Source organism: Salvia splendens, chromosome 3, assembly GCF_004379255.2.
Source record: "Salvia splendens isolate huo1 chromosome 3, SspV2, whole genome shotgun sequence".
NCBI classification, from domain to species: domain Eukaryota; kingdom Viridiplantae; phylum Streptophyta; class Magnoliopsida; order Lamiales; family Lamiaceae; genus Salvia; species Salvia splendens.
In genome coordinates, this window is record NC_056034.1 from 29,974,026 (window position 1) to 30,046,114 (window position 72,089).

At 39.3% G+C, this 72,089-nt stretch overlaps 3 protein-coding genes across 3 annotated transcripts; 2 read left to right on the forward strand and 1 right to left on the reverse strand.

Moving 5' to 3' along the window:
* The first annotated feature begins 29,495 nt into the window (after positions 1–29,495).
* On the forward strand, positions 29,496–31,222 carry LOC121793486 (pentatricopeptide repeat-containing protein At2g38420, mitochondrial-like). Its single transcript, XM_042191495.1, has one exon. It carries the CDS (start codon positions 29,496–29,498, stop codon positions 31,011–31,013), a length of 1,518 nt encoding a protein of 505 aa, XP_042047429.1. The 3' UTR covers positions 31,014–31,222.
* Positions 31,223–32,583: 1,361 nt separating this feature from the next.
* Positions 32,584–34,460, forward strand: LOC121797443 (probable WRKY transcription factor 33). Its single transcript, XM_042196199.1, has 5 exons — positions 32,584–32,838; positions 32,915–33,049; positions 33,329–33,732; positions 33,832–33,987; positions 34,097–34,460. The coding sequence occupies exons 1-5, from the start codon at positions 32,665–32,667 to the stop codon at positions 34,350–34,352; spliced, it is 1,125 nt and encodes a 374-aa protein (XP_042052133.1). The 5' UTR covers positions 32,584–32,664; the 3' UTR covers positions 34,353–34,460.
* A 9,546-nt stretch (positions 34,461–44,006) lies between these two features.
* LOC121796847 (protein FAR1-RELATED SEQUENCE 5-like) lies at positions 44,007–47,719 on the reverse strand. The gene is made up of 4 exons (XM_042195621.1): positions 47,524–47,719; positions 46,352–47,084; positions 45,095–45,527; positions 44,007–45,005 (listed from the first exon to the last, which is right to left on the reverse strand). The coding sequence occupies exons 1-4, from the start codon at positions 47,717–47,719 to the stop codon at positions 44,007–44,009; spliced, it is 2,361 nt and encodes a 786-aa protein (XP_042051555.1).
* Positions 47,720–72,089: the final 24,370 nt, after the last annotated feature.

The window sequence follows — 72,089 nt, forward strand, 5'->3', positions numbered from 1 at the left end:
CATCAACGTAGAGACACACTATAACATGACCGTTATTAGTGCTCTTGATGTAGACACATTTGTCGCACTCGTTGATTTTAAACCCATTTGATAACATCACATTATCAAACTTCAAGTGCCATTGCAATGGCGCTTGTTTCAATCCATATAGGGATTTCACGAGCTTGCATACCTTTTTCTCTTGTCCAGGTACTACAAACCCTTCGGGTTGTTCCATGTAGATTTCGTCTTCTAGTTCACCATTCAGAAACGCGGTCTTTACATCCATTTGATGAATCTCGAGATTGTGCAATGCAGCAATAGCGAGAAGCACCCGGATAGATGTAATCCTTGTTACAGGTGAATAGGTATCGAAGAAGTCATGTCCTTCTTTTTGTTTAAAACCCTTTACTACTAATCGGGCTTTATACTTATCAACTGTTCCATCGGCCTTAAACTTTCTTTTAAGAACCCATTTGCATCCTAAAGGTTTAGCACCTTCGGGCAAATCAACCAACACCCATGTGTGGTTTAGCAAAATTGAATCAATTTCGCTTTGAACAGCTTCTCTCCAATGCAGCCCGTCTGGGCCAGCAAAGGCTACTTTTATCGATGTTGGTTCTTCATCCAACATGAAAGCAATGTAGTCAGGACCAAAAGTTTTTGGTGTTCTGACTCTATTACCACGTCTTAGTACTGTATCTTTTGGATCGGGCCTTGCACGCTTGCGCGATTCAGGTTCCGCATCTGTTGATTTAGAACTAGTGGCTTCTTCTTCCACTTGTTTAGAACTAGTGGCTTCTTCAATTCTTGTCTCAGAATTGGTTGATACTTTTTCCTTATCTTTGCAAGGAAAGGTATTTTCGAGAAATACAGCATTCCTCGACTCAATTGTTGTTCCTACTGTGATAGTCGATATTTCAGACTTGTGAACAACAAATCGATATGCACTACTGTTAAGTGCATATCCAATGAAGATGCAATCAACCGTCTTAGGTCCGATTGTAACTTCTTTGGGCGGAGGAACCATCACCTTTGCCAAACACCCCCACACTTTGAGGTATTTGTAGGATGGCTTCCTTCCCTTCCACAACTCATAAGGAGTAACATCTTTTCCTTTGAGAGGGATTTTATTCAAGATATAGTTTGCTGTCAAAACAGCTTCCCCCCACATGTTATGTGGTAATCCTGAACTGAGTAGCAGTGCATTCATCATCTCTTTTAGAGTTCGATTCTTGCGTTCTGCAACACCATTAGATTGTGGTGAATATGGAGCAGTTGTTTGATGAATTATACCACTTGCGTTGCATAACTCCTCAAACGGGGCTACATATTCGCCTCCTCTATCGCTTCGAATCATTTTGATTTTACAACCAAGTTGATTCTCAACTTCGTTCTTATAATTTTTGAACGCCTCTTTTGCTTCATCTTTGCTTCTTAAAAGATAAATGTAGCAATATCTTGTGCAATCATCTATGAAAGTGATAAAGTACTTTTTACCACCTCTAGTTTGCAACATCTTTAAATCACATACATCCGTGTGAATTAATTCAAGGGGTTTTGTGCTTCGTTCAACCGAGTGAAACGGCAACTTAGTCATTTTTGCTTCAAGACAAATTTCACATTTATCTTGGATATCCAATTCATTAGCCTTTAGTAAATCTAAATTTACTAATCTTTTAATGGCTTTTGAATTTACATGTCCCAATCTACAATGCCACAAATTTGAAGACTCAATCAAATAAGAGGAAGTAGATGCTTTATTCTTATTGGCCAATGGCTTCGCAACACTTCGAGTTGCTACACTAAGCTTGAAAAGCCCATCGGTTACATAACCTTTTCCGATGGATTTTCCAAACTTATACAAGACAAACCTATCGGACTCAAATACAAGTTTAAACCCTTTATTAACTAGTATTGATCCTGACACTAGGTTCTTGCGGATGTCCGGGACATGCAGCACATCCTTCAAAGTGATAGTTAGGCCAGACGTCATCATGAGAATCACGTTGCCAACGCCGAGGACTTCTGACGATGCTTGATTCCCCATGTTGATCTTCCTCCCTTCAACAGCAGTGTAGGAGGCAAACTTGCTCCTGTCGGAGCAAACATGAGCAGTAGCGCCGGTGTCGATGTACCAGCCTCCCTTGTTATCAACAAGGTTAACCTCTTCAGTGACCACTGCAATGAGGTCGTTCTCATCCCAGTCCTTGAACTCCTTCTCAACGACGTGGGCTGCCGGCTTCTTCTTCTTGCTGCGGCAGTCTTTGGCAAAGTGGCCCGGTTTGCCACATTTGTAGCAGTCGCCTTCAAACTTCTTTGAAGGCTGCTTTCCCTTCCCTTTGTCGTTTGGACGGTTTGGGCGAGGGCGTTTGTTGGAGGGACCGCCCCGCTCCAACAGGTTGGCTTTGGCTTCATTTGGGGTGAAGCCCTTAGCCTTTTGATCACTTTTGCGCACGTCGGCCTCAATGCGCAACTTCACGATCAAGTCTTCAAGGGTCATCTGCTTTCGCTTGTGCTTGAGATAACTCTTGAAGTCCTTCCAACTTGGAGGGAGCTTGTCAATGATCGTGCACCTTAGGAACTTATCGGGCAAGGTCATCCCTTCAGCCACTAAGGAGTGGATGATCATTTGGAGCTCTTGGACTTGCTCCATGATGGGTCGAGAGTCGACCATCTTGTAGTCCATAAATTTGGATGCTACAACCTGTTCAGTCCCTGCAGCATTGTCTATGCTATATTTCTTCTCTAGGCTTTCCCACATTTGTTTAGATGTGGTTACATTGGAGTATACATTATAGAGGCTATCATCTAATGCACTTAAAATAAAGTTTTTACATAGATAATCCCCTTTTCTCCAAGCTTCATAGTCCGCCATGACTTCGAGCCTAGTCTCTTGGTCGCTTGGCGCGGGCGGCTCGTTCTCCGTGAGGAAGTTGGCGACGCCCAATGTTGTCAAGTAGAACAACATCTTCTGGTACCACCGCTTGAAGTCAGATCCTCCAAACTTTGGTGGCTTCTCGGCAGGTGGCATCATTCTTGGTGCCAAAGGTGCCGCAGTTGGTCCTTGGAAGGAACCAATTCCGTTGCCCCCGAAGGAGCCAACAACTTGGTTGGGCATAGAGCCCCCACCATTCATGTTGGGCATAGAGCCCGCCATGGTCGTACCAGCCCCGAAGGGACTAGCACCCGCATGAGACCCGAAGGCCCCAGCATTCGTGTTGATCCCGAAAGATCCAACACTAGTATTGAGCCCGAAGGCACCAACACTCGATCCATTAAAGGATCCGAAGGAACCACTAAAAGTGGAACCAACCGAACCACCAAAGGTGGAACCAGTGGACGCCCCGAAGGGGTTGTCCCAAACCCAAGGGACGGTGGATGAAGCGGCTGGGAAGCCAGGAGTTGGCATCATCGAGGGAATCGATGAAGTGTTGACCGGTCCAGTGGTCGCCATGGTGGAGGGAATGGCGGCGGCGGTGGTGGCAGCGGCGGTGTTGGAGTCGGTAGACATCTCCAGCAAAGGTGTTTAATATTTCGAAAGTTTTAGTTCAGTTTAGAAGTCCAAATTCCTTCAAAGGCAAGTTATCTCGTCTTGCGATTGTTGGTTTCTGGGATTACAAAGATAACTACCGGGCGTAATACAACCCAAAAGAAAGGAAAGGAAGAACTGAACTTAAAAATACAACGTATAATCGAAACTACTAAACCAGTGTGATTAGCCGAGTCGAGGAGGCCTCTTCCCGCAAGACGAGATACGCCCCGGTAGTGCTCTTCGGTTTGGCGTGTCGTCCCCAAAGGTAAAACGGCTACGTCTCTATTGATGCAGCACCGCAATCAACAGAGCTCCGGCGAACTGGATGGAGGAGAGGGCAGAGCTTCGACAGAAAAAACTATGCAGGGAGAGGGAGAGAGCTTATGATGCAGAATGCTTTTTGAATTGTGTAGTGATGCATGGAATGGCTGGCCTATTTATAGGCTCAGTCCACTGCAGGGGGTCAACAGCCATGATGGCTGTCATCATGGCAATTCGTAACCGACGTCGGTTACAGACGTGTGGCAGGAGTGTGCCATCCGTGTGTGGAGCGTGTGGATTTCTCACGTGGCAACCGTGACTGTGCCTCGCTTGACGACGTGTCAAGCCACTTGGATTGCTGACTCGGCGGTGGTCCAAAAAGAATAGTTTGGGCCAAGCACCAAGCCCAAAGACCACCCAAAGACCAATTGCCAAGATCCAAGTCCAAGTCCAAGTCCAAGATCGGGATCGGGATCGGGATCGGGCTCGGGCTCGGGCTCGGGCCCGGGCCCGAGGCCCGAGGCCCGCGGCCCGCGACCACGAGCACGAGCACGAGCACGAGCACGAGCACGTGCACGGGCACGGGCACGGGCTCGGACTCGGGCGGGCGGGCGGCGGCGGCGCGCGCGTGTGCGCGCGTGTGGGCTCTTTCACCCATCTTGGTCCACTATAATTATTAAGTAACATAAAGTCACTTAATTTATACACATTAAAGATGTGTTAATCCTCCAATGTGGGATAATTAACACTAGTTAATTATTCCCTAAGCTCCATCTCCAAGCTTTAATTAAAAGCTAATTATGCCCAACTTTAATCCACTATTTCTCACTCACCGGAAATCGGATTTGAGAAAGTGAATATACTACATTTACCTACGTAAAATGTAGATCGACGCTATGTCATTTAATTTCACAAAATTAAATGTCTCGTCACATTTATTATTTGGTCAAAATCCATTGACCGGGCATATTTAATCCATGATTTTTTACAATCCACTATATGTATCAATACTCTATAAAAATTAAATCCCATATATAAGTACTTAAATAGAATCACTACACCTAGATACACGTAAATCAAAAAATTTCGTCCACGTACACGTATGCTTTTATAAGTACTATAGTTTTCCATACTTCAAATATTATCATGCACACACACGTATTACTATACATTCACACACTTAAATTAAGTACTTAATTATTATATATATATATATATATACATATATAAAGTTGTGATCAATGTCGAACCAATTTTAACGACTGAACTAGAAACCAAATCTCATCCACCCATTAATTACATCTAATGATTATTAATAATTACAGATTCTGATTTTTTATTGACAAAAGGGTAATTTTGGAAGATTAAATATTATACAGTATATGCATTTCTTCATATATTACCAAACCCAACCCACTTCTCTCTCTCTACAATTCTCACTCATCCCTCAAGCCAACTACCTCCGTCGCGCGGCCTCCCCCACCGCACCGCATCGGAGTTGAGGAAGAAGCACCACTCTGAGCAGAGGATCTCCGATCTGATGGAGATGGAGAAGCTCTCTGATTATCGTGTATGCATCTCTTCCTATCTTCCCAAACCCAACCCACTTCTCTCTCTCTACAATTCTCACTCATCCCCCAAGCCAACTACCTCCATCACCCTGCCTCCCCCGCCCCACCGCATCGAAGTCGAGGAAGAAGCACCATTCTACGGAGTGGATCTCCGATCCGGTGGAGACATAGAAGCTCTCAGACTACACGTGCAATGGGGCGTGCAGGACATCATAGAACTAGCTGATGCAGAACAGATTCAAGGAGCAGATTGGTTGCAATATACCGCTGGCGTCGGTGAGCGGGTTCAGGGAGATCAACATCACGCATCTGTAGGGTGTGAACGCGAATATGGTGCTGGCGTCGTAATCTGAGGGCATTCACAATGGGGCGCCCTATAGTCTACCCTATAAGGTACCCTATGCTCCGCCACATCAGCATTTCATTCTCCTACCCTTCCGCCTGCAGTGGGATGCCCTAGAGGCCACCCTAAGCATTTTATTTATTTTAATATTTAAAACACTACTAAAATTGGAAAAAAACTTCATTTCATTAAAATTCAAATATTACACTACGGAATAAAAAAAACTACAAATTCTCAACGGCGGTTACGGTCCCAAACTTCTTCAATCATGTCGTTCATGAGCTGAGCATGGTCTTGTTGGTTGCGCATTGAGGCCTCTCTAGATAGAACCTCATTAAAGCCCATCGGTAATCCTCGAACGTGGGGCGGGGCCGCCGTGCTGGAGCTAGATCCACCTTCATCATCGCCCCAATCAGTGACTCTTCCACCTTCATGTTGGACTATCATGTTATGCAAGATGATGCACGCATACATGATATCGGCGATGACGTCCTTGTACCAGAACCGCGCCAGACCCTTCACTATTGCCCACCGCGCTTGGAGCACACCAAATGCCCGTTCCACATCCTTCCGCGCAGCCTCTTGCTTTTGCGCGAATAAAACTCTCTTCTCACCCATTGGGCAGCTGATCGTCTTTAAAAAAATAGGCCACCTCGGGTATATGCCATCGGCCAAGTAGTACCCCATATGATATTGGCGTCAGTTGGTAGTGAAGTCGATGGCCGGGCCGTTGCCATTGCATTGCTCGGTGAAGAGGTTGGATGAGTTGAGGACGTTGATATCGTTGTTCGACCCCGCTACACCGAAGTAAGCATGCCAGATCCAGATCCGATGGTCAGCGACGGCTTCGAGGATCATTGTCAGGTGGCTGTTCTTGTATCCACTGGTAAATTGGCCTCTCCACGCCATCGGGCAATTCTTCCACTCCCAGTGCATACAATGGATGCTCCCTAGCATTCCAGGAAAGCCGTGCGTCGTCTCGTGCATCTTCATCAGGGTTTGGCAATCCTCAGCAGTCGGCTTTCGCAAATTGGTGTTGCTATAAGCCTCCACAACTCCCCAACAAAAATTCTTCAGGCACTCGCGGCTAGTTGTCTCCCCGACGTGAAGTTACTCGTCGAACATGTCCGCCGTGGTGCCGTAGGCCAACTGCCGGGGCGCAACCGTGTACTTCTGCAACGGCGTAAGTCCGGGTCTGCCGATGCCATCTTCCCGATACTGGAAGTATTCATCGCGTGCCTCTAACGTTTGGATAATGCTGAGAAAAATATCTCTCCGCATTCTAAAATGGCGGTGAAAAACCGTCGGGCCCCACCGTGGTTGCTCGTCAAAATAGTCTGCGAACAGACGTTGGTGAGCTACGTCGAATCGGACGTGGGAACTACACCGCCTGGGCCTGCTCCGCCGCTTCGCGCTCCATTTCGGCCAAACATTCCACCGCAGCCTCATGAACGCAATCGAATAAGGCCCGAGTACGGCTAGAGTCATGCCCTCCGAGGTACTCCAGTCGTCGCCAGGTCTCATTTTTTTCAGTGAGAAAGATTGGGAGTGAAATATTGGTGTGTGGGGAAAGTGAGAGATGAGAGAGAATTATTGGTGTGGGAAATGGAACAGAAATGGGGGTTTAAATAGATAAAAATTTTTTAAAAAAGGAAAATGCATTGCATCGTCGGCGGTATCGTCGCCGTGACCCTCAGTGGGGCGGACGATGTATAGGGCGTGAACGATGCATCTGGCATCGTCCGCATGGCTACAGTGGCGGACGATAGCCCGCCCGATGGTGACAAGGAGAATGGTGGATAACATGGTGTTGCACTAGATGTTGAGCATAAGGAAAGTGGTGAATAAGGAGATATAGAAGGAGATAATTGATGAGGTTATGGGGCACATGGGAACGGGATGGAGAGGATGTTGGACGAGTTGCCGTCGGCGGAGCAGAAGAGGAAGAAACTGTAGAGCAGTGTGGAAATCGTCATTATTTAGATTTCGAATTTACTTCATTCTACTAGTCTATAGCTTCATTCAGTTAGATTATTAGTTCATTCAACTAGGTTATTACTTCATTATATAATCGGTTGTTGTTTTGTGCTATGCATATAAGTAAAAATCTGAGTAACCGAAAGAAAGAATATCCTACTTTTGAAGCTTTTAGCCTGAATTAGTTTATCCAATTTAGCATTGGAAAATTGCCATCACGAGGAAGCTTGATATATTTGACTGAATTGAATAAAAGTGAGAAATTAATTAGTTGTGCTAATCTTTGTGTGTTAATTCATGATTGGTTGTCAAATCCATAGTATTCATGATTGGTTGTGTTAATCATTGTGTGTGTTTGTTATTCTTTCGTGTTTCGTATTGTTTAGTTGTTATGCAGATTACTGGTAAATGTATATAGTGGAAAATAAAATACTACTTGGGAGAATTGCTCGAAAAATAAATGTATATATTTCTTGATTCGGGCTAGAGAAGCTTCGAGAACAATTTATCATCATCCGGTTTGATTTTGAAGGATTTTTGGTGGAAATCGTCGCGGTAGATTGAAGGATGGATAACTGTTTTGTATGTATAGTGCGAAGAATTAATATTGTAATGAACTAAATAACACACGTAATGAAGTTATAACCTCAAATAATGAAGTAATATGACCTGAACTGTATTGTATGCATAGTTTGCGAAGAATTATAGTTGTAATGAACTAAATAACGCACTTGATGAAGTTATAACCTTAAGTAATGAAGTAATATGAACTCAACTATAGTGTATGCATAGTTTGCGAAGAATTATAATTGTAATGAACTAAATAAAATACTCGATAAAGTTATAACCACATGTAATGAAGTAATATGAACTGAATTGCGTTTATGTATAAGTGTGCAGTTGGACTTGTACCTGTATTGAACTAAATAACCTAACTGATGAAGTTATCATCTTATTTAATAAGGTAGTGAACTGAAGTAAAAATAAAACATACCAAATAAAATATTCCCATCAAGAGAGAAGATCATGGAATAATTGATTGAATAATTGATTGGCACAATCACATAATAGCCGAGAATAGAATGATCACATTTATGATATTTTCTATAGTTAGGGAAGAGTCTTCCCTATATAATGAGGGGCAGTAATTCATTGTTATTTATTCAATAATACACGACAAATTCATCTTCTACTAATTTCAACTTCCATCCTTTTCGCCTAACATGACCTGCCTCTCTCGATTACTCTCTTGAAGATGGTATCAGAGCAGGACGATACGGGCATGAGAGTTAGAACACTATCATCATCGTCTCGGGTACCTTTCCCGACCTTTTAAACCCTGCACAAACAACCAACAGCCAAGATCAAGATGTCAGGATTTGATTCAAACCAACCGATAACCTTCTCTGCAGAACAATTTGCAGAATTCTTGAGACTAAGTATGTCTCACAACTCTCCAAAACAGCCCCAAACCGAACCTCCACCAGAATCATTGGGAGATGTACATGTGCAAACCAAGCTCAATGGGGACAACTACCCTCTATGGGAAAAGCTGATGCAGAGGGCCATCAGAGGAAAGGGGTTGATATCTCACATCTCTGGAGTGTCAAAACCCCCTTCACCGACTGACCCGACCTACACCAAATGGATACAGAGAGACCACTGCTGCTTTAACTGGATCATCAACAACATCGACGCCAGCCTCGTAAATGAGGTATCTCAATACGAGACGGCTCAAGATCTGTGGGAGAACTTGGCCATCACGTACGGGAGCGGCACCTATCCATTCCAAATCTCAGACCTGCACAGACAAGCATACGGGATGAGACAAGGAAATTTATCATTGGAAAGTCTATGGCAAAAGTTCCAAGACTTGTGGATCTCCATTGATAGCAGAGATACAAATCCGATGGATACCCCATCCTCCATCGAGAAATACAATCAGAATACCCAACGACACCGATTGTACCAATTTATATGGGCACTCGACGACAGATATGACAAGATCAAGCAAGAGATCCTGAACATGGATCCCATCCCGACAGCCCGAAAAGCCTATGGAATGGTCAGACGAGAGGCTGTCAATGAAAAACTGATGAATCCAGAAGCCAAGGACTCTGGAATTGGGGTCGGACTCACCGCCGTCGATCGAAGCCGATCGCACTACACCCAAAACCAGTCGCCACCAGCCACCAAGCCCTACCGGCGAGACGAGGACAAGAACAAGTTGGTATGCTCTCACTGTGGAGGTAAGAAGCACACGAAAGAAACGTGCTTCCATCTCCATGGCTTCCCGGAGTGGTGGGAGGAGATGAAAAAGGCCTGCCAACAAAAACACAACCGGCACAATGGCGGCAGCTGAGGGAGACCAGCAGCGGTCATCGCATTTGGAGACCGAGCCACCTACCCCAACACACCAGTGGAGGGCGGCGGTCCACCAGCGGCGACGACTGGAGGCGACGACGGAGGAAAGGACTGTAGCCTCTGCATCAATTGCACGAGTGTGGTCAAAAGGTAAATTGACGGGAGACGCCATCGCCGGCGACAGGAGGCGACGGACCACGGCTAGGGTTCCCACTGGAGGAGATCCAGCGGCGAGGTTTAATGATTTGGGGGTTCCCGACTCTAAAGCGGCTAGGGTTCCCGATTTTGGGGGGGGGGGTTTCTAAATAAAACTCACTCTCCAAAATTCCAATTTGATCCCACCAATTACCCAAAACCCCAGCCTAAGCCCTCAAACTATCCGAAACTTCATAATGAACCCCGAACCGAAAATACATCCCAGAAAATACCCCGAAACTCCCAATTATCACAAACCAATCCCCGAACCCAAAAGTTACCCAAAATCTGCACCCCAGAAATTTGAAAATTACATTTCGAACCCCATACATCGAAACCCTTACAAATCGGCCCCCACACTCATACAAAATTAGACATCCTACCCTCCATACCATGTAAAAATTCCTTTGAAGCCCTTGCTTGTTCCTCCATGTCCCAAATAGGCCTAAGAGATACCCAATGGATTTTCGACTGCGGGGCAACAGACACAATGTCATTTGAGGCCTCTGATTTTTTAACCATTTCGAAATCCGCCAAAAAATAGGTCCAAACTGACAGTGGGGACCTAGCCCAAGTCCACGGGCCCGGAACTATCAATATTTCGCCCACTCTCCGCCTTTCGAACTGTCTTTTTGTACCATCGTTGTCACATAAACTCTTATCGATTAGTCATGTGACTGAAGAGCTCCATTGTAAATTACTAATGCAACTGAAATTTTGCATGTTACAGGATATCAAGACGGGGACGATAGTTGGACGTGGCACTGAGCGCCGAGGACTGTGCTATGTGGACGAGATAGCCCAACAGAGTGCCGCGATGCTGACTCACGGACCGACGGACAGACAGTCCTGGCTGTGGCATCGTCGGTTAGGGCACCCGTCCATAGGATATCTTCGCATGCTTTATCCTAAGTTAGTTAATTCTATGAACTCCTTTCATTGTGAAACTTGTCTGTTAGCCAAAAGCCACAGGCACACTTTTAAGTTGAACAATACGAGAATGAAAAAACCTTTTGCTTTGATACATTCTGATGTGTGGGGTCCAGCTCCGGTTATTGGGGGTCAGGGTTTTCGCTATTTTTTGCTATTCATTGATGATTATTCTCGTATGACTTGGACATATTTTCTGAAAAATAAGTCTGACGTTTTTGCTAAATTCAACGAATTCTATACCCTGGTTCAAACTCAGTACAACCAAAAGATCCAAATCTTAAGGTCAGATAACGGGGGGGATTTGTCAACACAAAAATGCAAGACTTTTTCAAAGAAAAGGGTTTAGTTCATCAAACATCTTCTGCCTACACTCCAGAATAAAATGGGGTAGCAGAAAGGAAGAATAGATATATCCTTGAAATTTCCAGAGCTCTTTTGATTGAGTCTAAAATACCCAAATCTTTTTGGCCAGAAGCTATTGCAACTGCCGTCTACCTTATGAACCGATTACCTATTGGGATTTTAAACTTCAAATCTCCCCTAGACCAGTTTTCCCAACATTTTGAGCTTCCATCTTCCCTGTCTCTGGAACCTAGGGTGTTCGGGTGTACTGTCTTCGTCCACATCCCTAAACAAGACCGTACTAAATTCTCTCCATGTGCCCTAAAATGTGTCTTCCTTGGATATGGAAAAAATCAAAAAGGGTGTAGATGTTACGATCCAAACACCAAGACCATATACACCACTATGAATTGTGATTTTGTGGAAGGGGAATATTTCTATAGCCAATCCAGTAGTCAGGGGGAGACACTACCTTCAGATAATCATCCGAATAGTGACCTACTAGATTGGCTACCTACTCCCACATCTAGCCCTAACCCAGGGGAAACGCAATCAGGGGGAGAGCTACGGTCAAGCCTTGTCACAGACGTTGGTCCAACAGAGGATGTTAGCGGCACTGCCGGGCCGTCATGCCCTGTAGTTCAGACTGAAGAGCAACGTGGCAACAACCAAACATCAACCCCGTCTTCGATTCCTGAGGTAACGAGTTCAAACACTGATGATAGCGCATCCTCGGAAAATACTAACCTTGACAGGAACAATGGAGCCAAGTGTGAAACAAGTAGTGGGTGTGTAAATACAGAACAACAGTACGAACTACCACCTAGAAGTACACGAGGGGTCCCACCTCGGCGGTACTCACCGGAATGGAAAGGGAGAAAGGCTAGATATGTAGTAGCAAATATTGCTCAAGGACAGCTGTCAGAAATGGCGCGAGCATTCAAAGCTGCCCTATATGAAGATGTAGAAATTCCACAATCCTTCGAAGAGGCCTCAAAACATAAACATTGGAGAGAAGCCATGAAGAAGGAAATAGATGCCCTCATCAAAAATGAAACATGGGAGAAGTGCACACTGCCTAGTGGGAAGAAGCCAGTTGGATGTCGGTGGATTTTCACCATCAAAAGAAAAGCAGATGGTTCAATCGAGAGATATAAGGCGAGACTTGTGGCGAAAGGATACACTCAAGTGTATGGAATTGATTATGAAGAGACCTTCTCTCCTGTTGCAAAATTGAACACTGTCCGAGCCTTTCTATCTGTAGCAGCATGCAAAGATTGGCCCCTACATCAGTTTGACGTCACCAATGCCTTTCTTCATGGAAAATTGGAAGAAAGTAAAGAAGTCTATATGGAAGCACCCCCTGGATTTTCTGAAGAATTCGGAACCGGCAAAGTATGTCGCTTGAGGAAAACACTATACGGGCTAAAGCAATCTCCGAGAGTCTGGTTTGGAAGATTTTGCCAGGCCATGAGTAAACAAGGATTCAAAGAGAGCCAATCAGATCACACTCTTTTCACAAAGAAACGAGAGGACAAGATAACGTGTCTAATTATCTATGTGGACGACATGATCATCGCGGGAGATGACAGTGAAGAAATTCAAAGCCTGAGAGAGAACTTATTCAAGGAGTTTGCGATGAAAGACCTAGGAGCATTGAAGTATTTCCTTGGAATCGAAGTATTAAGATCCAAACACGGGATATTCTTGAGGCAGAAGAAGTATGTTCTAGACCTGTTGGCAGAAACGGGCTTATTGGAATGTAAACCGGTAGAAACTCCCATGATCCCAAATCACGGCCTAAAGATAGAAGAAGGAGCGGACCTTGCAGATCGAGAACGGTATCAACGTCTGGTAGGGAAGCTTATCTATTTGTCTCACACGCGGCCAGACATCACTTATGCGGTAGGCATAGTCAGTCAGTTCATGCACCGGCCACAGACCGACCACATGGAAGCAGCCTTGAGAATCGTTCGATACCTGAAAGGGACAGTAGGGTATGGAGTCTTCTTAGCCAAAAGAGAAGACCTTGAAATTGACGGATACACTAATGTTGATTGGGTAAGCAATCTCGTTAACAGGAAATCCACAGAAGGCTACTTTACCTTTGTTGGAGACAATCTTGTCACGTGGAGGAGCAAGAAACAGAAAGTAGTAGCCCTATCAAGTGCCGAGGCAGAGTTCCGAGGTATTAAGAGTGGTCTCATGGAAATCATGTGGCTAAGAAGATTACTAACAGAAATTGGCTACCCTCCTACACAGAAAAGTCAATTATTCTGTGACAACAAAGCAGCAATCAGTATATCAGAGAATCCGGTGCAACGTGACAGAACTAAACATGTAGAAGTCGACCGATACTTCATAAAAGAAAATCTCGAGGCCGGCACCATCGAGTTTTCGTTTGTACGATCCGAAGAACAGCTGACAGACATTTTGACCAAAGCAGTCCATCCAAAAGCCTTCAAGGAGATTTTGGGCAAGTTGAGTATCGGGATACCGTTACTCAACTTGAGGGGGAGTATCAAAACATACCAAATAAAATATTCCCATCAAGAGAGAAGATCATGGAATAATTTATTGAATAATTGATTGGCACAATCACATAATAGCCGATAATAGAATGATCACATTTATGATATTTCAATAGTTAGAGAAGAGTCTTCCCTATATAATGATGGGCTGTAATTCATTGTTATTTATTCAATAATACACTACAGAATCATCTTCTACTCATTACAACTTCCATCCTTTTCGCCTAACATGACCTGCCTCTCTCCATTACCATCTTGAAGAAGCACCTCTTCCTTCTCCCCTTCTCTGTTCTTTCCCCTTTATTTCTCTCTCATCTTTATCGCATCTCTCACTCTCGGCTTCACATCACCTATCGTCGCTGCTGTGCATGCTGAAGCTCATTTGCCTAAATTCCGGCAGATTCATACACTTGAGATAAGTTTTTTCCCATTCTATGTAGTGTTATTAAGGTGATAGGGTTTTACTTTGTTTCTATTTACTGAAGTTGCTATCATGGATCATGTCCTACTTCCCTGCTTGGTATTGTTGGTGTCACTTAGGCAGATTTAATGGTTAAGATGTATGCATGATTGTTGTGCATAAAGAGGGGGTCTTGGAGTTTACCTGGATGTGGATATAAAGAGTGTTAGTTGTGGGCCTTGGTATTGTAAAATCTGTATTTCTTCCCCTCGTACTCCCTCCCTGCCCTTGGGTTTCCTACGTGTTTGGTGTGTGTGAGATTTTTCTTGAAAGCTATGGGTGTTGAAAATGTAAGGATGAGGTATACATATAGGCCTCTCATTTTGGAAAGTGGCTAAGGGTATCCACTATAAGGTGGACACGCCCAATAGCCAGTCTTTTGTCCATAGCCCCAATTTTTTTCCACAGCCGCAAAATTTTGTGTCCGGCACTATAGTGGACACATCCAATAGCCCCCAAATTTTATAATCAACTTTCATTTTATAATGTTTCAAGTATTTATGTACAAATTTATCGAGCTATACGTAATTAGAAGAAGCCGACTATACGAATAATTGGAAGCCGACTATAACAAATTCATGTCTTTTTCCTTTTCCTTTTTTATGATTATTATTCAAAGAATTAAATCTCCCATCCACTACAATGCTACAGTGTGTTTTCGTCGCCAATTCTCACTTCTCTCTCCATTCGGTTGCAATCTCCTTGGCAGCAGAAACCGCCGCTGCCTCCCTCCCCCACTATAGGCGCGGCTATAGCCCCCCCCCCGCCGCGTCCTCGCCCCGCACCCGGCTATCGAGCGTCCGCCGCCTCCCTCCCACTTCGCCGCGTCCGCCCCCGGGGCGGACACCCTTCCCACTATAAGCCGCCCTGCTTCCGCCCCACTTTCGCTCCAAACGCGGCGTCCGCCGCGTCCTCATTATAGTGGACGCTCTAAGGTGATTACGACCAATATCTTTTTAAATCTTTACATGATCTCAAAGATCCAATTTTGGATCCTCTTAGAGGAAATGATATCTTTTATTAAATGTGGTTTGCAAGCAATCATTCTTGTTGTTAGTCCTACAACCAAAACATGTGTTTTGCACTATATCTGCATTTAATATCTCCTTAGTTAGAATCTTCTAAAAGATTTGATTGGACTTGGAGATAAATCTCCTCCCTCTGTCAATCCTGAGTATCCTACTCAAATATGCATTTGGATTTCATTTGATTTTTCCAAATCTGTTAAAAGATTTCTTACTTCTCTAACTTTTTCTGATGTAGGAAAAAAAATCTTCATGTAATGAACAGAGATGATTCTCATTATGATTTGATTGTTTTGATTTATTGGACTTCTGAGGCCTATGTATTGGACATTACAACTTTTATTTCAAATTTATTTTTTGATAATCATTGAAAATAATTGATAAATGTAAACAATAATTATTGTATGTCTCATCTAGATTTCTTAAACTCAATATAAGATTCTTTAAAATTTTAGGTTCAGCTTTTAAATATCGCTACAACAGTTGCAACGTGCTTTTATTTAATCTTGTAAAATTCTTTAAAAGTTTTGGATTGTTACACATGCAACAAGTAATTTTGCATGAATATATTTAGTCTAAATAATCACTTAAATATATCACATTTTTTATTTGTTTGAATAGCAAACTCTTCCGCTGCAAACCCCCCTTTGTTATAATGTGATATTGAACCAATTTCGTGGATACAATATTGTTCCAACAGTAAAATTGATGAAATAAACTCTAGCTATAAGAAGAAAGCAAGAGAAGACGATGAAAATAGATTATAATGAGATGGAGCAATCATGTGCAACAAATTTGTACTATAAGACCATGTAGAAGTTGACCACCACAACAAGAAAATGCCTCATAAGGGGATTATCCATTCATATATAGAGATTCACGATCACTGTACCGTGTCGACGCAAAAAAAAAATCAGAGTTTAGACCATGAGAAATAAATTTTTTAAGAAACTTTAGCATTTTTATTTTAATTTTGATGCTTATAAATCACATGAAGCTGTCATAAATTTCAAATTATAATGTGATTCGCAGAACTGAAATATGTGCTGACTGTGGGTCAATTAAAATGAGACAAAACAGATTCATTTAGCTTTATGTATATTAGAACAAAATTTACGGTGCCTTAGTATGGTTTTTGTCATCACTCATACATCAAAATATTTATGTGATGCATTACTTATTATTTCATTGTGTCGTTTTATAATTGTGTTGTATTATATTTGAATTGACCAATTATAGCTGAGTCATTTTCTTTTATAACAAAAAATAATATATTTCTTTTCTTTTATTTTACTCTCTCTTACTTTATTCTTTCTTCATCTTTCTATCTTTTTCTTTTCTACTTTATACTCTCTTTACTTAACTCACTTAAAATATTTTTTTTTAAATTACGTGCAAAAAAACATCTCTTAGTTACTACAAAGAGACGGAGGGAGTATCTACTACCATTATTCTCTACACCTCTTCCTTAGCTCCAAGATAGTTGTGACATTTATATAGAACACGAGATTTAAAAAATTAATGTTTTAAAAGTTAAAGTGGACAAAGTAAATTAAGAGATGAAGAGAATAAAATAAAATATATGAAGAGAGAGTAAGAGCATCCACAATGGGGCGCCCTATCCTCCGTCACGTCAGCATTTTATCCTCCACCATTCCACCTGCAGACGCCCTATAGCAGCGCCCTATAGTTTTAACTACTCCATTTTGTATTTATTTTTTATTTATTATGTTGCAAATATATCGATTAGCAAAATAAATATAAAAACACTACAAATTAATGGCAAAACCTTATTGTCAATGTTTATATTTCACTTCCTTCCGTCCCAACAATAAGAGTCACAATTTTCCATTTTGGTTTACTTTATTTCTTCTTGAATTGTCCAAGGTAATTGAGTCCTTTTCATTTTTAATACTTGATTGCAACAATAATTTATAATTTGTTAGATACCGATTTTTCTACGTGAATCTAGTTGTAATTTATTTTGACTTAAATTGAATTGAGTTGTAGTTCATTATATTTAAATGACTTTATTTAAATTATTATTACAATCAAGCATTAAACCAAAAATGAATCCTTTAAAAATAAACCATTCAATATATTTTAAATAATACTACAAATACATATTAATTTCACGATTGTAATGCAATAATTTAAACAATAGTACTAAGATTTAAATAATTCATTTTTAGATAACACTACAAATATTTAAATAATTGTTTTGAGATTATATACAAAAATTTAATAATACCACAAACATATTGGTCCTTCAAAAATCACAAAAGAATTACATAAACATTCAAAAATTACAAGTTTGCTCCTCAAATCAAACTAAATGGAGAAATATACCCATCATTGGTTAAATGGTAGAATAGTAATAATCGGAACTGAATTTGGAATTTATGAAATTTTTGACTGAAAATGTGATTTTGTAAATGTTAGATACTAAAAAAAATGTGCAAATCCTATTTTCTGGGTATTGGTTTTGTAGTTCACTCAAAGAAATAAGTATGTTTTAACTACCTTGAGGAGAGACGATCTCATGGGCGACGGTATGTGAGCGCCTTGTAGGCGCCTGCTGACGTGGCGCATCATCATCAAGTTTCTTTCTTTTATTTAAAATTTTATCTTAATATTCTCTCCTGGACAATGTGTTGACAATACGCATAAACAACCGTTTTGACATGCGAAAACGGCGCCGAAAGTAATCTTCCGGATCCGCGGTTGGTCAGAAAAATAGTCGGCAACGAGCCTTTCGTTGGCTCCCTCCCGGTCATGAGGGATGTAGCGGCGAATTGATCTAGTTGGTCGAGGAAGAGGGGCGGGAGTAGTGGCGGCGACATAGGCGGCACAATATTGTTCATAGTATTCTTGTTCTTCGCGCTCTGCTTCCGCCATGATATCGGTGAAATCCATTTGAGAGGGTTTGAGTGAGAGAGGAAGATGTAGATGAGTTGTATGAAAAAATATGAATGAGAGATGAATGGGAGATGATTTGATGTGAAAATGGATAATGAATGTGTGTATTTATAGATGATTTTGGGAATAACAAAATTTAAAAAAAATCAAAAAATTTCAAAAAAACGGTAATAAACGACCATATTTTGGGAATCTGAAAATATACTTTTTTTAATTTTTGGTATTATTTTCGATTTAAAAAAAATGAATTTCCAACGGATAATCCGTTAGCCAATAGAAACGCGCCACGTAGCCTGCTCAGCGGCACGGACATGCTCGATGCATCGAGCAACGCCGTGCCAGCGGCGGGAGTGCAGCAGCGGCGATAGCGGTGCCGCGCCAGCGGTACGGACGCCGTCCGTCCCAGCGAGCACCGCTTCGGATGCTCTCAATCTGATACGGCATTTAATCCTCATTAATTTTAATATACATGTGAAATCTCAACTTCATCTTTCTTTTTCATTTCCCAATTTCCATATCTTATCTGTAAATTCTTTTTCCTTTTTATTCCTCTGGGATTAAACGCAGTGAATGATGTATAGCATAAGTGTGACTGTAAATTCTGATAAGTATCAATTTGGAAGAGAAAGAATGATGTTACCATTGGTGTTTCTCTACAAGAAACGAGGATACTTTTTTAGAGTCAAAATCTCCTTTTGAATAACTTAAAATAGATCTAGAAAAGCTATTTGGTTTCACAAATTTTAGTCAGAAATTATAGAAACTTATATGTAAGCGTGCACAAACCGAACCTGCCCGGCGGTTATCCGCCGGTTCGGGCCCGCCGGTTCATGAACCGGAACCGGCGGTTTGAACCGTCCAGCGGGTTGCTGGTTCCAACGGGCCGGTTCAGGGTCGAAGTAATGTTGAACCGTGAACCGGTAGTTCGCCGGTTTGAACCTCCGGTTCAACGGAATTTTTAAAAAAGAAATTATTTATAAAAGTTGATTTTTATATTTAAAAACAATTTTACAAATAAATGAATACAAGAAATTCATAATAGCCCATATATATTTGACGGGCTTGTGAATTTATGAAACCATTCTTGGTTGTTTCTCTTTTATAGAGACATCCTTTAATGTTTTATGTTTCACTTCGATGTGGGACAAAATCATTCTTGGTTGTTTCTCTTTTATAGAGACATCTTTGAATGTTTTATGTTTCACTTTCAATGTGGGACAAAATCATTCTTGGTTGTTTCTCTTTTATAGAGACATCCTTGAATATTTTATGTTTCACTTTCGATTTGAGACAAAATATGTTGAAATATTTTCTTTTATAACTACATGTTTAGAGCATTCATTCATCGTTTTCCAATGTGGGATACAAAACTTTCTTTTGACTTCTACTTTTCTTCATGTTTTGTATGATATATATAAACAAAATTATTATTCAAATATATTCTTGATCGATAAAAATAAAGAATTATTGAGAAATACTATGATTTGTATATACAAAATATTTATTTGTATAATAATTATTGTTAGGTTTATACAATTTGTATAAGAATTATTCTTTCAATGTGTATAATATTATTTATTAGTTAACATATACATAAATTTATAAACAGCAAGTCATTAATGATAAAGAACTAATGAATAATATTTTATGTAATAATATTTGTTGTTAAATTATAATAATAGAAGAGAGAGTATTAATATAGACGAAGAATGATGGACGATCTATTATAAACTTACAAATAATGACTTTTATCCCACATTGAAAAAAAAGTAAACATCCAAGAATTTGTAACTATAAAAGAGAATAATGCAATATACTCTCAGTGGAGAGACGACTAGATGGGTTGTTCCGTGCAACGGACAGCGGCAGTCCGACTCCGGTGGCGAGATCAAGGGCAGCAGCAGCTGCGTGAAGCAGCTGCATGAGCAGCTGAGATGGCGTCGGATAACAGCAGCCATGGGGACGACGAACAGGCTGCCCAGCCTTTGACGTCCAGCGGCGCTGACGGAGACGTCTAACTGCTGTGGCGATCCAAGTGGGAGCTGTGCTGCGACAATTCCCAGGCTTGGCGACGTCAATTTCAAATTAGTTAGGGTGTCCTAAACCTTAAGAACTAATTTGGAGTTTATCCTTAGGGTGTCCTAAACCTTAAGAACTAATTTGGAGTTTGTCCTTAGGGTGTCCTAAACCTTAAGAACTAATTTGGAGTTTATCCTTAGTTAGGGTGTCGTAAATAAATCCTAGATAGACATAAATATTTAATTATATTTGGATTTTATCCTTATTTTATGAGGTTGATAGATTTGATTCTATCTAGATAAATCCTAGATAAATTTGGTAATAATTAATTTTATTATCTTATGGATTTATATAGATTAATTCTATGTGAATAAATTCTAGATAGACTAAGACAAATATTAATTAAGTTTATCCATATCTTGTAGATATTGATAGATTTATATCTATCTAGAATATATCTTAGTAGATTTTGATATTAAAATCCATGTTTATCTTTATCTTGTGGATATTTATAGATTTAATTCTATTAAGAAAACATCCCTGTGATTTAGATAATTAAGTTATCTATATGTTATAGATATTGATAGATTCATATCTACCTAGAATATATCTTAGTAGATTTAGATAATTATTAATCCAGTATTGTATTATCTTTGGATTAAGATAGATTTAGTTCTATCTATTAAATCCTGTTGATTAAATAATATTAAATTCTAGATTATCTTAATTTTATGGATATAAATAGATTTATTTCTATTTAGAATATCCTAGATAAATTTGGATAAAGATAATACAGATAATCCTTTATCTAATTGGATTTTGATAAAAATTAATTTTATCTAGAATAAATCCTAATCGATATGATATATTCTAGTTTCTAATTCTAAATAATCTAATATTTGCTTAAATCTTAGAATGATTGGATTTTATCTTTATCTTATGGATTTGGAGAGATTTATTTCTATCCTGAAATATCCTAATATGATTTAGATAATGATAATCCAAGGTCAGTATTATCTTGAATTTTAGGATTTGATTTTCCATGTAAAATCTAGAATGATCCTAAGAGGATTTAGATAGAACCAACTCTATCTAGATAAATCCTAAATTAATTTGGATAACCATTATCCAAGATAAATTTTATCAAATCCGAATTCTCTATTTGGATAAGATAAGGAATTAATTATTTAATTAAATCTCCCTAGATTTATTAAATAATTTCAATAATTATCTAGTGTGATTAATTACCATGAAGTAAATAGATTTATCTGTTTATTTGATGTTAATCTGTTTTAAGTGCATTATCTGTCTTATCTACTTATGTGATAATTATGCAAAAACCATGTTTAAAATGACTAAGCGATAATTACAACAGTGCGTTGTATATGGTCTCCATAAATTGGTCTATATATGAAGCAATTTCTAATATTATCGCGACCCACCTTAAGGGGAGCATTAATTCTACGAAATAGCAAGTTCATAAGATTAGACTTCTTAATGGTAAATTGTTTAAACTAGAAGCATTTTTCTAATATTATCGCGACCCACCCTGGTGAGAGCCATAATCCTACGAAATTGCAAGTTCATATGTTTAAACATATTTATAAGATAGGTATGGAATTTTGTTAGTGGCGTGCGACCTTCCCTAGAAGGAGTATCAAAACAGAAACGAAATTCCTAGATGCAAATATTTATGGTAAATGCTTAGGCAATATTTGGCGGCCATGCCACCTTAGTGGTCTCTGGACTATTCGTCGATATTGTGACCAGGAAACTGTTGGAATATGAATTTGTATGACCTCCCTAGAGGCGTACTTATTTTGGTTTTGACAGTTGCGAGATACATAAATTGTTTTGTGGTTGTTTGCAATTATGTATCAAGCATAGTATATGATAAATGGTCTTATTTCTTCTAAGCCAAATTCTTAATAATGTCTGCGAACCTTAAAGAAATCAAACTCAAAGGCCAAAATTATGTAGACTGGAAATATTAAATGGATAAGATTCTCATTGCTGAAAACTTAAAGTTTGTACTCACTAATTCATGTCCTCCATTTACTCGACAAAATTCTACATAGAAAGTTTGAGAATGCATTTTATGCATGTACTCGATAAGTTCTTTGAGGGAGAAGGTCAAACTACTTTCTTTTAAGTAGTGAGACAAGTCTTGGTTTATACCGATGATAAAGCAATATCCAATGAGGACGTTGTCCAGATTCTATTGGAACATCCAAAAGAGATAGAAAGTTTTGATGAATCTTCTGATTCAGTTACTCAAATAGTTTCTACACTCAGTTCATCGCCAAATGTAATAGGAAGTGATTATATGAAGATTGTTACTGAAAAGTTGGAAACCTTTGGCATTATATTCACTTTATTACAATTGGAGAAAGATAACATGATACTTGGCGAATTCATTAAGGTTGTATCTTTCCTATGTCTTAGTTCAATCGAACAGAAGACTAGTAATGGAAAGAGGGAATAGCTGAATTGTCATCAATGCCTGCTGAAAGCAAGAAAGGCAAGAAAAATTTGGTGAAAATGCAAAGAGAAGATGCATTGTAAGTCGGATTGACCTCTTCTAAAGAGGGACAATGACTTAGATAACAATGCAACTTCTAAAGGAGAGATCTTAATCCAGTTGGGCAGTTGTTGCAGTGGGAGCTATTTATTTATGCTCACTTTATTGTTATGTTTTGATGTTAGAGGTTTTGTTTTATTGGTACAGTTTTGTTTAGAATGAATTTATATTCAGTTTCTAAACTCATTTATGATTCTACGATGTTCAATATTATTTTATAATGCTTGCATTATTGAGAAATGAGGATCGAATATCTATCATATTGTCATAGAAAAACAAATTATACATCATAGTATCTAAACAATATAATTGCAAAAAGATTGAGTTTAACACGACAGTTCAACTTCTTAAACAATGAATGATAAAATATTTATGGTACTTAAACATAAGGCCAAGAAAATACTTAGTAATTGTTCAGTTCAACTTCTTAAACAATGAATGATAAAATATTTATGATACTTAAACATAAGGCCAAGAAAATACTTAGAATTGTTCAAACTATTTGTCTAACTCAAGTGACTATCAATATTTAACAACTTGTTTGTTAAATAGCTTAAAGGTCGAGTAAGTCTGGTTGATGCACTATAAGTTAGAATCCTTTGGTGTAAAAGGATTCAGAATACTTATAGAGATGCAACATAGAAAGACTAGTAAGTTCAATGGTTTACACCATAGGAGACGAGCAAATGAGTTAAGATCAGTAGTGGGAGTTAAATCCTAGTTGACTACTCCAAGCATTCTTCTAAAGAATGGGATAGTCATATAAGAATATATCGAAGTCTCTCGAAGACAAGTTCGATAAGTGAACAGTTTTACTCAATAGCACCTTATCATTGATGGGATATACGTTGGAAACAATGAGTTATACCTTAAAGAAACTACCATAACATCAGTACCTTCTACAACACGCGAGTTGTGGACTAGAGGCAAGTCTAGTCCAGCACATCACAAGGTGTGAAGTTATTCCAACACATGTTTTGGAAAAGGTATCCAAGTAATTGGAGTTGTGTACTGAGGTATGTTTTAAGGTTGTCCCAAATGATAGAAAAGGTACATGTCTATAATCTTCACGGCAAGATATGTGTTGTTTACACGAATACTAGATTCTTTGATGAAGATTATGAGGGAACTACAAGCCTAACAAACATGATAATTCTCAAGATAATGAGAATATCTTTTCTATCTTAACCAAGAAGTCATACCATTAGAAACTTATGCACTAAGAAAATCAACGTTTGTACCTAAGATTGTAAGAGTCGTGTCGTAGTGGAGCGTTCTTTGCGAACATAAAGTTCATGGTCTAAAAGAGTCTTAAGACTCAGTCTTAGATCAACTTGAACATAATCCCTGTAACTACAAGACGCAATGACTTATTCGGATAATCATTCTTGATAAGATGATAGATTCTGAATAACAATCTTAAATAGACAAGAATGTTTGCAAGACTTGCGATACTACTCATAGACTATTTCAGTCAGTGGGAGCTAGTGGACCTGCAAGTGTAAGCATGGATCTCAAAAGACTAGAATAATGGCAAAGGGTTATACCCAAAGAGAATTATATTCTCACCTACCATTTTTACCTAAGTCGATCTGTATATTGTCTATTGTAGCCTACATAAATTAGGATGTATGTACTATGATTGTCAAGACAGTTTTCTGTAAGTAGAAGTCTTGAGGAGATCATCTGCATGGAACATCTTAATGGTTATGTAATATAGGGCAAGAAAGTTCAAAGTGCACTATATTTGGTATTCTTGGTACTCTACGATGATGACATCTATAAAAGTTGATAAACAACTAAGAGGGTTATCTAGCGTAGGAAACTGGTCGTCTACCCAGTTTAAGGATGATGGATTTAAGATAATCTAGTTACATTCTAAGCATCTGTGTCATTAGATTGCTAGAAAATGAATGTATGTTTTCTTAAAGAATCCTACATCTACACAATACTTAGACACTTTAGCATTAAAAATTCCAAGAAAAGGTTTTTTCTTTTTCTAGACGGAATTATTTTGTCTCTAGTCAAGTGTTTTTCGACATTGAATGAGATCAAGAAGAATGAGACAAGTCCCATAATTGGAAGTCTCATATATCTATGATGTGTATTTAGATATTAGCTTTGCCGTTGGCATAGAAGCATGAGATCATTTTAACCATGGCCAAGGACATTAGATTGGGTAAAGAATATACTATAGTACTTGAAGAAGACTAAACGGTATGCTCTAGTTTACCAGACATCCATATTATGTCCTTTAGGTTACATCGACTCGATTTTATAATTGATTGATGATCGAGTTATCCTCTGACTATGTGTTAACGTTAGGAGTTGAAAACTGAGTCATGAAGGAGTGTGATTACATCACAGACTCTATCATGAAAGTTACAAGTGTGGTTTCATCAGAAACTATTAAGGTAGTTGTTAATCTTAGTAACTTCCTAATAGCTTTGACCGTGATTCCGAGTATGTGTATGAGTATTATATTTTGTTATAATTACTCTAGTCAGGTGTCTAACTCGAGGGAAACACGATCTGATAAAGCTAAGCAATCACATAGAGATGAAGTATGAAATTAATTAAGGATTAAGTGCGCAGCAAGACGTTATGGTTTCCAAGATATCATCGGAGAACAACCTGGAAGAACTTTTCACAAAATGCCTATATGGCAACATGTTTTACACATGAGGTGAAAAGTACGGTAGTTCGATGTATCATGGCCCGAGACCTGCTTAGAGTATAAGTGGGAGAGTTTTGGCAGTGGGTATACTCGAAAGCATGATTTTGAGTATAAGTGGGAGATTGTTAGAATTGGTATACTGAAAAGCATATTTCGAGCATGTTGTACGAATAGAATTGCTTGTGTACAATGAACTCTACAATCCACTTTTATCCCAAGGCGAGAAAAAATAATTTTGTCGCATTGATGTTTGCTTGTACATTTATAAGATGTATCTCAAACATTTAAATGTATAAGAAGCAAATAAGTCTAATTCTTCTACATAGTAGACTAGTCGTGAACGACGTTCACAGAAGGTGACGCAGTCAGTTCTTTGTAGAAGAGAAAAATAATTTCACAACCTAGATAGGCTTTGGCTACCTATCGTGAAAGGTTACAGTGTCAGTCCGCATGTTTCCTTACCTTTGGAAATAAACGACACTGGTGTGGAATAGCACTGAAGGATCTAACAGTTGATATAAGTCTTTCTTGCTATTTACTAAAAGACGAGGTCTCGGTGATTATTATTTCTTAATCATTGTTGACATAACATTGAGCATACGATATTGATTATGCACTACTTTGATTTATCAAATGGTGCGGATTTTTCGCAATCCAAGAATCCTGATATCTTGGGTAGTGGTGATTAATGTTTAGAGGTGCTAGTATTGTTATTGCAATGAATCATGTGCTGGGTGAGTCCAGTTTGATAATATCCTCAAGAGGTGTTCGAAAAAGGTTTTATTATTCAGAAACCCAGCCGGTTGGAATTTATTCCAGAATAATAAATAAAGATTTTGAACTAGACAACTCTTGGAAAAAGATATTAATTAATTAAAGTCAAATAGCATACTTAAATTAATTAATGGATATTTATATCTTAAACACGGGAAATAATAAATTAAAGAGGTAAAGCCTGGATTACTCGTAATTTGGGATTGGACGGGCAGTCAATATTATTATACTATAGTGGATGATAATAATATTCTATTGGAATTGTATTAAATTGGGGCTTAATTTAATTAGTAAAAGTCCAACAGGTTTGGCCCAAGTCCAACCTCCATGGATCCCTAATCTGACCCATCATAACTCTATATAAAGGAGACTAAATAGAAGACAAAATTAATAAATTTAATCATTAAATTCTCGTGCTCCCTCATTTTCCTGATGAGACGAAATTTTCATTCCCTTATGGTGGGAATTTTGTCTTCTACCTAGTCAAGCCCTTTTCGATTTTGACAAGCTCTGCCCACCCAAAGGTCATTATCTGAGTTCGGGATACAGATTAGAAGATTCGTGGTTGAGTACGAAGAACATTACGTGGAGAAGGCGCAAGCAATCGACGATTCTTTAGAGAATCAGAGCGGTAATTCTAAACTGTAGAAATTCATGAATTAGGATTTAATTTCCTTAAGCATGAATTTATGTGCTTTCTAGCATGCAATTGATTGTTTTAACATGTGATAAATTGATCTCATAATCTGTCAAATAGATCCATATGTATGATTTATTTGTGAATGCATGACTTCCGCTGTGCAAGGGGCACCAAACCCCAACATACTTATCCTTGAAGCGGTCGCCGACTACCGCCTATGGATTTGGCATGCATATTTTGGTATTGTCGGATCCAACAACAACTTGAACGTGCTCTATTCTTCACCACTCTTCAATGATGTTTTGAATGGTGTAGCACCGGCGATCGACTTCGCCGTCAACGGAAATGCATACCACATGGGTTACTATCTTGCCGATGGTATCTACCCAAGGTGGTCGACTTTCGTGAAGACGCTCAGCAACCCGCAAGACCCGAGACGGGTTCTTTTTGCGCAGCGTTAAGAGTCCACTCGGAAAGACATCGAAAGAGCTTTTGGGGTCCTTCAAGCCCGATTCAACATTGTGAAGGCCCCGTCTCGGCTGTGGTACGTGAAAAATATCGCCGACATCATGTACACGTGTATTATCTTGCACAAATGATTATAGCTGACGAAGGACCGATGGGCGGCTAGCTTTTACGACGAGGATGAAACTGGAAGCTCAACCGCGAGGTCTCCCCCACGCCGAGGTGTGCATACGACGGTGGGCGAGAGGATCGAAACAAGGAACCCAATGCGCGATACCCGAGCCCACATTGAGCTACAAGAAGACCTAATCAAACACATTTGGGCGAAATTCGGCCACAAGTAGTGGGTTTTTTTTACTTTTATAAATTTAATTATGTACTTTTTAATTTTTAGGATTTTAATGATGTACTTTTTAATTTTTAGGATTTTAATTATGTAATTTTTAATTTTTAATTTTTTTGTAATTTGTAATAGTATTCCGGATATTTTTAATGCATTTTAATTTTGTGGAAATGTTTTTATTTAAATTGAATAATAGAATGATGAGACCCTTGAGCTTGTCATTGCGGAAGAGCACGAATGTGGGTGTTGTGCTCTTGCCTAATAGCAGGGAGTAAAAGTGGGTGCGGGCCCACATCCGTGCTCGTTGGCAAGAGCACGGATGGAGATGCTCTTACTATCTAGTAAACTCAAAATCAAATCAAATCAAATTAAATCAAATTAATAATCATACTATTTTAGTAGTAATTGACAATTTTAAAAAATAAATTACACGAATTTACTTGGACTGTAATGATAAAATACAATTTAAACTAATCAAGCACATCTTATCTTATTAATCAAGTTTACACTTAAACAAAGAAATAAAATTACGCCGTATTAATCAATATTAAAATAAAAGTACAACCTAGTTTTACTAAAACAAATTTAGAGCACTGCGACGCTCTTCTTCTCCATTATCGTCTCCTTTTTCAAAATTTTCAAGAAACTTAATTCTCTTTTGTGAAATTATTTCACCTCCCCTAGTCCCTATTCTTCAAATTCTCTTCCTCTTCTCTCTTCCATGTCGACGAAGCAACCATAGCCTGGGGTCGGAGCCGGAGCAGCCCTGGGTCGACGACCAATTCTGGGAGGTTCTCGGAGGTATTCACGGACCGGCGGTGGGGTCGGCCGACCCCACCTGGGTCCGTCATTGCTCGGCGGCTTTGCGGAGGGAAGCAAGAAGAAGAAGAAGAATTGAGTTGAGATTTTGCGTCGACTTTTGCAGAAGGAAGGGGAGGAAGGAGAGGAGAAGAGAAGAGAGATAGAGGAGAGAAGGTGAGAGAGAGGGGGAGAGTATTTAATAGAGGAGAGAAGGTGAGAGTGATGGAATTGCCCAAACCCCTAAATCAAATTAATAAGGATTCTTTGGAATCCATGACTTTGCCTTAAGGTCCGCAACATGCCAACGAACCAAATTTGAAGAGATCTTCTCATGTGTTGAGAATTACTCATTTCATCTCTCTCTTAGATGTATGTACTAATAATTTTAAGTAGTTTGTATTCAAGTTTGAAGCACAAATTCACTCCTCCTTCCATTATTTATAGTCTCATATAATCTCATTTTAACTCGGTTATTTTAAACAGCTGTTTAACATTATGAAGAAAATGGAACATAAACTCTATTTTTATATATTTGTTTTATTATCAAAATGTGAGCATGAGAGTTAGTTGAATGATTGGTCCAGCTATAACTAAAATGGAAAAAAATAACTGAGAGTTTAAATTAAGAAAATGCAAAATAAAATTTTAAATATTCTATTTTAATTCCAATTGAAAAACCAGAAACAGTAACCACCTCAATATTTAACGCATGAGTTAGAGTACAAAGATTATTAATGTTTCTAATAACAGTTGCGTAAAAATGTTAAAGGGAGTAAAGCGATTCATAGCAGCTGAAGAAATTCACCCATGGCGGCACAAGATCTCTGCAAATCAACCCACAATAAAATCATTCTCATCATCTTCTTCAAAATCTTCCTCTTTGTGCAATTACTACCTAAGAAAAACAAGAAAGTGGCCAATTCAACCGCACAACAAACAATTGCCTGATTTTTTCGCTTTTCAATTAGCTAAGAAATCCTTCAAACAATCGATCAAAAATTCCAAATCTCATCTTCTTCGTGACCTAATCGACGCTTGTGCTGCTTACGAAGTCGAACCCACTCCGCAGTCCTACCATTTCCTCTTCAAAATTTTGATTCAAAGCCGCCCTTCAAACTGCCAACACCAAATCCTGCAAATTTTGAGCCACATTGAAAATTTCGAAAACTTCGTGACACCCGCGTGCGTCTTCATCGATATAATCAATTTTTACGGTGAAAACGACATGTTCGATGATGCTGTAGATCTTTTCTTGGCGACTCCAAGGTTTAGGTGTGAGCCATCGGTAGAAACGTTGAACGCTTTGCTTTCAGTTCTTTGTAAGGTCGAAAAGGGAATGAAGATTGTGCCTACAATATTAGTCAAGAGCCAATCGATGAATATTCGGATTGAAGAATCCACTTTCGAAATCTTAATTAGGGCTCTTTGCAGAATTGGGAGGGCGAGTGATGCTTTGGGGATACTGAATCAATTGGTGGAGGAAGGTTTCGACTTGGATCAAAAGGTTGGTTCTTTGATGCTCGCGACGATGTGCCGGCAGCTGAATTACGGCGTCGGCGGATATGGTGGTGAAATTTGGGGGTTTTTTGATGAGCTCAAATGTTTAGGGTTTAAACCCAAGAGCAATGATTTCTTGAATGTAATTAGGGTTTTGGTGAAAAGGGGGAAAGGCATGGATGCATTGGGATTATTGAAACAGATGAAGATGAATAAAATTGAGGCTAATGTTATGTGCTACCATCTAGTGCTTGATTGGTTGATCTGCAACAAGGAGTTTCCAGTTGCAGATAAGGTGTTTGATGAATTGCTTGTGTTAGGGTTAGTCCCAGATATTCACACGTACAATGTGTATATAAATGGTCTATGCTTGCAAGGAAAGGTAGATGAAGGGATATCAATGTTTCATTCGATGGAGGAGTTAGGCTGTGTGCCCGACTTGAACACGTATAGGGCTATCTCAAGCGCACTGTATAGGGCAGGGGAGCTAAGTCGGGTGCGAGATATGGTGCAAGAAATGCGGCTGAAACGCAGGTGTTTAGATCAGCATATGTATGAGATTCTGATTGATAGCTTTGCTGTTGATGGTGACGTGGAAGGGGCTTGCGGTTTGATAGATGAATTGTTGGAGGAAAGCCATGTTTATGAGTCAAAGGGTTTAGATAAAATCATGTGTTGGTTGTGCAAGATTGGTTTGCAGGAAAGAGCAGAGGAGTTGGTCGAGAAGATGGTCGTAGGGGATCTTGCAACGGGCGTGGAAGGTGGTAGTTCAAGGATCTGATCTCGCTTTGGTCCTCTTCCCCGGAGGTATCTCGTATATGGATATACTTCGTTTGCAGCTCGAGTTTTAATGGAGATGTAATCTATCTGTGATGTGATGTGGCACCATTAGACCTTGCTGATTTGAATTTCATTCCTATTAGTTGTAGCAATGACCATTTATATAGTTACGAATATTTCATCAAAAGATATTCATTGTTTTTTGTGTTATGGATGTGAAAGTAAAGACATGTTAAATCCAGAAAAAGTGTGTACTCTTTATGAAGATGAAGAGAAGACAGGCCCAAGCATAGGTACATCATGTGACGTTCCCAATGGTACAATACAATAACCAACCAAAGGTCTGAGTTTGAGAATGTGACTTCTACTTTGTGCATGAATGGATCAATGCCTACTTTAGAGCTTTCTGATCGACAAGAAATTGTCGGAGATAGTAAGTTCGATGACATATTCTTTGTAATAGATGACAAAGAAAAGGTGAAAAATTTGGTCACATTTAGAAGATGATTTATGATGTAGAAGAAATAATGGATGAACCAATATGGATAGAAATTATTTTTATTTGGTCCGTCTTTTAAAAATAAAAATTTTCTATTTTAGGGAAATTCTCTCTAATAACCAAATGTATTCGGATGGAGATCCTTTGCTATGTTATTTAGTAGTACTCCCTCCGTCTCATAATAGATGACACACTTAAAGAACGACACGGGATTTTGAGAGATGCTGTTTTGTGTGTTAGGTGAAGAGAGAAAATAATATATTTATATTAATGTGAAATGAAGATTTTTCCAAAAAGGGAAATGTGACATCTTTTGTGACAAACTAAAAAGGAAAGTGTGACATCTATTATGGGACGAAGGGAATACCCCTCTGTTCCATAATAATAGAGTCATTTTGTCATTTTGGTACGTTCCATAGTAATAGAGTCAATTCTTTTTTTTTTAATAAAAAGTCAACACATTTATCCATGCTTACTTTACTCTCTCTTACTTTATTCTCTCTTCATCTCTCTATCTTTTTCATTTTCCACTTTATTCTCCCTTTACTTAACTCACCTAACACAATTTTCTTAATCTCCGTACCGAAAAGAAACGTCTCCATTACTATGGAACGGAGTGAGTAGTATTTAGCACAGCAGCCCCTGCTCTTTCTAATACAACTTACAAATAATATGTATATATTTAATTTATTTAGCTAATATTTTTTTTATCATATATGTATACATAGTATAATACGATAAATTTAAACTAGGTGACTATAAGGAAGTCAATTTTATTAGTTTAGACCAGAGATTTTGTAGTTTAACTTCATATTTAGAGCGTGTGATCTCCATTTACAAATGATAGAAGTTACTATCAAACATGAAGGTGAATAACTTCAAAAAGATAGAGCATAGAATTTAGCTACGATGCAATCCTACGTGGCGTCCTCCCAAGCATTCAGCCGCCGGGAGCCGGTCAAAGTCAAACCCACAAGCTTTGACCAAGCCCCCAATTTCCACAGTCAAACCTCTCAGCTCCTTCCCAGAAACCATCTCCTACCACTTTTCTTCCCTATTTATGTATATTTTCTCTCCTTCCAAATTTATTCAAACCAAGAACACAAACTTCCTTATCCATCAATTGATTTCAATTCTCTCTCTCTGTATCTGTATGGCATCCTTAAACAGAGCTTTTAACTACAGTCCCACATCCCAATACATGAATTCTTCTTTCACTGACATGCTCACATCAAACAAAGACTATTCATTCCCAGCTGCTCTCTCTCCGCCCCCTCTCTCCCCTTCCTTTTTCCTCGACTCTCCTGTCCTTTTCGGATCATCTAATGTAAGTTGTTATCTATGTAAAATCATTTATATCTGTCGCCTCTCTTAATTTAATTTAATTTAATTGATTTGTGTAGGCTCTCCCATCTCCGACCACCGGAGCCTTCGCCGCCTTATTCGCCAAGGACGAGGCAACCCCGTTTTCCGATTTCTCCTTCCAATCCCATACCCAAACGGCACTTTCTGATTCCTCCTCACTCATCGCTTCAAGGGTAAACACAATTATTTACCTACTCTTCATATCCACGCTTAAATTGACATCAATTTCTTTTTTCCGACCGTTAATTTACCATTTTTGTTTCCCATCTCATATCTCACTAACTTTTCAAACTTACGTTTTATTTTAAACTAATAGAGTATATAAAAGTAAACACATTTTACATTAACTTTTTCAATTTTCTTTCTATTTCTTAGATTTCAAACAGAGTCAAACGAACTCAATTAATTATAAAGTAATAGTAGTATTAATTAGAAATTTGAATGTTGAGCAGGATTCGTTGAAAAGGCAGAGAGAAGATGAAATTGCAAAAGTAGAAGAAGTTCCAAGGATAGAGCAGGGGAAATCCGATGACGGATACAACTGGAGAAAATACGGACAGAAACAAGTGAAGGGAAGCGAGAATCCTCGTAGCTATTACAAGTGCACCTTCGCAAACTGCCCCACCAAGAAGAAAGTGGAGAGGAATTTAGATGGATACATCACTGAGATTGTTTACAAAGGGAGCCACGACCACTCCAAGCCCCAATCAACCAGAAGGTCATCATCCTCCACCCACAACTACAACTACAACAACAACAACGTCACTGAGAGCACCGCCACCGACAACAACAACAACAACTCTTCCATCTCCGACGACATCGAGCAAGCCTCGTCCATCAATGATGCCAAGAGATGGTCAGCAGATACTATTTCATTTATATAGGGATTTCAGTTCTCTCTTACAATATTGTTTCATTTACTAACAAAAATGATTTTTTATATTTTTTTTGTCAGGAAAGCGGACGACGAGAATGACAGTAGTTGTGGGAATAGAGCCGTCCGAGAGCCCCGAGTGGTAGTGCAGACAACTAGTGAAATCGACATTCTTGATGACGGCTACCGGTGGAGGAAATATGGGCAGAAAGTGGTGAAGGGCAACCCCAATCCTAGGTACGAAAACTAAACACGACATATCTATCTATTTATTTATGTATCTATCCAGTTTAAAATTCAAAACTAAAAAAATCTTACATAATGCCCTATAATTATATTATTGCAGGAGTTACTACAAGTGCACCTCCAACGGGTGTCCGGTGAGGAAACACGTGGAGCGTGCATTCCACGACAAGAGGGCCGTGATCACCACATACGAAGGGAAGCACAACCACGAGGTCCCCGCAGCACGTGGAAGCAACTGCTATGCAACTAGCAGGCCTCAACCACAAGTAATGAGGCCCCCTGCACCCACAACTTACAACAATCCCATGTCCCTAACTAAAGAAGAGCCCTCCTTTTTCGACCTGTTTCTAGATTGAACAAATCACACGCCATTTGCATTGTAAATGTAACGTGTAAGCCTAGCTCTGTAATAGCTTTAGCTCATATTTTTTCATTTATTTCAACTACTACTTGATCCTTTTTTATACTCCAGTTTTACCAAATAATCTAACAAATATATGAAGATGAATCGATTTGAATGAGTTGGAGAAGGAGAGAGATATTTTGGAGAGAAAAGTTTGAATCTTATTGAATGATTGAATGAGTGTACAAAACACCTTATATACTCGGTGTTCAATTAACTAACAACATAACCGAAAACTAACTCACTCTAGCGGGCACAAAACTAACTAACTAACTAAACCTTCAAATCTTCGCCTTGCATGGACTCGTCGTGTATGGGAGCCAGTATGGAAGGTTGCATGGTCGTGCATGGTTGTAGCTGTTGATGTAGATGCTTTGATAGGCCCCCTCAAGATGGACTATATAGACTCTTAAAGTCCATCTTGATGAGTAAGTTGTGGAAAGGTGCAGCGGCCAAAGGCTTTGTAAAAATATCAGCAAGTTGATTGGTGTTGTGGACATGGACATTTTGATCACCAGCTGCTTTATATCTATGCCAAAATCTTTTAGTAAAGCAATAATCCACACTACTTCACAACAAGCAAGGGCCATAGATCTGTACTCAGCTTCAGCGGAGGACCTAGAGACTGTATGCTGCTTCTTTGATTTCCAAGAAATCAATGACGTACCAAGAAATAAGCAGAAACCAGAGATAGAGCGTTTGGTATCTGGGCAGCCAGCCCAATCTGCATCAGAGAAGATGCTTAATGAGAGAGCTGCTTGAGCTGAGTAGAGTAGGCCATGACCTATTGTGCCCTTTAGATATTTAAGAACTCTTTCAAGCAGCAAGAAGATGTTCTGAGCATGGTTTAGATAGAAATTGGCTGAGTTTGTTGATAGCAAAAGTGATGTTAGGTCGTGTGATGCAGAGATAAACAAGCACTGAAATTAGTCTTCTATAGACTGCTGGATCATCAAGTGGGGGTCTGGCATCCATTTGTAGATGTTTCATAGAATCCATGGGAGTAGAAGCTGGTTTGCAGCCAAGTAATCCAGCATCAGACACAAGATCTAAGGCATATTTGTGCTGAGAGATGAAGATGCCAATTTTGTTTCTAGCAATTTCAATGCCAAGGAAGTATTTTGGATTGCCTAAATCCTTGAATTTGAAGTGATTAGCAAGAAAGCTTTAAACTCTGAGATCATGTTGTCCTCACTACTAGCCACTAGGATGTCATCCACATAGATAACAACTCCAAAGAAGTGACCAGTTGAAGAACTCTTGTAGAAAAAGGAATGATCAGAGGCAGATTGTACTAAGCCAAAACCAGATAGAACTTGAGAGAATTTCAGGTACCACTGTCTGGAAGCTTGCTTGAGGTCGTAATGAGACTTTTTCAATCTACAAACCAGCTGTAAAGAGCCAGGGGGAGGATCAACAATAATCAGACTAGGAGGTAAGGTCATATAAATTTCCTCTTCCAAATCCCCATATAAGAATGCATTGTTAATATCCAGATGAGATAAACTCCAACCCTTAATAGCAGCAATAGATAGCATCAATTTGACTGTTGTGAGTTTAGCTACCGGAGAAAAAGTGTCATGATAATCAACACCAGCCTGTTGAGTGAAGCCTTTAGCTACCAAACGTGCTTTGTATCTTTCCACAGTAGCATCAGCTTTAAATTTGATTTTGTACACCCATTTGCAAGAAATGAGGACTTTGCCAAGGGGCAGATAAGTGATCATCCAAGTATTATTTCTGATCAAAGCTTGCAGCTCATCTTGCATAGCTAGAACCCACCCTGGGCTTTGAGAGGCTTTCTTGTAGGTTGAAGGCTCAGAGAGTGTGGAGAGTAGAATGATGAATTTGAGATAGGGCTGAGACAATTTGGATAGAGAGAAGTAAGATGAGATGGGATAGTTGGAAGATGTAGTGACTGAATTACATATGTAATCAACTTTGAGAGATCTGCCAGACTTGGAGTGATGAGAAGTATGAGGTATGTAAGTATTCTGAGGGATGAGAGGATCAGCTTGAGATAGAGGATTGTGAGAGATGAGAGAATCAGTATGAGATGGAGTTGGAAAAATGGACTGAGACTGAGAAGAGAAGGGAAATTCAGATTCATGGAATGAGATATTTCTGCTGATAAAAATCTCATTAGTGTCCAGATCCATGACTTTGTATCCTTTGTAGCCAGAGAGATATCCAATGAAGATACACTTGATGGCTCTAGGTGAGAATTTGTGTTTACTCTTATCTAAAGTGGATGCAAAACAAAGACACCCAAAGACTTTCAGATTTGAGTAGGACTGAGCCTTTTTAAAGAGAGCTTGGAAAGGTGTTGTATTTTCTAGAAGAACAGAGGATGGAGTTCTGTTTATGAGGAAGGATGCTGTGAGAATACACTCCCCCCAAAATGAAATGGACAAATGAGACTGAAAAAGGAGGTTGCGGGCTACATTGAGTAAGTGCTGGTGTTTCCTTTCAACTCCTGCATTTTATTGTGGAGTTTCCACACAAGAATGCTGAGCAATAGTCCCATATAATGAGATGAGAGAGTGAAGGTTGAATTCAGGGGCATTGTCACTCCTCATGACTTTTATTTTCTTGGAGAATTGAGTGTTAACAGTGGCAAAGAATTGAGTTAAAACTGATTGGACTTCAGATTTTTGTATGAGAAGAAAAGTCCAAACAAACCTTGAGAAATCATCCACTATGGTTAAGAAATACTTGAAACCATCATGTGTGGGGTGGAGAAAGGACCCCACACATCACAGTGGATCATATAAAAAATCTTAGAAGCTGTGTATGTGGAAACAGGAAATGGAAGCTTCTTTTGTTTAACAATGGGGCAAATTTGAAAAGTAGTAAGATGTGAGTTTGAGGGGGACAATATAGTGGATAGAAGTTTTAATTTATTGAGTAAGGGATGGCCCAAACGTTGATGCTAGAGATTAAGGCTTACAACTGAATTTATAGAAGCATAATTCAAAGATGGTATTACATTGGCACTTGAACAAGGCTGAGATGTATTTGTGCTACTGTAAGATGATTCTGGAAACTCAAAGATGTATAAGTTTCCAACTCGATTACCCCTCCCAATCACTGTCCATAGTGAAGCTTCCTGAATTTGGAAGTTGTTGTGAGTAAAGATGACAGTGCAAGCTGAATTTTGAGTGAGTGCACTAGCTGATATGAGATTAAAAGAGAAGGATGGTACATGAAGAACTGAAGATAAAGTGATGAGAGAAGTGAGTTTTACAGTACCTAGATGAGTGACAGGAGCTGTATTGCCATTTGGAAGATTGACTGAAGCATTTGCAATTGGTGCGGCAGAATTGAAAAGAGATTGATCATAGCATACATGGTGAGTAGCACCTATATCTAAAATCCAGGTAGATGAACTAGAGCATGAAGAAGATATTGAATTTATACAAGGAGTGAAGAAAACTGTACCAGAGAAGTTGTTTGAGACATGAGCATTGGTTGAGGATTGAGCAGGAGGATCATTAACTGGTGTGTTGGCTTGTGTAGAAGGATTGTGGAGTTTCTGACTTTGCAAGAGGCTGATAAGATGTTGATATTGATCAATACTTGGTATATTAGCAGTGTCTTCAACAATATTAACAGAGCGCTGCTGATGAGGATTTGAGCTTCCAGTAAATCCAGAAGAATGTGGAGCAAAACTAGAAGTTTGAGGAGATTTTCCCTTCCCTCTGCCAAAACCAGATGGAAAGCCATGGAGAATAAAACATTTCTCAACTGGATGGTTGGTTCTGCCACAGTGAGAACATAGAAATTTGTTCAGGCCTCTGCCAAATGAAGAGGCTGCATTAGCATAGGGCAATTCACTAGTGGCTGGAATCCGAGTGGAGTTAGAGGATAGAGAGTTTCCATCTATAAGCCTCTGCCTCTCTTCCTGAATCAGCAATGAAAAAACTTTTGATAGAGAAGGAAGGGGAATCATGGAGAGAATGTGAGATCTGAGAGAAAGAAACATTTAATCTAATGAGAAATTGCATGGTGCACTCGTTCTCTTGATACTGGCTCCACTTTGAAGCACTATCACATGTACATCTAGCACATGAACACCAGGAAATAGGTTGAGAACTCTCGTATTCATCCCAAACTAAGCGTAGGTTAGTGAAATATGTATTAACATCCGACGATCCTTGAGAGAGAGACATGAGCTGAATCACCTGTGGAGAAGCGCTACTTCAGATCGAACCAGATAGCATATGCATCGTCGAGATACATGATACTTGAGCATATTTGTGGAGAGACTGAGTTGCGTAGCCATGAGATCACCATGCTATTGCAACGAATCCATGGCTGATATAGTAGATCATCGCGAGCAAGGCGAAGAATGGATCCATCAACAAAAACTAGCTTGTTTTTGGCGAGAAGAGCAGTAGTGAAGGATCTGCTCCATGTTGCGTAGTTAGATCCAGTTAATTGCCGTGGAACAAGGAGGATCCCCGGATTATCACTTGGATGAAGGAAGTAAGGACTTGATGTGTCCTCAGTAGGCAATTGAGCGGGTCGATTGCGATTATTCATCGTGAAAGGAGATGAATCGGAGAAGATAGGTAGATTAGAGAGCGAATGCGGAAGTTTTAGTCACTGATACCATAACAAATATATGAAGATGAATCGATTTGAAATGAAGGAGAGAAAGATATTTTGGAGAGAAAAGTTTGAATCTTATTGAATGATTGAAAGAGTGTACAAAACACCTTATATACTCGGTGTTCAATTAACTAACAACATATCCGAAAACTAACTAACTCCAGCTGGCACAAAACTAACTAACTAACTAAACCGTCAACTCTTCACCTTGCATGGACTCGTGTATGGGAGGCTGTATGGAAGGTTGCATGGTCGTGCATGGTTGTAGCTGTTGATGTAGATGCTTTGATATAATCCAAATACAACAACAATTCTTAGTCGAGTGAAAAATCAGAAAAAAAACAAAGTAAGTAGCAAGTTTGTGTATTCATATGTTTGATTGTTGACAGAGGTTGTATCCAGAAATGAGAGAGGAAATGATGAAGCAGAGAAAGGCGAAAAAGGCCATGCTTATTGCAGCCGTGGAGGCATCCGTGAAAACATTGTCTGAACCTTGCCTCATTCCGTTATGCAGCAGAAGCTGCTGATATCAACAAGTATGCACCAATCTGCAATAACCCTCCTCCAGTTTAAGCTCTCTAAAATACTAAAATAAAAATAAATTAAGGCGAACAAACCTGATCGCAGCCATAATCAATCGCAGCTGAATCGGGCCGTGGAAATAGAATTTTATTTGTTCCAAGTTTGTGAATTTGGTGCCACGACTGGAGAGTTGCATACGAGGTCGACAGAATGGCTACAACCAGTACATACCTGCTGATAGAGTTTAGAATGGAATGAAACAATAAGGAGTATGTTTTTAAACGATGACCTGTATTCTTCGTAATGGTAAAAATGTAACGCCCCACTTTTCGAACCATAATTTTCGAACCCTAAAATTTTGCATTTAATGTTTTAATGCCGTGAAGTATGTGGATTTATTTGACGAGTGAATTAATTGCTTGATTTCTATGCGACCTAATTTTGTTTTGGAGTTGAGAGGTGGAATAGTCAATCTTGTCGAATTGATGACGTGGCCTTAATTAATCGATGCGGAATGAAATATAGCCGCAAATTATATTATCTTTGGGGAGTGAGATTTAAATAGAATCATAAATAATTACCTTGCCCCTTTCATTGTGGAAATTTCGACCACTATTATTTAAGGGAGGAATTCTTTCTTGATTTAATTATTTGCTTGGGATAATTATCCAATTAAATCCAAAGGCAATTATTCTTTATTTCCTTCTTGATAAAATCGGCCCCTACTTTTTCCTAAGGGAGATTTCGAAATCTCCTAGCTTGTGGGAGAAGAAATTTCATTATTTATTTTGATCCCTCAATTATTTCTTTCCATGTTTTAATTGAATATCATAGCAAATCTTTCCATACCTTTATTTTATTAAAGGTTGGAAATTATTCCCTTGTGGAAGGCATAAACACACGCCTATTTCCAATTGTGGGAGGACTTTTTATTTAATTTTTCTTGCTCCGTATTATTTTATTCTGCTCCGTGAAAATACTAAATTAAATCAATGGCTAATTAAATGGCCATGATTTTCGAAATATCCTCCTTATTTCTCCCTCAAATTAACGCAAATATCCTCCATCAAATCTCCCATCTTTAATTTGATTTATTCTCCAAATATTCTCTAATTAATTGTGGGATATTCTTTAAGCCTATAAATAAAAGACTCCTAAACCTAGCCTCTCATTCACACGCCTACTTCTTCAAATCACACGCCATTCTCCCTCTTCTTCACTCTCCCACACTTGTTCTTCCATTCTATTCAAGATCCTCACAAATTCCAAGAGATTATTGAAGAACCAAGGTTTTATTTGCTATCTACCGATTGTTTCGTCCAAGAAAGGTAAATTCAAACCTATATTCTTCACTCCTCTCCATCCCAACTCTTCTTTTGTTTCCCTCATGCATCTAGAGAGTGTAGGGAATGCAGATCTAAGGGTTTAATCGGTGGGAATGTGTAATCGTATGTGTGAATGCATTTTTATTTCAATTGGTTGATGATTTAATGAATCTATGGTGAATGATATATGATGTTACGAAAACATGAGATAAGACTCTCCGAGCAGTTTTGTGTGTTAAACCATGAAAAGTTGACCGTGTGTAGTTCAACATGGAACAAATGTGACATGGGCATACAGATAATCGGACAAAGGATGATGGAGTAAAGGTTAGATCTAAATTCTACAAACAAAATTCTTCATCCTCCAACAACCACACAACATACAACATGTGACATAATTCCTTTTCTTTTTCAATCCATGTTTACAAGTGTCAACCCAGCATGCTATGCATAATTATTCATTCTGGATGAACTAATATTAATTGTAGTGAAGTAATCGTCTGTCCGAATGAACTATATGATTATATTATACTTATATCTATATTTTGTTGAACAGAATGCTAATGTGGTTGCTGAAATACAGTCAGTTATTGATGCTTACAAGGAAATAGACATGGATGATGATGATTTCATGGATAATGGTCCAGTGTGTAAGCCGGTAGGGACTGAGGTCATTGTTTACAATGCTAACAAGGTAATCCTGTGCAAATTAAGAATCTGATAATAATATGTAATCTACTTCTTGTTGGTTATATAAAAGTGATTTATTTATTGCAAACAATAGATCAAAACTTTGAAGGGGCGAATGGAGGTACGTACTAGAACAGAGAAAACTGTTTCGCATGCATTGCGATCTCCATTCGCTGACAGACCGGTTAAGATTACAAACAAGCTCAGTAAAGATGAGAAGGAATCATATTACTGGATTCTTGTAACACATGAAAGAGACGGGTATGATTTCTAATATTGTCTCTTGTTTTCTAGGATTATATCATACAATTAACATATCCAATAATAGAATGTGAAATACCAACATGTATGATATAATGTGCAGATTAGTACTTGTTTATGACGACGATGTTGTAAAAGTTACAAAGATGGAAATGTGTTCTTTGATACCTCGGCAATTGATTGTGGTTGGCGTTATAGATGCATGGGCTTCCTACCTCAACAACATGGAGAATTTCGATCATCGTACTCAGCAAGCGCCTATTTTTCACCACGTACCCTTGTGTAAGTACAAATTATTGAAATATAATAAGATTGTATGTTATGAGGATCCTAACTACATTAATATTAATATGCAGTTGTACACCATTGTGACAAAGCCTCAATCCATGGATGCCAACACAGTTATTGCAAACTTTTGTAACAACTTGGACAGAGAGTTGAAGGAAATACCATATTTCAAATGGGAAGATGTAAACATGGTACAAGCATCATTAGTATTACTTCAAGTCTGATTTATGTCTTCATCATGTTTCCTGTTACTTCATTTTTCAGATTGTTCATAGTACTTTATTCGTAAAATTTATTACTTCATTCATAATGCATGTTACTTCATTCGTACACTATATTACTTCAATCATGTTTCCTGTTACTTCATTTTTCAGATTGTTCATAGTACTTCATTCGTAAAATTTATTACTTCATTCATAATGCATGTTACTTCATTCGTACACTATATTACTTCAATCATGTTGCCTGTTACTTCAATTTTCAGATTGTTCATAGTACTTCATTTGTATACTTTATTACTTCATTTGTATACTTTATTACTTTCTTCATGTTGCTTTTTAATTCATTCAATAGGTGTTGTTCCCCATATGTGCAAATCAGCATTATTATGCTGTTTGTTTTTGCTTCAAGAGAAATGCTATTGCTGTAATAGACAATTCTGCAAACGGGGATGACAATGACCTCATAATAAATTATGGTCACATTCCAGAAACATTGGTTCGTATTCTTCTCTTATGTTTGAATTTTATAACACATACATATGAATGCACACAACTATAAATGACATGTATTTGTTTTGTACATGCAGAGATCATACTTTTGTCACTTCCTCACCAAGAATGGTCTCCACGCATATTGTAAGATAGTGTCCAACTCCAAAATGCAGAGATTGAAAATGCCATGGAGAACAGTTGATAACGTTGAAGATTGTGGAGTATTTCTAATGCGGCATATGGAAACGTACAAGGGTGAGCGAGAAGGTTGCTGGAATTGTGGCTTGAAGAAATCAAGTTCGGGTGTCCTTCAGAGCTTGAGGGCTAAATATTGTTCGGCGCTGATGTTAGCCGAAAACAGCCATGAAAGCTTCAACAACAAAATTGTTACAGCAGCGTATTATGAAGAGGAAAGCAAACACATTGAAATTGATGTTGAGAAAATGATTGCGGCATATTTAAAGAGCAAATGATCATTTTAGCAGATCAAATTTTGTATTCGACATACATTTGTTATGAGCATTGAATAAAGTACCACGCGTTTTAATATTGTTCATTATTAGGCTATATTACTGCATTGGTTAACAGATTTAGTTCATTTCAGAAATCTTAGTTCATTTCAATAATCTATTGACAAATGGAAAATATTTCATATAAAGTAAGATTAATAATATATTCCTACAATATATCTTGTTTATTCTCTTTAAGCTTGTAAAAAGTTTAAACAAATTCAAATTCAAAATGTAAATGAAGTAAGAAACAACATGGTTGAAGTACAGAAGTAAGTGAATGAAGAACATAATTATCCAACTGAAGTAAATTATCCAAATCCAGATATTTAGCCTCAACATCGTATTTTCCTCTTTATATGTTGTTCAATATTAGCATGTAATGTTGCATTGGGTACCATATTTAGTTCATTTCAGAGATCTTAGTTCATTTTTGAGATCTATTGATTATTGATAAGTGAATGACAAATGGAAAATATATCAAAGAAAGACTGAGAAAAAACATTATAATAAAGAAAAAATAAGCCATTATAACAACACTTCAGTCTATTCTCTTTAAGCTCGCAAAAAGTTTTAACAAATTCAAATTCAAAATGTAAATGAAGTAAGAAACTACAAGACTGAAGTACAGAAGTAACACAATGAAGAACAGAAATATCCGAATGAAGTAATAAAACAACCAGCTTTAACATTGGTTTCTCCTCTTTTTCTTGTTATTCTCCTCATGTATCTTATCACAATTTCTTGAATCATGCCGACCAACCTCGCCGCATTTTCCACATTTCCGACCAGGCTTGGACATCTCTCTCATTTCCTTCTCAAGCCGAGAAAGACGTCGACCACAACCTTTGGTTTTGACGACATCTGGCGGATGAACATCTATTTGACTAGGGACATGTGATCCATAAAAATTCTCAATCATTAATCTCTTTTCACTAATTGACAACACATTTCCCTCACCAAGTACTTCTTTTCTCCCTTCAGCCATAATTTGTCTAAATGCTCGAATTTTATCACTATCTCCTTCAATAAGTCGTGCAATATCATAAAAATCTCCATGCATATCCCTATACTCCTGCTTCGTCTCATCCGCAACAATAAATGTTTCAATATCATCATCAAACCCACAATGAACAGCCTTGACAAATTTAGACTTCAACCATCGTCCTCCATGTAACTCATTAGGGATTAATTTTATTTTTTTGTTTCTCAAGACCCAAAAAATGTGACTGCATACAAGCCCAATCCTCCCAAACATCTTACAACTACATGCATATGAATCAAAAGATGTGGAGTATGACACAGTCCAGTTCTTCGAGAACTTGTCGTTGACTACATAAATCTCATTCTCACCAATGTTTGACACTGTCACCATAGTGACATTGTCAACTGCTTCCTCTATCTCACTTTGAATTAGTTTGAAACCACTATCACTATATATTGTTGAAGCATGCTTCTCGAGGGCTGAATTTGTTTTCAAAGTTGGAATTGTATTAAAATCCAAGTATTCTAGCCTATTGTTGTTGCTCCTTTGGCCATCCAATGCATTGTTGTAATTCATAAGAAATTCAACAAGATTAGAACGAGACTTGGAGTACCTCTTGAAGAATATGTTCTGAGATTCAGATATTGATGTGGTCTTTATTAGTGAACTCATTGGAAAATCCCTAAAGAATGCAGGCACCTGCAGTTCATTAGTTAACAAATATGCTTCAGAATAATGACAGAAATTCTTCAGCGTATAGAAAATATGTTTCCAAAGAGGATACATACCCAAAATTTTCGAGAGGCAAACATCGAGGAAAACCACTCATTGTCCTTAAGCCCATATTTTTCCATTACTTTATTCCATTCTTCATCAAATTCTTCAGGCTCTATCAGCTCAGACCACACACAATTGTTTAACTCTTTTTTCAAATCTTCATTGCCAAGTAGATTCTTTGGTAACTTTTCCACAACCTTAAACATGATGTGCCACATGCACCATCGATGTCTTGTATCAACAAGGACTCTTTCCACAGCAACCTTCATTCCCAAATCCTGATCAGTAATGATCAATTTTGGTGCAGAACCCATACATTTGACAAAACGTTCAAACAACCATGCGAAGGAATCAGCATTTTCTTTAGATAATAAGCCTGCACCAAATGCTACAGGTCTCCCATGGTTGTCTTTTCCTGTGAACGGTGCAAATATCATGCAGTACCTGTATTACATCAATTCATCAAAAAAAGGATGTTATAAAAAGGATAAAGTAATATAAATGCTATGTTTAAACAGTAGGGTTTATGAATGAAATGAAGTAATAAAACATTATACTGAAGTAACAGACTCTAAAAATGAATTAATAACACTTACTAATGAAGTAACATAGTATTCCAGTGAACTATCTATAATTGTGGATGATATGTTGCATATTAATTCTGTGTTTGTTATGTAAAGGTAAAACTTCCTCTCCAATTATGAAGAATGCAAGTAGTTCTGAAATGTAGTATCTATAACTGTGCTCACTGCTAAAATGTGAACTTAACTAATATGTAAATATATAGTAATGAAGTTTCATGCCCTACTGTGAAAACCTATGAAGTAGTAAATTGATAAAATGAATTAATAAAACATGATATTGAAGTAACAGACTCTAATTATGAACTACCTATTTCATAATTATATATAACATCCTTTTTAATGAATTGATGTAATACAGGTACTGCATGATATCTTTACTGAAGTAACAGACTCTAAAAATGAATTAATAACACATAATAATGAAGTAACATAGTATTCCAGTGAACTATCTTTAATTGTGGATGATATGCTGCATATTAATACTTCAGACACTAAGAGTTTTACTCTCCTAGTAAGACTCCTAAATACTTCTGTACTCACATCATTCCAGGGGACTATTAATTCATTATTGACTATTACTAGTACATTCTGTTAAGTTATTTCATTAATTCAGTAAATGTTTCATGCATATGCAAGTTGATCACATCAATAATCATATCATTATAAACAACATATTGTTCGTACCTATTAGTTGAATATGTTGTGTCAAACGATACTATATCACCGTAGAGATGGAAATTCTTCTTAGCAATGGGGTCACACCAAAAAAGACGAGTGAGCATATCCTGAGAGTTCACCTCAAAATCATAGGTGAATGCTGGACAATTCTCTTTCTTCCAGCTCATCTCATTAAGTACCATTTGTGCATCTGCCCCACTAGTATATGCTCTCAAGTCGCGCCTATAGTTTCTAACTTCTACAACTGTGCAACCAACATAATCCAGCCCACCAAGAACCTCATTCAGCAACTTAAAAGTCAGTGTAGGGCCTATGTTTGCACTTGCACAATCTAGTATAAATTTCTGATGCAATAGGTCAATGTTGCGATTCAGCCTCATGAATCGCTTATGGCGTAACTCCACCATATCATGATTATGTATTTCATAAAATTGATTGACAACATAACCTATTCCTTTACAAAGCTTAAAAGCAATTTTAGCCTTGCAAAAACACTTCCTAGAAGAACGTCTACGTTTTGACTCATGCCCTTGCATTTTCATTTTCCTCTGACCTTCTCTACTGCACACAACATACAACCATGTGACATGATCCACCTTCTTTTTAGATCCATGTTTACGAGTGTCAAACCCAACATGTCGTGCATACTTATTATAAAACTCAGTAGCATCATCAAGTCTAAGAAAAATCTGACCAATGTAAGGCTTCAGCTGGGATGGACAATCAGGTAAGTATGACACTGTTATAAAACATACAAACTACTGTTAGTGGAAAATTTAAACAAAACAAAACATATTCATTCAAACAAGAACAGAAGTTCAGTTTTACTATTTATTACTTCATGGTAACAACAATTTAGTTCATTATGAGTACATATCGCATATACACTACAATAATATCAGCATTTAATATTCAACAAGAACAGAAGTTCATTTTAACTTGTTATTACTTCAGGATAAATAAAATTTAGTTCACTATGAGTACAGATCGCATATACACTACAAACATGAAAAAAATCTGTTTTACTTCATTATTTTAAGCACATGGATCAACTTTCCAACGTTCCAACGTAGTTTTGAGCTCATTTTTCGACATTTACTTCATTATTATTCTTTTTACACTACAAACATGAAAAAAATCTAAGATAACACATTGCTCAATTAGAAAAATTCATCTACCTTCAACTGCGGTATTATTTGATTCTGCCTCTGAATCCGAATTTGAATCCGTATCAAAAAGAGAGCCTCCTGGATTTCTAAGATCATTCATAATCGATCCATCATTGATCGATGTAGATCCTCTTGATGTAGATCCTAATCCGTCTTCAACCGCAGAATTTGTTGAAGTAGATCCCAATCTATCGATATTCTCCATGAGAGTCAGAATATTGAGAAATTGAAACAGAATTAGTGAACTAAGGTCCAGCAGCTTTTGATGAGCCCGAAACGAATGAAACACCAGCTGGTGCAGCGTGAATTGAACATGGAATGAAGAAGATCCACGCGAACGTCGATGGCAGATTGAAGAAGATCGACGCAGAGCAGATTGTGAATTGCAAGAGAATTGATAGCTTTTGATGAGCCCGAAACGAATCAAACACCAGCTGATGCAGCGTGAATTGAACGTGGAATGAAGAAGATCGACGCGGATCGTGGATGGCAGATTGAATTGAAGAAAATTGCGTGAAAATTGATGAAGATTGCTTGAAGATTGTGTGAAGATTGTATGAATTGAGAGAATGAAAGAGATTCACGTTTTTGATGAAGATTAATAAATTGATTTCCAAAAATACCCCTCAGCATGTTTTTATTGAATAAATAATTAAATTAATTGTAAATTAATCCTAACCATAAGATTAAAAAAATGGAGGGCCCTAATTTGGTCTCTAGTTCGGCCCTTAAGAATGGTTCGACATTGATCACATCCCTATAAAGTTGTGATCAATGTCGAACCAATTTTAACGACTGAACTAGAGACCAAATCTCATCCACCCATTAATTACATCTAATGATTATTAATAATTACAGATTCTGATTTTTTATTGACAAAAGGGTAATTTTGGAAGATTAAATATTATACAGTATATGCATTTCTTCATATATTACCAAACCCAACCCACTTCTCTCTCTCTACAATTCTCACTCATCCCCCAAGCCAACTACCTCCGTCGCGCGGCCTCCCCCACCGCACCGCATCGGAGTTGAGGAAGAAGCACCACTCTGAGCAGAGGATCTCCGATCTGATGGAGATGGAGAAGCTCTCTGATTATCGTGTATGCATCTCTTCCTATCTTCCCAAACCCAACCCACTTCTCTCTCTCTACAATTCTCACTCATCCCCCAAGCCAACTACCTCCATCACTCTGCCTCCCCTGCCCCACCGCATCGAAGTCGAGGAAGAAGCACTATTCTGCGGAGTGGATCTCCGATCCGGTAGAGACATAGAAGCTCTCAGACTACACGTGCAATGGGGCGTGCAGGACATCGTAGAACTAGCTGATGCAGAACAGATTCAAGGAGCAGATTGGTTGCAATATACCGCTGGCGTCGGTGAGCGGGTTCAGGGAGATCAACATCACGCATCTGTAGGGTGTGAACGCGAATATGGTGCTGGCGTCGTAATCTGAGGGCATTCACAATGGGGCGCCCTATAGTCTACCCTATAAGGTACCCTATGCTCCGCCACATCAGCATTTCATTCTCCTACCCTTCCGCCTGCAGTGGGATGCCCTACATGCCACCCTAAGCATTTTATTTATTTTAATATTTAAAACACTACTAAAATTGGAAAAAAAACTTCATTTCATTAAAATTCAAATATTACACTACAAAATAAAAAAAAACTACTCAAGGAGCAGATTGGTTGCAATATACCGCTGGCGTCGGTGAGCGGGTTCAGGGAGATCAACATCACGCATCTGTAGGGTGTGAACGCGAATATGGTGCTGGCGTCGTAATCTGAGGGCATTCACAATGGGGCGCCCTATAGTCTACCCTATAAGGTACCCTATGCTCCGCCACATCAGCATTTCATTCTCCTACCCTTCCGCCTGCAGTGGGATGCCCTAGAGGCCACCCTAAGCATTTTATTTATTTTAATATTTAAAACACTACTAAAATTGGAAAAAAAACTTCATTTCATTAAAATTCAAATATTACACTACAAAATAAAAAAAAACTACAAATTCTCAAAGGCGGTTACGGTCCCAAACTTCTTCAATCATGTCGTTCATGAGCTGAGCATGGTCTTGTTGGTTGCGCATTGAGGCCACTCTAGATAGAACCTCATTAAAGCCCATCGGTAATCCTCGAACGTGGGGCGGGGCCGCCGTGCTGGAGCTAGATCCACCTTCATCATCGCCCCAATCAGTGACTCTTCCACCTTCATGTTGGACTATCATGTTATGCAAGATGATGCACGCATACATGATATCGGCGATGACGTCCTTGTACCAGAACCGCGCCAGACCCTTCACTATTGCCCACCGCGCTTGGAGCACACCAAATGCCCGTTCCACATCCTTCCGCGCAGCCTCTTGCTTTTGCGCGAATAAAACTCTCTTCTCACCCATTGGGCAGCTGATCGTCTTTAAAAAAATAGGCCACCTCGGGTATATGCCATCGGCCAAGTAGTACCCCATATGATATTGGCGTCAGTTGGTAGTGAAGTCGATGGCCGGGCCGTTACCATTGCATTGCTCGGTGAAGAGGTTGGATGAGTTGAGGACGTTGATGTCGTTGTTCGACCCTGCTACACCGAAGTAAGCATGCCAGATCCAGAGCCGATGGTCAGCGACGGCTTCGAGGATCATTGTCAGGTGGCTGTCCTTGTATCCACTGGTAAATTGGCCTCTCCACGCCATCGGACAATTCTTCCACTCCCAGTGCATACAATGGATGCTCCCTAGCATTCCAGGAAAGCCGTGCGTCGTCTCGTGCATCTTCATCAGGGTTTGGCAATCCTCAGCAGTCGGCTTTCGCAAATTGGTGTTGCTATAAGCCTCCACAACTCCCCTACAAAAATTCTTCAGGCACTCGCGGCTAGTTGTCTCCCCGACGTGAAGGTACTCATCGAACATGTCCGCCGTGGTGCCGTAGGCCAACTGCCGGGGCGCAACCGTGTACTTCTGCAATGGCGTAAGTCCGGGTCTGCCGATGCCATCTTCCCGATACTGGAAGTATTCATCGCGTGCCTCTAACGTTTGGATAATGCTGAGAAAAATATCTCTCCGCATTCTAAAACGGCGGTGAAAAACCGTCGGGCCCCACCGTGGTTGCTCGTCAAAATAGTCTGCGAACAGACGTTGGTGAGCTACGTCGAATCGGACGTGGGAACTGCACCGCCTGGGCCTGCTCCGCCGCTTCGCGCTCCATTTCGGCCAAACATTCCACCGCAGCCTCATGAACGCAATCGAATAAGGCCCGAGTAATGCCCTCCGAGGTACTCCAGTCGTCGCCAGGTCTCATTTTTTTCAGTGAGAAAGATTGGGAGTGAAATATTGGTGTGTGGGGAAAGTGAGAGATGAGAGAGAATTATTGGTGTGGGAAATGGAAGAGAAATGGGGGTTTAAATAGATAAAAATTTCAAAAAAAAATTTAAAAAAAAGGAAAATGCATTGCATCATCGGCGGTATCGTCCGCGTGACCCTCAGTGGGGCGGACGATGTATAGGGCGTGAACGATGCATCTGGCATCGTCCGCATGGCTACAGTGGCGGACGATAGCCCGCCCGATGGTGACAAGGAGAATGGTGGATAACATGGTGTTGCACTAGATGTTGAGCATAAGGAAAGTGGTGAATAAGGAGATATAGAAGGAGATAATTGATGAGGTTATGGGGCACATGGGAACGGGATGGAGAGGATGTTGGACGAGTTGCCGTCGGCGGAGCAGAAGAGGAAGAAACTGTAGAGCAGTGTGGAAATCGTCATTATTTAGATTTCGAATTTACTTCATTCTACTAGTCTATAGCTTCATTCAGTTATAATATTAGTTCATTCAACTAGGTTATTACTTCATTATATAATCGGTTGTTGTTTTGTGCTATGCATATAAGTAAAAATCTGAGTAACCGAAAGAAAGAATATCCTACTTTTGAAGCTTTTAGCCTGAATTAGTTTATCCAATTTAGCATTGGAAAATTGCCATCACGAGGAAGCTTGATATATTTGACTGAATTGAATAAAAGTGAGAAATTAATTAGTTGTGCTAATCTTTGTGTGTTAATTCATGATTGGTTGTCAAATCCATAGTATTCATGATTGGTTGTGTTAATCTTTGTGTGTGTTTGTTATTCTTTCGTGTTTCGTATTGTTTAGTTGTTATGCAGATTACTGGTAAATGTATATAGTGGAAAATAAAATACTACTTGGGAGAATTGCTCGAAAAATAAATGTATATATTTCTTGATTCGGGCTAGAGAAGCTTCGAGAACAATTTATCATCATCCGGTTTGATTTTGAAGGATTTTTGGTGGAAATCGTCGCGGTAGATTGAAGGATGGATAACTGTTTTGTATGTATAGTGCGAAGAATTAATATTGTAATGAACTAAATAACACACGTAATGAAGTTATACCTCAAATAATGAAGTAATATGACCTGAACTGTATTGTATGCATAGTTTGCGAAGAATTATAGTTGTAATGAACTAAATAACGCACTTGATGAAGTTATAACCTTAAGTAATGAAGTAATATGAACTCAACTATAGTGTATGCATAGTTTGCGAAGAATTATAATTGTAATGAACTAAATAAAATACTCGATAAAGTTATAACCACATGTAATGAAGTAATATGAACTGAATTGCGTTTATGTATAAGTGTGCAGTTGGACTTGTACCTGTATTGAACTAAATAACCTAACTGATGAAGTTATCATCTTATTTAATAAGGTAGTGAACTGAAGTAAAATAAAACATACCAAATAAAATATTCCCATCAAGAGAGAAGATCATGGAATAATTGATTGAATAATTGATTGGCACAATCACATAATAGCCGAGAATAGAATGATCACATTTATGATATTTTCTATAGTTAGGGAAGAGTCTTCCCTATATAATGAGGGGCAGTAATTCATTGTTATTTATTCAATAATACACGACAAATTCATCTTCTACTAATTTCAACTTCCATCCTTTTCGCCTAACATGACCTGCCTCTCTCGATTACTCTCTTGAAGATGGTATCAGAGCAGGACGATACGGGCATGAGAGTTAGAACACTATCATCATCGTCTCGGGTACCTTTCCCGACCTTTTAAACCCTGCACAAACAACCAACAGCCAAGATCAAGATGTCAGGATTTGATTCAAACCAACCGATAACCTTCTCTGCAGAACAATTTGCAGAATTCTTGAGACTAAGTATGTCTCACAACTCTCCAAAACAGCCCCAAACCGAACCTCCACCAGAATCATTGGGAGATGTACATGTGCAAACCAAGCTCAATGGGGACAACTACCCTCTATGGGAAAAGCTGATGCAGAGGGCCATCGGAGGAAAGGGGTTGATATCTCACATTCTGGAGTGTCAAAACCCCCTTCACCGACTGACCCGACCTACACCAAATGGATACAGAGAGACCACTGCTGCTTTAACTGGATCATCAACAACATCGACGCCAGCCTCGTAAATGAGGTATCTCAATACGAGGCGGCTCAAGATCTGTGGGAGAACTTGGCCATCACGTACGGGAGCGGCACCGATCCATTCCAAATCTCAGACCTGCACAGACAAGCATATGGGATGAGACAAGGGAAATTTATCATTGGAAAGTCTATGGCAAAAGTTCCAAGGACTTGTGGATCTCCATTGATAGCAGAGATACAAATCCGATGGATACCCCATCCTCCATCGAGGAAATACAATCAGAATACCCAACGACACCGATTGTACCAATTTATATGGGCACTCGACGACAGATATGACAAGATCAAGCAAGAGATCCTGAACATGGATCCCATCCCGACAGCCCGAAAAGCCTATGGAATGGTCAGACGAGAGGCTGTCAATGAAAAACTGATGATCCAGAAGCCAAGGACTCTGGAATTGGGGTCGGACTCACCGCCGTCGATCGAAGGCCGATCGCACTACACCCAAAACCAGTCGCCACCAGCCACCAAGCCCTACCGGCGAGACGAGGACAAGAGCAAGTTGGTATGCTCTCACTGTGGAGGTAAGAAGCACACGAAAGAAACGTGCTTCCATCTCCATGGCTTCCCGGAGTGGTGGGAGGAGATGAAAAAGGCCTGCCAACAAAAACACAACCGGCACAATGTCGGCAGCGGAGGGAGAGCAGCAGCGGTCATCGCATTTGGAGACCGAGCCACCTACCCCAAACACACCAGTGGAGGGCGGCGGTCCACCAGCGGCGACGACGACAGGAAGGCGACGACGGAGGAAAGGACTGTAGCCTCTGCATCAATTGCACGAGTGTGGTCAAAAGGTAAATTGCGGGAGACGCCATCGCCGGCGACAGGAGGCGAACGGACGACGGCTAGGGTTCCCACTGGAGGAGATCCAGCGGCGAGGTTTAATGATTTGGGGGTTCCCGACTCTAAAGCGGCTAGGGGTTCCCGATTTGGGGGGGGGGTTTCTAAATAAAACTCACTCTCCAAAATTCCAATTTGATCCCACCAATTACCCAAAACCCCAGCCTAAGCCCTCAAACTATCCGAAACTTCATAATGAACCCCGAACCGAAAATACATCCCAGAAAATACCCCGAAACTCCCAATTATCACAAACCAATCCCCGAACCCAAAAGTTACCCAAAATCTGCACCCCAGAAATTCGAAAATTACATTTCGAACCCCATACATCGAAACCCTTACAAATCGGCCCCCACACTCATACAAAATTAGACATCCTACCCTCCATACCATGTAAAAATTCCTTTGAAGCCCTTGCTTGTTCCTCCATGTCCCAAATAGGCCCAAGAGATACCCAATGGATTTTCGACTGCGGGCAACAGACACAATGTCATTTGAGGCCTCTGATTTTTTTAACCATTTCGAAATCCACCAAAAAATATGTCCAAACTGCCAGTGGGGACCTAGCCCAAGTCCACGGGGCCGGAACTATCAATATTTCGCCCACTCTCCGCCTTTCGAACTGTCTTTTTGTACCATCGTTGTCACATAAACTCTTATCGATTAGTCATGTGACTGAAGAGCTCCATTGTAAATTACTAATGCAACTGAAATTTTGCATGTTACAGGATATCAAGACAGGGACGATAGTTGGACGTGGCACTGAGCGCCGAGGACTGTGCTATGTGGACGAGATAGCCGAAAAGAGTGCCGCGATGCTGACTCACGAACCGACGGACAGACAGCCTGGCTGTGGCATCGTCGGTTAGGGCACCCGTCCATAGGATATCTTCGCATGCTTTATCCTAAGTTAGTTAATACTATGAACTCCTTTCATTGTGAAACTTGTCTGTTAGCCAAAAGCCACAGGCACACTTTTAAGTTGAACAATACGAGAATGAAAAAACCTTTTGCTTGATACATTCTGATGTGTGGGGTCCAGCTCCGGTTATTGGGGTCAGGGTTTTCTCTATTATTTGCTATTCATTGATGATTATTCTCGTATGACTTGGATATATTTTCTGAAAAATAAGTCTGACGTTTTTGCTAAATTCAACGAATTCTATACCCTGGTTCAAACTCAGTACAACCAAAAGATCCAAATCTTAAGGTCAGATAACGGGGGGGATTTGTCAACACAAAAATGCAAGACTTTTTCAAAGAAAAGGGTTTAGTTCATCAAACATCTTCTGCCTACACTCCAGAAAAAAATGGGGTAGCAGAAAGGAAGAATAGATATTCCTTGAAATTACCAGAGCTCTTTTGATTGAGTCTAAATACCCAAATCTTTTTGGCCAGAAGCTATTGCAACTGCCGTCTACCTTATGAACCGATTACCTATTGGGATTTTAAACTTCAAATCTCCCCTAGACCAGTTTTCCCAACATTTTGAGCTTCCATCTTCCCTGTCTCTGGAACCTAGGGTGTTCGGGTGTACTGTCTTCGTCCACATCCCTAAACAAGACCGTACTAAATTCTCTCCATGTGCCCTAAAATGTGTCTTCCTTGGATATGGAAAAAATCAAAAAGGGTGTAGATGTTACGATCCAAACACCAAGACCATATACACCACTATGAATTGTGATTTTGTGGAAGGGGAATATTTCTATAGCCAATCCAGTAGTCAGGGGGAGACACTACCTTCAGATAATCATCCGAATAGTGACCTACTAGATTGGCTACCTACTCCCACATCTAGCCCTAACCCAGGGGAAACGCAATCAGGGGGAGAGCTACGGTCAAGCCTTGTCACAGACGTTGGTCCAACAGAGGATGTTAGCGGCACTGCCGGGCCGTCATGCCCTGTAGTTCAGACTGAAGAGCAACGTGGCAACAACCAAACATCAACCCCGTCTTCGATTCCTGAGGTAACGAGTTCAAACACTGATGATAGCGCATCCTCGGAAAATACTAACCTTGACAGGAACAATGGAGCCAAGTGTGAAACAAGTAGTGGGTGTGTAAATACAGAACAACAGTACGAACTACCACCTAGAAGTACACGAGGGGTCCCACCTCGGCGGTACTCACCGGAATGGAAAGGGAGAAAGGCTAGATATGTAGTAGCAAATATTGCTCAAGGACAGCTGTCAGAAATGGCGCGAGCATTCAAAGCTGCCCTATATGAAGATGTAGAAATTCCACAATCCTTCGAAGAGGCCTCAAAACATAAACATTGGAGAGAAGCCATGAAGAAGGAAATAGATGCCCTCATCAAAAATGAAACATGGGAGAAGTGCACACTGCCTAGTGGGAAGAAGCCAGTTGGATGTCGGTGGATTTTCACCATCAAAAGAAAAGCAGATGGTTCAATCGAGAGATATAAGGCGAGACTTGTGGCGAAAGGATACACTCAAGTGTATGGAATTGATTATGAAGAGACCTTCTCTCCTGTTGCAAAATTGAACACTGTCCGAGCACTTTTATCTGTAGCAGCATGCAAAGATTGGCCCCTACATCAGTTTGACGTCACCAATGCCTTTCTTCATGGAGAATTGGAAGAAAATAAGGAAGTCTATATGGAAGTCCCCCCTGGATTTTCTGTAGAATTCGGAACCGGCAAAGTATGTCGCTTGAGGAAAACACTATACGGGCTAAAGCAATCTCCGAGAGTCTGGTTTGGAAGATTTTGCCAGGCCATGAGTAAACAAGGATTCAAAGAGAGCCAATCAGATCACACTCTTTTCACAAAGAAACGAGAGGACAAGATAACGTGTCTAATTATCTATGTGGACGACATGATCATCGCGGGAGATGACAGTGAAGAAATTCAAAGCCTGAGAGAGAACTTATTCAAGGAGTTTGCGATTGAAAGACCTAGGAGCATTGAAGTATTTCCTTGGAATCGAAGTATTAAGATCCAAACACGGGATATTCTTAAGGCAGAAGAAGTATGTTCTTGACTTGTTGGCAGAAACGGGCTTATTGGAATGCAAACCGGCAGAAACTCCCATGATCCCAAATCACGGCCTAAAGATAGAAGAAGGAGCGGACCTTGCAGATCGAGAACGGTATCAACGTCTGGTAGGGAAGCTTATCTATTTGTCTCACACGCGGCCAGACATCACTTATGCGGTAGGCATAGTCAGTCAGTTCATGCACCGGCCACAGACCGACCACATGGAAGCAGCCTTGAGAATCGTTCGATACCTGAAAGGGACAGTAGGGTATGGAGTCTTCTTAGCCAAAAGAGAAGACCTTGAAATTGACGGATACACTAATGTTGATTGGGTAAGCAATCTCGTTAACAGGAAATCCACAGAAGGCTACTTTACCTTTGTTGGAGACAATCTTGTCACGTGGAGGAGCAAGAAACAGAAAGTAGTAGCCCTATCAAGTGCCGAGGCAGAGTTCCGAGGTATTAAGAGTGGTCTCATGGAAATCATGTGGCTAAGAAGATTACTAACAGAAATTGGCTACCCTCCTACACAGAAAAGTCAATTATTCTGTGACAACAAAGCAGCAATCAGTATATCAGAGAATCCGGTGCAACGTGACAGAACTAAACATGTAGAAGTCGACCGATACTTCATAAAAGAAAATCTCGAGGCCGGCACCATCGAGTTTTCGTTTGTACGATCCGAAGAACAGCTGACAGACATTTTGACCAAAGCAGTCCATCCAAAAGCCTTCAAGGAGATTTTGGGCAAGTTGAGTATCGGGATACCGTTACTCAACTTGAGGGGGAGTATCAAAACATACCAAATAAAATATTCCCATCAAGAGAGAAGATCATGGAATAATTTATTGAATAATTGATTGGCACAATCACATAATAGCCGATAATAGAATGATCACATTTATGATATTTCAATAGTTAGAGAAGAGTCTTCCCTATATAATGATGGGCTGTAATTCATTGTTATTTATTCAATAATACACTACAGAATCATCTTCTACTCATTACAACTTCCATCCTTTTCGCCTAACATGACCTGCCTCTCTCCATTACCATCTTGAAGAAGCACCTCTTCCTTCTCCCCTTCTCTGTTCTTTCCCCTTTATTTCTCTCTCATCTTTATCGCATCTCTCACTCTCGGCTTCACATCACCTATCGTCGCTGCTGTGCATGCTGAAGCTCATTTGCCTAAATTCCGGCAGATTCATACACTTGAGATAAGTTTTTTCCCATTCTATGTAGTGTTATTAAGGTGATAGGGTTTTACTTTGTTTCTATTTACTGAAGTTGCTATCATGGATCATGTCCTACTTCCCTGCTTGGTATTGTTGGTGTCACTTAGGCAGATTTAATGGTTAAGATGTATGCATGATTGTTGTGCATAAAGAGGGGGTCTTGGAGTTTACCTGGATGTGGATATAAAGAGTGTTAGTTGTGGGCCTTGGTATTGTAAAATCTGTATTTCTTCCCCTCGTACTCCCTCCCTGCCCTTGGGTTTCCTACGTGTTTGGTGTGTGTGAGATTTTTCTTGAAAGCTATGGGTGTTGAAAATGTAAGGATGAGGTATACATATAGGCCTCTCATTTTGGAAAGTGGCTAAGGGTATCCACTATAAGGTGGACACGCCCAATAGCCAGTTTTTTGTCCATAGCCCCAATTTTTTGTCTACAGCCTCAAAATTTTGTGTCCGGCACTATAGTGGACACATCCAATAGCCCCCAAATTTTATAATCAACTTTCATTTTATAATGTTTCAAGTATTTATGTACAAATTTATCGAGCTATACGTAATTAGAAGAAGCCGACTATACGAATAATTGGAAGCCGACTATAACAAATTCATGTCTTTTTCCTTTTCCTTTTTTTTATTATTATTCAAAGAATTAAATCTCCCATCCACTACAGTGCTACAGTGTGTTTTCGTCGCCAATTCTCACTTCTCTCTCCATTCGGTTGCAATCTCCTTGGCAGCAGAAACCGCCGCTGCCTCCCTCCCCACTATAGGCGCGGCTATAGCCCCCCCCCGCCGCGTCCTCGCCCCGCACCCGGCTATCGAGCGTCCGCCGCCTCCCTCCCACTTCGCCGCGTCCGCCCCCGGGGCGGACACCCTTCCCACTATAAGCCGCCCCGCTTCCGCCCCGCTTTCGCCCCAAACGCGGCGTCCGCCGCGTCCTCATTATAGTGGACGCTCTAAGGTGATTACGACCAATATCTTTTTAAATCTTTACATGATCTCAAAGATCCAATTTTGGATCCTCTTAGAGGAAATGATATCTTTTATTAAATGTGGTTTGCAAGCAATCATTCTTGTTGTTAGTCCTACAACCAAAACATGTGTTTTGCACTATATCTGCATTTAATATCTCCTTAGTTAGAATCTTCTAAAAGATTTGATTGGACTTGGAGATAAATCTCCTCCCTCTGTCAATCCTGAGTATCCTACTCAAATATGCATTTGGATTTCATTTGATTTTTCCAAATCTGTTAAAAGATTTCTTACTTCTCTAACTTTTTCTGATGTAGGAAAAAAAATCTTCATGTAATGAACAGAGATGATTCTCATTATGATTTGATTGTTTTGATTTATTGGACTTCTGAGGCCTATGTATTGGACATTACAACTTTTATTTCAAATTTATTTTTTGATAATCATTGAAAATAATTGATAAATGTAAACAATAATTATTGTATGTCTCATCTAGATTTCTTAAACTCAATATAAGATTCTTTAAAATTTTAGGTTCAGCTTTTAAATATCGCTACAACAGTTGCAACGTGCTTTTATTTAATCTTGTAAAATTCTTTAAAAGTTTTGGATTGTTACACATGCAACAAGTAATTTTGCATGAATATATTTAGTCTAAATAATCACTTAAATATATCACATTTTTTTATTTGTTTGAATAGCAAACTCTTCCGCTGCAAACCCCCTTTGTTATAATGTGATATTGAACCAATTTCGTGGATACAATGTTGTTCCAACAGTAAAATTGATGAAATAAACTCTAGCTATAAGAAGAAAGCAAGAGAAGACGATGAAAATAGATTATAATGAGATGGAGCAATCATGTGCAACAAATTTGTACTATAAGACCATGTAGAAGTTGACCACCACAACAAGAAAATGCCTCATAAGGGGATTATCCATTCATATATAGAGATTCACGATCACTGTACCGTGTCGACGCAAAAAAAAATCAGAGTTTAGACCATGAGAAATAAATTTTTTAAGAAACTTTAGCATTTTTATTTTAATTTTGATGCTTATAAATCACATGAAGCTGTCATAAATTTCAAATTATAATGTGATTCGCAGAACTGAAATATGTGCTGACTGTGGGTCAATTAAAATGAGACAAAACAGATTCATTTAGCTTTATGTATATTAGAACAAAATTTACGGTGCCTTAGTATGGTTTTTGTCATCACTCATACATCAAAATATTTATGTGATGCATTACTTATTATTTCATTGTGTCGTTTTATAATTGTGTTGTATTTATATTTGAATTGACCAATTATAGCTGAGTCATTTTCTTTTATAACAAAAAATAATATATTTCTTTTCTTTTATTTTACTCTCTCTTACTTTATTTTTTCTTCATCTTTCTATCTTTTTCTTTTCTACTTTATACTCTCTTTACTTAACTCACTTAAAATATTTTTTTTTTAAATTTCGTGCAAAAAAAACATCTCTTAGTTACTACAAAGAGACGGAGGGAGTATCTACTACCATTATTCTCTACACCTCTTCCTTAGCTCCAAGATAGTTGTGACATTTATATAGAACACGAGATTTAAAAAATTAATGTTTTAAAAGTTAAAGTGGACAGAGTAAATTAAGAGATGAAGAGAATAAAATAAAATATATGAAGAGAGAGTAAGAGCATCCACAATGGGGCGCCCTATCCTCCGTCACGTCAGCATTTTATCCTCCACCATTCCACCTGCAGACGCCCTATAGCAGCGCCCTATAGTTTTAACTACTCTATTTTGTATTTATTTTTTATTTATTATGTTGCAAATATATCGATTAGCAAAATAAATATAAAAACACTACAAATTAATGGCAAACCTTATTGTCAATGTTTACATTTCACTCCTTCCGTCCCACAATAAGAGTCACAATTTTCCATTTTGGTTCACTTTATTTCTTCTTGAATTGTCCAAGGTAATTGAGTCCTTTTCATTTTTAATACTTGATTGCAACAATAATTTATAATTTGTTAGATACCGATTTTTCTACGTGAATCTAGTTGTAATTTATTTTGACTTAAATTGAATTGAGTTGTAGTTCATTATATTTAAATGACTTTATTTAAATTATTATTACAATCAAGCATTAAACCAAAAATGAATCCTTTAAAAATAAACCATTCAATATATTTTAAATAATACTACAAATACATATTAATTTCACGATTGTAATGCAATAATTTAAACAATAGTACTAAGATTTAAATAATTCATTTTTAGATAACACTACAAATATTTAAATAATTTGTTTTGAGATTATATACAAAAATTTAATAATACCACAAACATATTGGTCCTTCAAAAATCACAAAAGAATTACATAAACATTCAAAAATTACAAGTTTGCTCCTCAAATCAAACTAAATGGAGAAATATACCCATCATTGGTTAAATGGTAGAATAGTAATAATCGGAACTGAATTTGGAATTTATGAAATTTTTGACTGAAAATGTGATTTTGTAAATGTTAGATACTAAAAAAAATGTGCAAATCCTATTTTCTGGGTATTGGTTTTGTAGTTCACTCAAAGAAATAAGTATGTTTTAACTACCTTGAGGAGAGACGATCTCATGGGCGACGCTATGTGAGCGCCTTGTAGGCGCCTGCTGACGTGGCGCATCATCATCATCAAGTTTCTTTCTTTTTATTTAAAATTTTATCTTAATATTCTCTCCTGGACAATGTGTTGACAATACGCATAAACAACCGTTTTGACATGCGAAAACGGCGCCGAAAGTAATCTTCCGGATCCGCGGTTGGTCAGAAAAATAGTCGGCAACGAGCCTTTCGTTGGCTCCCTCCCGGTCATGAGGGATGTAGCGGCGAATTGATCTAGTTGGTCGAGGAAGAGGGGCGGGAGTAGTGGCGGCGACATAGGCGGCACAATATTGTTCATAGTATTCTTGTTCTTCGCGCTCTGCTTCCGCCATGATATCGGTGAAATCCATTTGAGAGGGTTTGAGTGAGAGAGGAAGATGTAGATGAGTTGTATGAAAAAATATGAATGAGAGATGAATGGGAGATGATTTGATGTGAAAAATGGATGATGAATGTGTGTATTTATAGATGATTTTGGGAATAAAAAATTTTTTAAAAAAATCAAAAAAATTTCAAAAAAAACGGTAATAAAACGACCATATTTTGGGAATCTGAAAATATACTTTTTTTAATTTTTGGTATTATTTTCGATTTAAAAAAAATGAATTTCCAACGGATAATCCGTTAGCCAATAGAAACGCGCCACGTAGCCTGCTCAGCGGCACGGACATGCTCGATGCATCGAGCAACGCCGTGCCAGCGGCGGGAGTGCAGCAGCGGCGATAGCGGTGCCGCGCCAGCGGTACGGACGCCGTCCGTCCCAGCGAGCACCGCTTCGGATGCTCTCAATCTGTTACGGCATTTAATCCTCATTAATTTTAATATACATGTGAAATCTCAACTTCATCTTTCTTTTTCATTTCCCAATTTCCATATCTTATCTGTAAATTCTTTTTCCTTTTTATTCCTCTGGGATTAAACGCAGTGAATGATGTTATAGCATAAGTGTGACTGTAAATTCCGATAAGTATCAATTTGGAAGAGAAAGAATGATGTTACCATTGGTGTTTCTCTACAAGAAACGAGGATACTTTTTTAGAGTCAAAATCTCCTTTTGAATAACTTAAAATAGATCTAGAAAAGCTATTTGGTTTCACAAATTTTAGTCAGAAATTATAGAAACTTATATGTAAGCGTGCACAAACCGAACCTGCCCGGCGGTTATCCGCCGGTTCGGGCCCGCCGGTTCATGAACCGGAACCGGCGGTTTGAACCGTCCGGCGGGTTGCTTGTTCCAACGGGCCGGTTCAGGGTCGAAGTAATGTTGAACCGTGAACCGGTAGTTCGCCGGTTTGAACCTCCGGTTCAACGGAATTTTTAAAAAAGAAATTATTTATAAAAGTTGATTTTTATATTTAAAAACAATTTTTACAAATAAATGAATACAAGAAATTCATAATAGCCCATATATATTTGATGGGCTTGTGAATTTATGAAACCATTCTTGGTTGTTTCTCTTTTATAGAGACATCCTTTAATGTTTTATGTTTCACTTTCGATGTGGGACAAAATCATTCTTGGTTGTTTCTCTTTTATAGAGACATCTTTGAATGTTTTATGTTTCACTTTCAATGTGGGACAAAATCATTCTTGGTTGTTTCTCTTTTATAGAGACATCCTTGAATGTTTTATGTTTCACTTTCGATTTGAGACAAAATATGTTGAAGTATTTTCTTTTATAACTACATGTTTAGAGCATTCATTCATCGTTTTCCAATGTGGGATACAAAACTTTCTTTTGACTTCTACTTTTCTTCATGTTTTGTATGATATATATAAACAAAATTATTATTCAAATATATTCTTGATCGATAAAAATAAAGAATTATTGAGAAATACTATGATTTGTATATAGAAAATATTTATTTGTATAATAATTATTGTTAGGTTTATACAATTTGTATAAGAATTATTCTTTCAATGTGTATAATATTATTTATTAGTTAACATATACATAAATTTATAAACATAAGCAAGTCATTAATGATAAAGAACTAATGAATAATATTTTATGTAATAATATTTGTTGTTAAATTATAATAATAGAAGAGAGAGTATTAATATAGACGAAGAATGATGGACGATCTATTATAAACTTACAAATAATGACTTTTATCCCACTTTGAAAAAAAAGTAACACATCCAAGAATTTGTAACTATAAAAGAGAATAATGCAATATACTCTCTTCCAAATTAAATCAAATCCAATATACTCTCATCCAAGTATTGGCATTTTAAAAATCAAATCCAACTTTAAGTACGGAGTATTTTTTTTTTTTGCTTTTTAGTCTTTATTATGTATAAAATGTGCTTAAACAAATTTCAAACAATAAGGTGAAAATTACAATTTTATTGATAATAAATTTAAATAAGACTAAAAATTACAATTTATAATGAATACATTTTATTTATAAAAATTAATAAACACTACTTCAAGTTAAACCTTTTGATTTTTAAAATATCAATACTTAATATTAGACTTGAGCATTTAAATTGGAAGACGGTGTATTGGATTATTCTTTTTTATAGTTACACATTCTAGGATGTGTTACTCTTTCTTTCAATGTGGGATAAAAGTCATTATTTATAAGTATATGATAGATCGTCCATCATTCTTCGTCTATATTAATACTCTATCTTCTATTATTATAAATTAATAATAAATATTATTACATAAACTATTATTCATTAGTTATTTATCATTAATGATTTGCTTATGTTTATAAATTTATGTATATGTTAACTAATAAATAATATTATACACATTAAAAGAATAATTCTTATACAAATTGTGTAAACCTAACAATAATTATTATACAAATAAATATTTTCTATATACAAATCATATTTCTCAATAATTCTTTATTTTTATCAATCAATAATATATTTGAATAATAATTTTGTTTATATATTATACAAAACATGAAGAAAAGTAGAAGACAAAAGAAAATTTTGTATCCCACATTGGAAAAAAATGAATGAATGCTCTAAACATGTAGTTATAAAAGAAAATACTTCAACATATTTTGTCCCACATCGAAAGTGAAACATAAAACATTCAAGGATGTCTCTATAAAAGAGAAACAACCAAGAATGATTTTGTCCCACATCGTAAAACATAAAACATTCAAGGATGTCTCTATAAAAGAGAAACAACCAAGAATGGTTTCACAAATTCGCTAGCCCATCAATTATATATGAGCTATTATGAATTTCTTGTATTCATTTATTTGTAAAAATTGTTTTTAAATATAAAAATCAATTTTTATAAATAAATAATTTTTTTTTAAATTTCAGTTGAACCGCCGGTTCATGAACCGGAACTGGTGGTTCAAGCAAAAAACCAGCGGTTTTGAACCGCCTCGTGAACCGGCGGTTTTTTTGAACTGGAACCGGAATCCGGGACCCTTGGCGGGCCGGTTCCGATTCATGCATATGATGAACCGGAACCGGCGGTTCAGAACCGTTGTGCATGCCTACTTATATGGCGAGAAATATTGAAGAAAGCCCTGAAAATATGGCATACCTAATTCTACAGTAATCGCAGGCGTGATTTGTAATTCATTAAATTATGCTAACTGTTAATCCTAGGGTGAAAAAACGCATTTGTGTATTTTGAAGAAATTTGATGACAATAAAGAAAATTACATAGGAGAGAAATAGAGAAGATGAATAAGGACTTCTGCTATAAGGCCATCCACAACGCTGTCACTATACCGTCCCTTAAAACACTATTTGCGGGGCCCACTGTACTTTTTACTCCGTCCCTTAACTAAGGGACGGAACCCAACCCTCTGTCCCTTAACCGTCCTTTAAATTACTATTCATTCAATTTCATTTTTTTCCCAACAAATTCAATTAATAAAAAACACACTTGATTAACAATAAAATAAAATTACAACATAAAATAAAAATACAACTTAAAAGTTAAAAAACTAAAAAAACACACAGTTAAAATCCTAAAAAAATAAACGTGGCATAATTTAAAATACAATTTTATAGAAAATAAAAAAACTACACCGCTGGCGAATCATCCCACGAAGGCGGTGGAGGTGCACTAAAGCCGGTAGGAGGCAAAAGGCCAAGTTGTGCTGCCATAAAGACAATTCCGTTCCACGAGGCTTGGTACTGGGCAGGCGTAAAGCGGGAAGTGTCCGCCATTGTGGCCTGTCATGTACTTGGCCATAAGGGAGTTAGAGCCTCCCCCTGAGCCCGAGCCCGAGCCAGCCTGACTTGATTCGCCTCGGCCCTTCCTCGCTCTACCCGCCTTCGCCGCCTTGGTCCCTTGCGGCCGACGGCGCCCATGGGAGGATCCCCCGGCATCGCCGGCCGTGCCCTCAACCTCCTGCGAGGCACCCTCTTGTGCGCCGCTGCCCTCACCGGCGTCACCAGACGAGTATTGGCCACTCGCTGTGTGCTTGGTGCGCTTGGAGGTTGAGCCCGAGCTGGAGCGGACACCACCGGCCCACCTTTTCTCGTCCTTGACGACCTGCCAAACATCAACAGATTTGAATTGTTTGTCGGTGTCGCCGTGGTAGACGCGCAAAGCCGACCTCAGAATGTCGGTGCCCCTGGATCCGCTTTGGTACAGAGCCGTTTCGTTTGTGTAGATGCCGCATAATCTTTTGACCTCTCTGTCGACTCGGTCAAAGTGAGCGCGAAGCATCTTATATGTGCGGCGGCGGGACCCCTTCGGCTTAATCTGGTGGTAGGCCTCGGAGACCTTTTCCTAGAAACACTTCCGGCTTTGTTGATTCCCGACGATGGGATCGTATGAAACACGGATCCAGGCGTTGTACACCGCCATCGTTTCTTTGCTGCTGTACGGATGCCGGCCTAGATCCTCCTCCTCTTCCTCCTCCTCCTCCTCGCCCGCCTCCGCCTCTGCCCTGGAGCTTCCACCGCCTCGGCCTCCTTCCGGAGTGGGTTCAACGGAATAATCCTCCCGAATCTGGGATAATCCATGCGAATACCGTGGGGCAGAAGGACGAGCGTATGCATCCACGTCAAAATTGGGTGGTTAGTACCCCTCCTCCCCGCGTCGATGATAAAGCTCATTTCATGCATCGGTTTAAGGGTAAAATGTACGTTGCTTGATCGGGTTATCTCGCAAAAAAAGTGTTAAATGTGCAGGAATGCCACTTGACCAAGGCAGCAAGGCCAAACTGATCAAGCAAGTACAAAAGGCGATAAAAGGACAAAAATCGGGGGAGTTGATCAAGGGGAGTGATCAAGCTGTTAGGCGGGGACCACTGGCTTCTAGAATAAGAACACGTGAGGAAATGAGCTAGATGTGGCGCACCATACTGTTATCAAGGACAACGTTCTAGAAGGGGACACGTGCTAGCTTATGAGACACAAGGACGGACCTGAGTCATGAATCTGTTATTCAAAAGTGTCGTCATTCTAGAAGAAAGGCACGTAGTAATCAATGAGTCGCTCATTCTCAGCACCAGCGAATATTCCCTGTCAGGATCGTTATCCAGCTGGAGGCCGAATTGAGCTTATAAATAGAGGGTGTGCCATCACAAGAAAAGAATCTGATCCTTTACTTTCCGTCTAGTTTAGCTTAGTTTAGCTTAGTCCAGTTCTCTAGAATAGCTTAGCTTAGTCCAGTTAGAAAGGGGGATTAAAGAAGCGCTGCAGAAAACTTGTTTTCTGTCGACGTATTCCTAAATTACCCGCCGAGATTCTTCTCGGTTTTACTTGCTTTCTTATTTTCCGAAGTATTAGTTTAGTTTTAATTTCACATTGTATTTCTCTCAGTTTAGTTAAACAAAGTTATTTCGTTTTCATCCTAGCATTTACTTTCCGCTGTTACCTGCAATTTACTTGACCCAGTAGTTAAATTTCCGTTGATCAAGCTAGCTAGTTTAATTCTGCCTAGAGTAAAAACAGTAGTTAAAAACTCTCAAGTTAAAGCGTGGCAGCATCCAACCCCCCCGGTTCACTACTCACACACTCAACACACCAACTTCTCTGTGGGATCGACCCCGAACTTACCGCTTTACTGTTAAAGTTGTACAAAATTGGGAGTTTACAAATTACTTTGGTAAGGAAGAAAGAGCGAGAGCAAGACTGCATTGATTAAGTGGCAACAACATTTGCTAACTGATCTGACCGGTTCGGTTATCATTCCATATAACTTGATCCGCATTATAATCGCGTTTTCATCTCTTTCCAAGTCCTTCCAGTCGACGAACCCTGGGTGCCCGGCGTTGACGAACTGGAACCACCCAATGTGTTGTACATGCTCACCCAGTCACCGAACGCGTTGAGATCCCACCCGCCGGAGCCGCCACCGCCGGAGTTTCTGTCGCCGAACATTTTGTGATGAGATGTTAGATGAAAATTGGAGAGGAAATGAAGATGATTTGGGGAGAGAAGATGTGTAGTTGTGTGTGAAATGAGGATGAATTGGGAGTATTTATAAAAAAAATAAAAAAATTGATTTATTGTGTCAGCGTGACGTTACCCACTCTTGGGCCGGCGAGTGGGCGTCACGCATGGCGCCTGGGCGCGCCACGTCGCCTCGGCGCATGGCGAGACGGCTCGTCACTCGTCACGCCGTGAGGGGACGCGGGACGGGATCGGGACGGGGTGCCGCAACGCGTCGCGCCGCCGTCCCGTCCCTCCGTGACGGAACGCGGGACACCCGCGTAACGCGTTGCGGGTGCCCTAATGTGTGTGTAGATTAATATATGGGGGAGAGAGAGAGAGAGAGAGTTAATTGATAGGTGAGAGAGAGTGCATTGATGACTGAACATTAGTACCTCCGTCCCACATTAAATGTCACATTTAGTGTGGACACGAGATTTAAGAAATGTAAAGAAAATGTCATTGAATAAGTTACTAAATTATGGGTCCCACTTATATATATTAGTTTTATAATAAAATTTGAGTAGAATTAGTTGATGGAACGTGAGATCATAAAAGTGAAATGTGACTCTTATTGTAGGACGGATCAAAATGGCAAAATGTGACACTTCTTGTGAGATGAAGGTAGTATTAAAAAAATGATGATGTGCCAAGTCATCAGGCGCCTACAGCAGAACGTTTCTCCTACTTTGGGACTGAGGAAATATTTTAACACCTATTAAAATTTGTATTATATGAGTATGACTATTTTTTGTGTCACCGAGAGGATAGTACTAAAGATAAAAAAAATACTTCCTATGTCCCATAATAGATGTGCCACTTTTCTTTTTAGTTTGTCCCATAAAAGATGTCATATTTTATTTTTTTAGAAAAAGTTTTCTCTCACGTTAATATAAATATATTATTTTATTTTTTGAAATAAAATTTGGGAGATACTTCTCAAATGAGCTCTTTCCACATCCACTAGATTCCACCACCAACCTCAACACTCTGCTCAATCTCGAAAGATATACCGCTATCTGATTCCGATATTCATCCATCAAAACTGCTCAATTCTTCGTTGTGGATATTGTAGGAATCTTGATTTTAAGATGTCCGGTCAACGAAGTTTGACCAATAATAAATGCGATGAGACATTTAATTCGAGGAAATTAAATGATATAGCGTCGATCTACGTTCCGCGTAGATGACCGTAGTATACTCACTTTCTCAAATCCGATTCCCGATGAGTGAGAAATATTGGGTTAAAGTTGGTCACATTGTAGCTTTGATAAAGCTATGGAATGAAAGCCTAGGGAGTAATTAACTAGTGTTAATTATCCCACATAGGAGATGAGATACATCTTTAAATGTGTATTTGTTAACTGACTTATTACACTTAGTAATTATCGTGGACTAAGATGGGTGAAAGAGCCCACACGCGCACCGAGCCGAGCCATGCCCGTGCCTGCGCCTGCGCCCGCGCCCGTGCCCTTGGTCTTGATCTTGGACTTGGATCTTGACAATTGGTCTTTGGGCTTGGTTCTTGGGCTTGCTCTGGATCCAGACTTAATGTTTTGGACCACCTCAGTTTTGGGTAGCAGCCTGATCAACTTGACATTCTGCGCCTTGATCAGTAGCCTGATCAACTCGGCCTGCTGGCCTTGAGCGATGCCTTGATCAGTGTCTTGATCAAGTCTCTTCACGAAGTCCACATGTGACGGTTGAACTAGGGCGTGTACAGTGTCTAGATTCAACGTCGACCACTCCAGCTTTCAAACTCGTAACGGCCGGCGGTTACTGCCCCGCCATAATGAGACATGATGACAGCCATCAAGGCTGAGTTGACCCCTGCCGTGGACTAGGCCTATAAATAGGCTAGACATTCCATGCATCTATACACAACATTCACAAAGCATATAGCATCATAAACTCTCTCCCTCTCCTGCATTATCTTTGGGGACGACACGCTAAACCGAGAGCACTACCTGGGCGTATCTCGTCTTGCGGAAAGAGGTCTCCTCGACTCGGCTAAGTTTTATTTCCAGTTTACATTTTAGATTTCATTGTAATTTCGGTTAAGTTCGTTCTTTTGTATTGCTTCTTTAGATTGTATTACGCCCGGCTTTTATCTCTTGTTTGAAATAGAATCCCAACAATCGCAAGACGAGATAGGACTTGCCTTTGAAGGAATTTGGATATCTAAACTGAACTTAATCACTTCCGAAACTTAATACCTTTGCTGGAGATGTCGACTGAATCCAACACCGTCGCTACCACCACCGCCGCCGCATCTCCATCCACCATATCGACCACTGCACCGGTCAACACGTCGTCGATTCCGACGATGATGCTCATTCCCGGGCGCTATCCGTCTTCATCAACAACTCCTTAGGAGTTTGTTAACCCCCATGGGCCCACAAGTGGATCCACCTCTAGTGGATCGGTTGATTCCACTTTTAGTGGTTCATTCGGATCCTTTAATGGATCGAGTGTTGGGGCCTTCGTGTCTCACACGAAAGCTAAGGCCTTTGGGTCTCACGCATGTGTTAGTTCCTTCGGGGCTAGTACGACCATGGCGGGCTCTATGCCCAACATGAATAGTGGGGGCTCTATGCCCAACCACGTTGTTGGCTCCTTTGGGGGCAACGGAATTGGTTCCATCCATGGACCAAGTACGACACCTTTGGCACCAAGAATCAGGCCACTTGCCGAGAAGCCACCAAAGTTTGGAGGATCTGACTTCAAAAGGTGGTACCAAAAGATGTTGTTCTACTTAACAACATTGGGCATCGCCAACTTCCTCACTGAAAACAAGCCGCCCGTTCCAAGCGATCAAGAGACTAGGCTCGAAGTCATGGCGGACTATGAAGCTTGGAGAAAAGGAGATTATCTTTGTAAAAATTTCATTCTAAGTGCTTTAGATGATAGTTTGTACAATGTATACTCCGTTGTAACCACATCAAAAGAGATGTGGGAAAGCCAAATTCAGTAAGTGTGAGTTTTGGTTCAAGGAAGTAAATTTCCTTGGTCACATCGTGTCGGCAGAAGGAATTCGAGTAGATCCCGCTAAGGTTGAGGCGGTGCAACAGTGGAAAGCACCTTCAAAACCAAACGAGATTCGGAGTTTCCTAGGTTTGGCGGGATACTATCGAAGGTTTATAGAAGGGTTCTCCAAGATAGCGAGACCCATGACACAACAACTCAAGAAGGGGGTGAAAGTCAATTGGACTCCCGAGTGCGAGGCAAGTTTTCAACTCTTGAAGGAAAAGCTAACTAGTGCACCGATCTTAATTGTGCCAGAACCTGAAGTGAACTACGTAGTATACACGGACGCTTCGAAGGTGGGACTTGGATGTGTGTTGATGCAAAACAACAAGGTGATTGCTTACGCATCCCGACAATTGAGGCCGCACGAGTTGAACTATCCAACCCACGATTTGGAGTTAGCAGCAGTGGTACACGCCTTAAAGATTTGGAGACATCATCTCTACGGAGTTTGATGTGAGATCTTTACGGACCACAAAAGCCTGAAATATTTCTTCGAGGAAAATGATCTAAACATGCGACAACGAAGATGGCTCGAATTGGTGAAAGACTACGATTGTGGCATCAATTACCACCCTGGCAAGGCAAATGTAGTGGCAGATGCCTTGAGCCGGAAAGGTCATTCCCAACTGGCAACCTTTCTCACCAACGAAGAAAGCCTGGTCCGCGACTTTAGTAAGATGCGTTTGGAAGTAGTGAGAGCACCCGAAACGGTGGAAGCACGAATCGCCACTTTAGTTGTTGAACCTAACCTAAGGTCGAGAATTATAGAAGCTCAACGGAGGGATGCGAAATTGGAGGAAATTCGAGTCGAAGTAAGAACTGGCGAATCGGGGGATTTCCACGAGGAATCCGACAATGCCCTTACCTTCAAAGGGAGACTTTGCATACCAAGTGACGAAGAACTCAAAAACGAAGTGATGAGCGAAGCACATGAGACTCCTTACACCGCCCCCCAGGAAGTACGAAGATGTACCAAGACTTGAAGAA

Coding starts and splice junctions, on each gene's coding strand:
- LOC121797443 (XM_042196199.1), top strand. CDS start 32,665: ATGGCATCCTTAAACAGAGCTTTTAACTACAGTCCCACATCCCAATAC. Junction 32,839..32,914: donor TCCTTTTCGGATCATCTAAT/GTAAGTTGTTAT, acceptor TGATTTGTGTAG/GCTCTCCCATCTCCGACCAC. Junction 33,050..33,328: donor CCTCACTCATCGCTTCAAGG/GTAAACACAATT, acceptor AATGTTGAGCAG/GATTCGTTGAAAAGGCAGAG.
- LOC121793486 (XM_042191495.1), top strand. CDS start 29,496: ATGTTAAAGGGAGTAAAGCGATTCATAGCAGCTGAAGAAATTCACCCA.
- LOC121796847 (XM_042195621.1), bottom strand. CDS start 47,719: ATGGAGAATATCGATAGATTGGGATCTACTTCAACAAATTCTGCGGTT. Junction 45,528..46,351: donor ACAACATATTCAACTAATAG/GTACGAACAATA, acceptor GATGTAATACAG/GTACTGCATGATATTTGCAC. Junction 45,006..45,094: donor TTGCCTCTCGAAAATTTTGG/GTATGTATCCTC, acceptor AATGAACTGCAG/GTGCCTGCATTCTTTAGGGA.